At 31.3% G+C, this 64,727-nt stretch overlaps 1 protein-coding gene across 1 annotated transcript; it reads left to right on the top strand.

Annotated features, from left to right (window-relative positions):
* The first annotated feature begins 12,748 nt into the window (after window positions 1–12,748).
* Window positions 12,749–49,809, top strand: LOC136982923 (translocon-associated protein subunit alpha-like). The gene is made up of 9 exons (XM_067279496.1): window positions 12,749–12,907; window positions 18,502–18,620; window positions 21,079–21,172; window positions 31,939–32,066; window positions 43,069–43,200; window positions 43,283–43,362; window positions 44,538–44,616; window positions 44,991–45,090; window positions 49,455–49,809. The coding sequence occupies exons 1-9, from the start codon at window positions 12,841–12,843 to the stop codon at window positions 49,532–49,534; spliced, it is 879 nt and encodes a 292-aa protein (XP_067135597.1). The 5' UTR covers window positions 12,749–12,840; the 3' UTR covers window positions 49,535–49,809.
* Window positions 49,810–64,727: the final 14,918 nt, after the last annotated feature.

Genomic DNA, 64,727 nt, shown 5'->3' on the forward strand with positions numbered 1-64,727 from the left:
GTTAGGAGTTGAAGATTGAAATTTGGTACACGGTTAGGGTATGCAATGAGAATGTACTGTACATACACTAAGAAGGGATTTTTCGAAGTTTCCCCACGAGGGAGAGGAAGAGGATTAAGGATTGCCCTAAAGAACTCGGCTTCTACTACACTATTTTAGATGTGGCTTTTTGCGTTTTTGTGAGAAATCGAACATATTTTTAGACCTACTAAAAATTCTCTAATTAGCCTCGGAAGAGGGGAAATCTAGTTCTTGCGAGAAAACGGGTAAGATCGGATATAATCTAATAATCTTAATCTTCGCTATCGTTACTTTGTGCCCGAGTAACGCCGGGCTTATGTGCTAGTATATATACTAGTACTATGCTAGTATATACTTACAATATGATAAGACGGTGCAGCACTTCGTTCAAAAGTAGAGATACCAGACGGAACCGCTTATTTATACTGTTTTCAAAACAACCGTTAGTAAACTGATTAGTTTTTTCGGTACTCTTCGGTTAAGGGGACACCAGTCAATCGATGAAATCCGATTCGCGTTTACATCTTAATATTTGCTTTTGCTTTAATTTAGATTAAATAAAGTTAATTAGAATGTAAACTTACTCTTTTCTTTAATGAAAGTCGGTTATGAATTTAAACAAGGATTGGTAATACACGTTTGATATCGAAAACGATTAGCATATTTTCGCGTTTGTATAATTGCAAAAGTTAAATTTCGACTTATAATTGTATATTATACGTATAACATGTCATTTTATGATATTTTGTTATAAATTCGAAATTAGAATAATATTAAAATGTAAAATTACCTCTTTTTATTTATTTTTTTAAAACCTACTTTGCATAGTACTGCGTCTCGTAGTTGCGTAATTCAACATCATGCAGTTATGTAAATCTCATTTCTTGGTAGGAGTGATGTACTGTACTGTACCTCAAAGTTAGGTACTGTAATGTACTTATCAAAGTTTGCCGTAATTGTTTCTTTTGGTCAGTTTTTTATTCTTCGATTTAAAATTGATTTTAGAATATAGCATTTGTCAATTGACGAAAAAATTGCGATTCGTTTTTTCCTAGAAATTGGAATTTTACATGATGAGTTAGGAAATAACCCTAGCACGATTGTCGATTGGAATGATTATATGCGTTCTGTTTGTACCAGTTCTTTAATATCTCTAATCATTGTGAAATTAGGTGGTGCAAGCAGAGTCGTTGAGGTGTACGAAAGTAGATTTACAAAATGTCATACGTGTTCTTTCGCAGCAGTTGGGTATTCGATGGAATTTGCCGTGAATCGAAAATGTATTTTAGTCACCGTGCGAAACCGTTCGGCTAAAACAGGCCCGGCCAATTCAAATTGTTTCGCGGACCACTTTGATCACGCGTAACATTACGGTGGGCCACAATTTAGGCAAACATGCTTTTAAAAAAGTAAAACAAATACAAAATGAATAAGATTTTATTGTTATACCAAGAGTTCGTGCTCGCATTTGCGCATTATAACAATGACACATGCAAATTTTCATTATTTAATTGTTTTGGTATACACATAACGGGAAACAAAAGATTTAATAGATATATAATATCGCTTAGCGGGCCACACAATTTAACGTGACAGGCCATGGGTTGGCCAGGCTTGGGCTAAAACATCGATTGATGCAATACGAAATAACGTAAAAGAAGGTGGTATAACATTTTCAGACTGTTGGAAAGCGTACCAAAAATATGAGTTAAAAGAAGCCGGATACAAACAGTAGCGAGTAAACCACAAGTATAAACTTTGTAGTCCAGTGATTCTCAACCTTTCTGAGGCCGTGGAATACCATTCATATACTTCTTATTACACGGAGCATTAGCATCAATATATTCAAAAATTGATAAGCAATTCTATGTCGAACGGGTCAAAAAATCCCCAGGAATTTTTCGGGGGGTGGTCCGTTCGGATATGTCGGGCCCCGTCCCTCACCACCCGGTCGCCCCATTGTGGGCCTGGCCGAACCCATAATGGGCCTACTAAAGGAGGCCCTCTTAGTGCCCACAGGGCGGAAAGAGTTAAAAAAAAAAAAAAAGGCAATTCTATGTTTATTATTCTCAGGAAACAATGAAGGTTTAATATATAAACTTTTAATATATTGAATAAAATAGAAACATTGAATTGTCTACGAATATAGCAATGGCAGCGCCGGATAAAGGGACGGGCAAGCCGGGCGACTGCCCGGGGCGCCAAATTTTGAGGGGCGCCGATATAAAAATAAAATATTTTTTTACATTCATTATTTTTTTAGATTTTATAAATTAAAATTGATCATTTTTCATGAGACATCGTTTTTTTTAGCAAGCAATAAATTGTTTTTTCTTTAATAATACCAAATAAAGGTCACAACGCTAATTATTTTATTATTGTCAACAGATATAAATAATATTACAATTATTCAAAGAAAACTATTTGTATAGTCAGAATTCATAATAACTCAAAAAAAAAGATTAATAGACAAAAACAAAAATTTACTAATTAAAATAATGAAACCTAAGAATTTTTATGGCTTTTATCACACAACATTGATGCAGACAAATGCTTTTTAATCTCTAAAAAGTTTATTTTTATTTATTTTGAAAAGATAATTTGTAATCAGTATCACGTATCACAACAATCTACTCAAAAAATGGACGAGATCAAATTTATAAATTACAAATATCAACAAAATTATGAATAGTCAAAGTGATACTGGCGCCTGTCATACGCCTTAATGGTTAAATAACTTTGTCTTTCTGTAAACTTTGCATTAACAACACTTGCTGTGCTTTAAATAAATAAATTTTTTACACAGTTCTTTATTGTGTAATTTTGATTTTTTGCCTTTTTTTACTTTTTTTTTAATTTGCAGTAAATTTGTATATTCTTGTATGAAAGGGCGCCAAATTTTGTTTTGCCCGGGGCGCTCAAAACCCTAGAACCGGCTTTTTTTTTTTTTTTTTTTTTTAACTCTTTCCGCCCTGTGGGCACTAAGAGGACCTCTTATAGACGGCCCATTATGGGTTCGGCCAGGCCCACAATGGGGCGACCGGGTGGTGAGGGACGGGGCCCGACATATCCGAACGGACCACCCCCCGAAAAATTCCTGGGGAATATTCGACCCGTTCGGATTCGATCCCGGGTCCCCTAGAGCGGTAGGCTGCCACCTTGACCGCTCGGCCATCCGGCCGTCAAATCCGGCCCTGAGCAATGGGAATAAATTTGAATAAAAACTTTAAAATCTTTTCTTTCATGGAACACTCGAGGTAGGTTTGCGGAACACTGGTTAAGAACCACTGTTGTAGACCCTGAATCTAGATGTCATAATCAAAGCATAAAAATAACTGAAGTAAGTTTATTCCTTTGTAAATTGTTCATTATTTCATTATAATTTCAAATATGTATGAATTACGAAAGAAAACATCGATTTCGCTAAAAACAGTAGTAAAAATGATTAGTGCCCTGTTAATTAACCAAAGAGTACCGTAAATCTTAGTTGTTTTTAATTGTTTTAATTTTTAATACAGTACTATAATAATTTATTTATTTGAATTTTATAAGTATTTTGTAAGCAATATCTCCCGTATATCCTCGCCTAACGTCTCCCTCTAAGGCCAAATTTATTAGTAAGTTATAATTATTATTGCCAAATTATAGCCCTAGGATATTCGGCAGTTGGAGGGATAATTATTATTTTTTTTTTTTTTTTTAACTCTTTCCGCCCTGTGGGCACTAAGAGGGCCTCTTTTAGTAGGCCCATTATGGGTTCGGCCAGGCCCACAATGGGGCGACCGGGTGGTGAGGGACGGGGCCCGACATATCCGAACGGACCACCCCCCGAAAAATTCCTGGGGATTATTCGACCCGTTCGGATTCGTATTATGTATGGGATTTGTCGCGGATGTTTATGTATTTTGTAAGAAAAGCGCCACGAATGTGGGGTTTAGATGAGTCCAATTCCAAACCATTAAGAAAAAAATAAACGAGAGGTAGCAGAGGGGACGAGAGAGACCGGTAGAGGGCGAAGAAAAAAAGCCAGGCGACAATGGAGTAAGGGCGCGAAAGAAAGACAAGGCGGTTGAAAAGCGCACGAAACAAGACTGAAGACGCTGAAGTCGAACGTAAATTCTGAATTTGCCTGCGTTTTTATATCGAGTAAGTTGTCTTTTTTTATTTAGTGACGAATTTGTTTCAGTTATTTAAAAAGTATTCATCGTTATTCAGTCATTTTTATCGAATAATAATTGGGAACAGGCACGAAAAAATTGCAACTTTGAATGAATAAATCAATATTTTTATCTCAAAATATGCTTTCTCCGATAATATCAATTTTTATGTTTCCCTGAGAAAACCTCGCGTATTTCGATATTGGATAATTAGAAGTGAAGAGAATTTGACAGCCGGATGGCCGAGCGGTCAAGGTGGCAGCCTACCGCTTTGAGAGACCCCGGTTCGAATCCGGACGGGTCAATAAATTCCCAGCAATTTTTCGGGGGGTGGTCGGTCCGGATATGTTGGGTCCCGTTTCTCGTCGTATTGTGGGCCTGGCCGAACCCATGATGGGCTTGCTAAAAGAGGCCTTCTTAGTGCCCACAGGACGGAAAGAGTAAAAAAAAAGGGTTAAGAGAATAGGATTTTCCATATATTTTATTTCGGATTGTTCGAAATCTTCGGGCGAAGAACGTAACTTGGAACATTACGATAAATTGTTTTTTAAAAATGGAACATTGAATATTCGAAAATGGAATACAAATTTTCAAATGATCGAATTTTAGATTTATAAATAGGGGACACTTGAGGTATTCATTTGATTATTAGAAATGAAATTTATAATAATGTAAAAATTAAATAAATCTTTATTTTATACAAGTTTGTTTGTTTGTTATAGAAGAAATCTGTTTTGCATTTAATTATTTTGGACATTTTTCACAAAAATCTATTGTTTCGATAATTCCAAAGTCGATTAAATACACTTCTGCTTATTCACGATAGAATGCGTACGCCTAGCTTTAGCGTTAATAATGCTAACGGGTGAAATTATATTAGATAATGTCATAATTTTATTCGAGAATTACAAAAAAAATTCAATTCGAAAAGAAGTTCGTGTTTTTTGGTTCCTCAAGTTTCGAAATGGTGGGATTTTACTGCACCCAGGATTTCTATTAATATAAACGTACGATACAAATATTAGAATAATAATTTAGTCACAAAATTATCGGCTTAAAATCGATTATACGAGTAATATGTAATCTTCAGTACTCTGGTTAACGGGACACCAGTCATTTCTTCAACACCGAATCGTTTGATTTAAAACTTATTTTTAACTTTTCTGCGTCACTTTTAGGTATTTATGGCAGAAAAAAGGGGTTACTTAAAAGAACTAAGCATTATTTGAATGTCGGACATTCGAATTCCTATATAGCGTACGTTCAGCTTTTTCTCGTCCCACTTAGCGATCACGTGATGTCAGTGGACCAATTACAACTTCAGACGTATAAATACCAATTCGAACGTTCGAATAGCCACTGCGTATTTCATTAATTTTGCTCGGTTAAAATACTGTAAATAAATTAACATCAAACATGGTAAGTAAAATCTTTATTTATTTTGTGAAATGCAGTTTTAATTTTTAAAAGTTTTATTAAAAATTCGTGATACGACAGAAACTTTCAATTTAAATCTCGTATCGTATATATATTCTAGATTTTACCAGAAGTTATACAAGTCAAGACTAACAGAAGATATGATCACCCATTCAACAGAAAGAAAGTTTAGATGTTAATTTTGCCACAATAGATACAAACACGAAAATTCATTAGACATAAAAAAAAAAAAAAAGAACATATAAACTTTACAACGGTAAGAACGGAAATGCTATTAGAATGTTAAAATATTAAAAATTTCATTAAATACGGTTATTAATCTTTCTTACAGGAATCAATTCAAAATAATATAAACAGAATAGAAACAATTTTTCGGACGATTCTTTACTTTTTTTGATAATATTTTTCATGATAATTATAATATCATTATACAATGTAAATAACGAATAATTTTTCACGTTAATGAATAATATAAATTAGAAAATTTAATAAAGTTCTTTTTAAATTAAATAACTATTATATGCTGTTTTTAAAACGTTTATAAAAACACTCAAGATATCATATCTTATAATATAATCGAGATGAGTTGATAATAATACGTTTTTATGACGTACCCTAAGCAGGGCTTATTCGAAATTCTCCCTGCGGGACAGGGAGAGGGTTAAGAATTATTTTGAAAATCTCGGCTTTTACTGTACTATTTTAGATGCGGTTTTTGCGTTTTTGACCGAGTTTTAGTACGGTATGTCATGAGAATGTACCGATACACTAAGCTTTTTCGAAATTTTCGTCTCCACAGAAAAAAAGAGGATTAAGGATGATAAATTAATAAAAAGAACTGAAACATTTTCTTTGTGATTAATAAAGAAAATTGAAACAGTGATCAGGAAACGATCACTGTATCAGACTGGAGGCATAAACTTGCGGATGTCGTTTAGTGTTGCAGTAAACATTTCGCATTTTGAGTGTAGTCTACTCCACATAAGTTCTGTAAGATATGAATTGAAAGGGTGACGCGATGTGCCTCGATGAACCTAGTATTAGTATTAGTAGTAAAATATAAAATTTTAGTATAATTCTTATAATTGCTTAGATATATCTTTCTAATTTAAAAAAATATTCCAAACTTTATCAATACTAAATTGTGAAATCTCATTAATACTGACAGAAAAATATGGAGATATTGGAGAGAAGAGAAAAATAGGCAACGAGAACGTGAGAGAAGAGCAAACGAAACAGCACGAGAGAGAGAAAGACGACCGAACGAGAATAAGGCGTCTGCGAGAAAGACAAGAAGAAAATGCAAGTAGAAAGATAATCAAAGGAGAAATACCTTGAAGAAATATTGACAGACCCGCTCATGATCAAGAACAGACAGACAGTAGGAAGGCATCATCCATTTCAAATTATGTTATCACCATAGCGTATTAACACCAACATATATAATTACATCAAATCACCTATTTTTTGCTGAGCATAAATTCTTTTATTTTTCTAACGTTTTCAACCTGTTTAATATAATCTTAAGCCTGAGGATGGTCTATAACTGTTCCAAAATGGAACGTACCGTTTTTCGGTTATTTTAAAATTCAAAAATAATTTAAATTTAAAATAAATTAAAAGAATTGTGTATACAATAACATAAACAAATAAAACAAACGTTCGAATATATTTCATTTTTAAGTTCAAACATTTTGACTCAAACACCTTATGCCTCAGAGAATTAGTATTTATTACTATGTTAGAAACGTTTTCTACTTGCTCAACAGGTTATCATAAAGTCAAACATTTGTTTTACTTGTTTGTTATTTTATTCATTTATTTGGTACTTTTCCGTTAATTGGGCGCCAGTCATTTTTACTACTATTTTTAGCGAAATCGATACAGGTATACCTCGAGTTACGTCGTTTGTCAAAAAAGTATATGGGAAAAAAAAATCAAGTTTGTCATTTTATTCGACTTTACATTTGTCTGCCACAAATATTGAAGTCGTAATATCACTAGAAAAGCGTTAAAAGCACATAAAATCATATTAAAATATGTACGTTTACAGTAAATGTTAATGTAATCATCATAAATCCTAGAGAACAAAACATGAAAACATCTGTGTTTCTGTGTTGTCGTCTTATTTAGGGTCTTTAAGTGCTCATTATTGGCGTTTTCCACCGTAGTTTCGACTTACGTCGTAACTACACAAGTAAATTCGACTTACGTCGCCTCTCCTGGAACCAATTACCGACGTAAGGCGAGGTATACCTGTATTTTATTTCGTAATTCACACATGTTTAATATATTACAATATGTTCATACACGTTTGTGCACATGTTTGTACATATGTTTATACGCCGTTGTTACGTGTTTATACATCATTGTAATATGCAGACAGTGGCTGCTGATCCTGAAGCATAATGAAGCATTTCTACGAAAACCCAATAAAGAATATTGTGCATGGATTCTTAATGAAAATCATTGGGGTGATGCAATAGAACTTTCTATTCTCAGTAAATATTATGGTGTAGAAATTGTGATAGTAGACACACAAAACATTCGTCTGAACCGTTTTGGGGAGGATTTGAATTACGATCAGCGTATTCAATGTGTATAAACAATGACGTATAAACGTGTATAAACATATTCACTGTAATATATTAAACATGTATGAATACGAAATAAAATATCGATTTCGCTAAAAATAGTACTAAAAATGGCTGGCTCCCAATTAACAGAAAAGTACCAAATAAATGAATAAAATAACAAATAAAACAAACGTTTGAACTTAAAAATGAAATACATTCGAACGTTTGTTTTATTTGTTTATATTATTGTATTCATTTATTTTAACATACCCAATTATTTTAATTTTGAGTTTAAATTAATAAATAAAAATGTAAGTGTTCGTTTGTTCAAAATCCTAAATCCCCGAAAGTTCTTCACCGATCGCTTAGAAATTTTGACACAACGTTGCATTTGAATACGCGCGTGTTTTTATATAATATAGATGTCGAAATTCCCCCCGCGGGGGAGAGGGACAAAATTAAGGCTTACCGTGAAGAACTGGGCTTCTATTATACTATTTTAGGTGCGGTTTTTTGCGTTTTAATAGAGTACGTCAAAAGAATGTACACTAAGAGGGATTTTTCGAAATTCCCCCGCGGGGGAAGTGTTATACATTTATAATAGATACATTTTGAGCCACAGCAATGCGTAGCGGATACTGCTAGTATGAAATACACCCCCCTAGACACGGTAGATACGTTCCGTGTTGTACGAGTCCTTAAATATATGAGCCAATCACAGCCCGGCACGTGTGCAGTTTAGGGGCTACGGCTGTTTGAAAGGTTTTCTTCCATAAAATTAATCGATTCTAGAATAATTTGACTCAACATTTCCAAATCACGTATAATTTTTTGGAATAATCCATATAAATTATGCTATAAACAAAAAATTGTTGGATTACTTACCGAGTGTGCACCGTTCGAAGACGTCATTGCCTAAGCTTGTTTACGTCGCGGAACGACTCATCGAATGGCGGATGCGTTTCCTGATAAGTTATTCTTTCTGCGAAGAATTCGTTGAACTTTGGAGACATCATTAATAGAAATATAATTTTTATGGCCGTTGAATAATACTGTAAATGTTGTTTTCATAAGAACTGTATAAAAATTTATCAATACTTTCCCGCCTAAACTCTCCGTATATACGCATAGCGCTGGACGGCAGCAAATAGTTTGGCTGCTAGTCCGTTATTAGTCCAATCTTGTCGCGACACGAATCGGCGATGACGTTTTACCGTGTTATACGAGTCTCTTTTAGCGTGCTATACGAAACCGATCGCAATTTTTTCACCGTGTTATATTAACCCGTGTTATAGGGGGGTCTACTGTATATTAGAAAAACGGTACATTCCATTTTGGAACAGTTATAATCTTAAGCCTGAGGATGGCTTAAGATTAGGTTGAAAACATTAGAACAATATCTAATTTTTGCTGAGCATAAATTCTTTTGTTTTGAAGAAATTAGTTTTATTTTCTGAGAAAGTGGCGGAAAATCAACATATATAATTATTCATAAGAGCTTACAGGGAGTGAGAAATAGGTATTAAAAAAATGTTAAACAGGAAAAAAAAACAAATGTTACGAAAGTTGACCGATAATTAAATTTTGTCAAAATTAATATAATATCAAAATGTTTTTTATTATATTCTAACCAATCACAGCAATAAATTTAATATTTTGAAATGGAATAGTTTTCGAATTCAAAACTGTTACAGTTGAATTCGTCAGCCAATCAAAAGCATAATTTCAGAACATTGAAATGGGTGGGAAAATTAGTTAGAAATCGTTTAACTGTTGACGCTGGAATCAAACTTAACGTTCATTTGTAATTTAAACTTTCAAAATTTCAATTTTAAAATCGGTTAGCATTGGGCCGTTAAACTAATTAACTTTATGGATTTAGAGATTAATTCTCTATTTCAATAATATCATTGCCAGAAGGCTTTGTTGTCTGATAATGTGGAGAGAGCAAAGATTTGTTAATTAGTTTAACGGCCCAATGCTAACCGATCATTTTCTCCAGCAAGCAGTCAGAATACAGCATTTCCAAACAAAAATTTCCGCCGCCCTTCTTTCGAAACTATAGAATTTCCTGTTCGTGCAGCTTTTGAGAACACTGTTAGTCAAATCATTTTAAGGGGTAAAAATTGCTTCACGGGACCGATATTTTGTAACATCTTATGCGGGAATTTTTAACAAATGTCTTACAAAATGACAGGGCCGCAGAATTTGAACAATTTAGGCGGGAAGACATCGTATGCGGGAACATCTTAAATTAACCGGGTTTTACTGCATGGCGCTGTCCATAAATTACGTCCGAATTTTTCTTGAAATTGCCCCTTCTTTTCCCCCTTTGTCCAAGTTTCCGTAACCCTTTCCCTATTCGGACGTTCGACAAAACTCGTCCTCTTTTAATTAACCTATTACTTTATGTATGATAGATACCCTAAGTAAGAACGAAACATACAAGAAACTGAAATAAGTATAATAATACGCATAAATTGTATAAAACAGGAATGGGCAATCCGCGGCCCTCATTAATATTTTTTGTGGCCCGCGTTGCATAAAATATAAATATATCAATTTCCCAGCGTAAGGAAGTATACAGCAAAAATTCAAACGTTATTTTCTACAACTCATGTATGTGAATAGTTTTTCCACAATAAATTTAGTAAAAATTAAAACAAGAAACCGGCTAACAGACACATCGAAACTAATTTAAAACTACCAGTGATTAATATTTAATTAGCGGCCGGATGACCGAGTAGTCAAGGTGGCAGCCTACTGCTCCGGGGACTCGGGTTCGAATCCCGTCGGGTCAAAAAATTCCCAGGAATTTTTCGGGGGGTGGTCCGTCCGGATATGTTGCGCCCCGTCCCTCACTACCCGGTCGCTCCATTGTGGGCCTGGCCGAACCCATAATGGGCTTGCTTAAAGAGGCCCTCTTCGTGCCAACAGGGTGAAAAGAGTAAAAAAAAAAAATTAACCAAATATTTCCGATATATTACGTTTACACCATTTCCAGAAGCTAAATTAATATACTTATGCTAATTTATAATTATATATGAATGAATAATTGTGATTTACTGCATTTTTTTATCTTGTATGCGGCCTGCGTCAGTTCAAAAGTTTTGAAATGCGGCCCTTACATAGAAAAAAGATTGCCCATCTCTGGTATAAAATTTAAGGAAATGAACGTTCACTGAAGCTCAACCCTTGTCCCCCTTCCAGTATGGACGTCATTTATGGACAGCCCTATAATGTCATTTTGGAGCCCCTGCGAATGTCAGGTGCGCCCGTGCGTTAAATTTAAAACACCCGTGCGCACTTCTGGACGCACTAGTTTCAAGTTTCTCAAGCGTGACATTTAAGCATTCCGCGGGACAAATGAGACAATGTGGACATAAAACGTCAAAAATACCTTATATACTTTGTATATATACAGTATATAGAATATAAGTTTTTAATTTAAAAATATATTTACGCGATAAGTAAAATAATATTTGTACAGTACATATCATTTAAACTAGTATCTTTCAACCTTTTTTATTGAATGGCACCCCTGATTGAAAAATAAAAAATCGCGGCACCCTTGACCGGCGGCGGATCTAGAATCTGAAAAGGGGGACTTTAATGGGGGGCAGATGAATCTTTTGCGAAAACGAATATTATGCGCAATGCTGGGATGGGGTCCGGGGAGGGAACCGGGAAGAAAAAGTTAACAATTTGACAGTTTTATGTAGCATTTTAATGCAAAAATAGTGTTTCTACGTGTTCAAAATCAAAATTTAAGTCCATTCAATTTTGTCGAAATACTGACAATGAGTTATCTTGAACTACACTTAGGTAAATTTTCAAGAAAATGCCTAAAGGTCTTAAACTTTGCGACACCCCAATCATGGCGCCGTGGCACCCTAAGGTGCCGCGGTATCCCGGTTGAAAAACACTGATTTAAACGATTAATGCGTCAGCCTATTGCTCTGGGGGATCCGGAATCGAATTCTGGGTGGTATATTCCGGATATGTCGGACCCGTTTCACTACTCGGCTATCCTCATTAAACCTAGCTGAATCTAAGATGGGCCTGAAAAAAATGGGTAGAGTCGAAAAATGAAAAATAAACTACATCTGTTATAAATTTTGTACTTTTGCTATTAAATCTGTTAAATTAATAATTCAATAAATTTATTAGCACAAGTACCGGTACTACATAGGTTAGACTGCCGGATGATTGAGCAGTTATGGTGGCAGCTTACCGCTCTAGGGACCCGGATTCGAATCCGGACAGTTCATAAATTCTCGAGATTTTTCTAGGTGAATGATATGTCGAGCTCCTCCCCTCATCACCGTTGTGGGCCTAGCCGAAACCATAATGACCTTGCTAAAAATGACCCGTTTAGTACTCACAGGACGGAGAGAGTTAAAAAAAAGTAAAAAGGTTAAAGCGTATACGATTTTTAAGGAAATAATATTCCCTTAAATTATTTTATAGATTATCTTTTGGCGATTTTTAAGGAAATATTATTTCATTAAAAATAGCCAAAAAATGATTTTATAAAGTAATTTGTCATTTTAGTAAACACGCCATCTTTCGGTCATTTCATTAGATGTTAGGTTCAAATTGGAAGGTGTTGGTTTTCAATGTGATATCAATTGAATTATTTATCGGGTATGATTGAATTCAAGTATTTGATCGTGGCGGTAATAGCCATTCTAGCGGTTGGCAGAGGTGTTTACGGTAAGTTATAATTTTATAATGTAAGATATTATTCATGGATATTGTAAAACTCATTTAAAATTTTTTGCTTGATCGAATATTACGAATAAACCTCATCGTGTCTTGTCTAGAATAATATAAATAATTACCCTAAAGACATAACTGTATTATTGACAGCAGCTTCAGTTGTAAGATGAAATAGATTTATTTGTGTACGGCAACCCGACACGTGGGTGATCTGCGGAGGGGGGTGCCTTCCAGGAAGTCTTTTATGGGAAACTGGTCCCTATTTAGGCGTTATTAATGTAAAAAAGAAAAAAATTAGGAAAACTCCACGTTGGCCGGCGCCCGCCCACCACCGACTACCGGCGTTTGGTGGTTTTTATCCACTTGGCCACTGGTGAAATTTAAAACGAAGTCGATTTTCTGTTGCTATAAACAGAATCACTTGCTTCAATTATCTGTATTCACAACAAAATAAATATTTCTGACTATAGGAAAGCAAGTTTTTCATATGCAATATTATACACTGTTCTAAATAGTGATTATAATTAGAAATGAATATATTTAGCAGTGTATGAAGAAACTTCAACAATATATTTAGTAAGCTATTTTTTTTAAAAGTAAATTAAACATTCACAAAATTATTATGGTATATACCATTACTGTAATAAGGGCCTGATTTGTATCCACATGCATGTTTTTTTTCTGGTTAATGTTACCCTAGGTATCGAGATGGCGGCTCGTCTCCGATCCCAGCAATCAGAAGACAGGGAACAGTGGGGATGCACATTCTAACCTAACCTAACCTATTCTAATAAATTACCATAATTATTAGGATAGGTTAGGTTAGAACGTGCGTCCCCACTGTTTTCTTACTTCTGATTGCTGGGATCGGAGACAAGTCGCCATCTTGATACGTAGGGTAACATTAACCTTTTTTCCTTAAATGATATGATAAAACTTTGATATAAGAACAGTTTGGGTCTAAACAGATCAAAAACAAAATTTAAATGACAATTTCAACAAATTCTCAAAATAATTTGAATTAATTGGTTTAAAATTATTGTAAATGTTGTTATATTTATTAATTTAATAATGTTAAATTTAAATCTTTCTAAAATGGTGTAAATATAATGTTTAAATATAAGTGAGATAATTTCTTATGAGTAAAGAAGTTAAATTTCTGTATAACTTATGGAACATGTGCAGAAATTTTTTCATTTATTTTTAATATGTTTTAATGTATTTTTAGCTCTTTTTTTTATTTGTTGTTTATTTTATTGTTATGTGGAGGTGAAAATCTTTTGTCTTACTCAGATTTTTCCAATTGTAATTAAAATAAATAAATAAGATTCTGTTATAATGAGTTCGGTTCTACCAACAATATAGATGAAGTGGTCAAAACTAATACCAAATTGCTAAGAAACAATGTACAGGTGTTTGGATCCTACACATTTAAAACAGATGGAAAATTCTTTATTGTAATGAATGCCACAAATCATTTCCTCCTTAAATAAACCAAAAAAAAATGGTTTCAGTCTTAGCACTTTGAAATGTCCTTTCGTCAGTGCAACATGATGTATTAAAATGAGCCAAAACAGCAATTGATAACAAGTAAATTCAAGATGCACTAAAACTGAATTTAGTAGGGTTCATGATACCATATTGACTGGCATGTCACATATGAACGGGGGAGACCAGGGGCTGTATTCTGGTTACTGTTTCTGGTTTCTTGTCTTTCACAAGCCGGTCACTGATTGGCTAATCTAAATGATTAGCCAATCAGTGACCAGCTTATAAGAGACCAGTGACAGTGACCAGAATACGGCCCCTGCATGCCAGAAACCCAGAGTTACCAGCATGCCAATTAAACTACATCTAAAATATAAAATTAATCAGATCTGACAAAACTAGTTGTTATTTAAATGTTAAAGAAACATTCTTTCCAGTACGATAGAATAATAATAATGTAATTTGACTGACAAAATCAGGAAGAGTGTTTTTGTTTACAAGACAATAAAACAGTTAAAGACTTATTGACATTATTAGTAGTAATAGTCAGTGTGGGCTACACTGATCATCTACCCTGACCTTAAAAATAACATCATCCTCTTAAATTTAATATGTATATTTTTGCATTTTCAATCAAATAACAATAAAATACACATAAAGAAAGCACTTTTGGAATTCCAAGAGTATTTTACATCGTTAGAAAGAATAAATTAAACATATAATCGTAGTTTTTGATGTAATGCTTAGTTTCATAGTTTTAGAATAAAAACTCGCTGGCTTTCTGGTCATTCTGTGAAAATATGGTATCAGTTTGGAACAAAACATTACTGTCGACTTCAACAATAAATCTAAATTAGTTAATAATTTAATAAGTGTGTTTACCCATTTCTTATGATTATAGGGTTATAAACAAAAATATGTGATTATTTTAGAAAAGTGCATAACTATAGGATAAGGGAAACTAGGTTAACTCAGTAATCTTCAAACATTTTGTAAACAATTGCACATATAAAAATAAATTCAATAATGATTGATTAGCTAGTGTAGAAAGTTATAAAAAGTTTTTTGAACATGTAATTTCCAATCTCTTTGTTAACCTATTGTCGTAAGTTTATCCTTCCTATCTAAATCTATCCATCCTTTTAGTGTGACGTGATAGACATTACTAAGATTTGCTCATAGACAGAAGTAAAGTTGGTCTATGTAATGCATTAAAGCTATAAATTTTAATGCAAATTACTGGTGCTTTTAACATGCATAATGCATATTTCAGACATTTTTATGTGCATATGAACACACATATATTGCAGTTTGAAGTACATATAAGTTAAACCCTTATTTACACTAGATAAGTCAATAAACTCAGTTTATTGGTGTTAAAGATAACAAGTAAACACTTAATAAATTTATGATTTTTGACAAATAAACAGTGTTGTCTTTGGGGAGGAACAAATGTAAAACAATTATAGAACAAATAAAATGTTTTATAAATGAATACTTTAAAATTATTGTTTTTGATTTTACATAGCATCTGAGATTTTTAATTTTAAGTGTTTTTTCTCGAAAAGGTTTATTTGTTCTACAATTGTTTCCTGAAAACAACATTTTTGTCTGTTGTTGTTGTCTTTGAAACAGTGTTTGATGAATTTGTTGGACTACAAACTCAAGATTGAGTTTTAACCTAACCTTACATTAAAATCTTTTAATGTAAGGGGAACTACTCCACTTATTGCAAAAATAAGTTTTATGTGTCGATTAGGTAAAGACCTTGTACGCATAACGGATTGAACATGGATATGGTAAGAACTATACCTTGTTTTAATTCAGTTTTGTTAGATATTTAGTGTAATATTTTAAATATTGTATCGTTTAGTTGACTGATGAGGGGCTTTATGCCTGAAACGTGCAAATGGCACGTATCAACTAAATGGAGATGGAAATAAAGCCAAGTGTTTACTTTAAAACTCAATCTTGAGTTCGTATTTCAACATTTTTGTTTGTTAAAAACATTTGAGTGTATTAAAAAGTGTTCACTTGTAATCTTAAGACTGGTTGTAACCTCTTCAGTTATGCACATGATCTCTAGCAGGTAGTAAAAATTTGGTGCTTTTTTCTATGGTAAAGTTTTTTTTTCAATTCTTTGGATTATTTCCAAATTCTGGAGAAAATTCTTAGGGGTTATTTTTTAAAAAAACAACAGTTTTATCTTATATAATAAAATTAAATATAAAATATAGTAGTTTAACATAGAGAAATATACACTTTGTTAATTTTATAAAGATTCTTGTATATGAAAATGGGATTAGTCTCCTTAAAATGTCTTTCATGTAATAATTATTTATCTATTTAGATTTTAATAAACAAGATTGTGTAATTGTGTAGAAGAACTAAATAAGAAGAGTTTTAGATTAAATTTTTATTAAAAATGAATTATATGTTTTATTTAAAAACTATAGAGTTTTAAAAATTAATAAACATTCTACTTAATCAAGTATAAAAATACTTCAAAAAATTACGAACACAGAACCTTTATGGTGTGATAATGCATAAATATCGACAAATAAACGTTTTCGAACCCCTTCTGGGCTCTGCATCAGGTTCCAAACCATTTCTAGATGGATGTTCAATTGCTGTTAAATATCAGTTTGATTCGCATGTTTAAATATCAGTTTGAGTGTAGGTTCGAACGCCTCCACAATGCGCCTCCCATTGAACACCTCAAATGGTTGGAGGCTATGCACATCTTTAAATCCTCCATCACCAACACATGCATAAATTTTAAAGTGGAGATGGTTTTGTCATTGGCCTGGCAAGAGTTAATTCACAGAACACTCTAATCACCTGTTATACATGGACGGGCTGACTTGTTGCACATGCGTGACGTGGTTTTTTTTTTTTATTTGTAAATCCTTTCGAACCTACGATCGAACTGATAATTTAAACAACATGCGAATCGAACTGATATTTAATGGCAATCGAACATCTATCTAGAAACGGTTTTGAACCTCATGCAGAGCCCAGAAGGGATTCAAAAATGTTTATTTGTCGATACTTATGTGTTATCACACCATAAAAGGTTCTGTGTATGAAATTTTTTGAAGTAATTCTGGTATGGTGAGTAGTGAGTTACATTAAAATACTGTATATTTATTATTGTACTTGTAATTTTAAATAAATTATGATAATTTATTTTGAATTTAAAAAAATAATCATCATAGTGGAAAATGTGTGATTTTATTACATTAAAACAAGAAATCTTTGTCATTATAACATTAAATCAAGTTTTATTATGAAGATACTATTTAGAAAGAAAAACTCAAAATTGGTGAAGTCATAAACAGTTAATTAGATTAAGCACTTTTTGGGACTTTATATTCCGATCAGATCTACTACATTTGATGCTTTTGTACTGGCAATTTGAAATGAATAACCACACACATTTACAAATTTTTGAACCAAACTAATTCATAATATAATCAGAAATTTTAAAATATATGTGATTTATTAACTAACTGACACTTACTGTTAGTATTGATTCCAGTAAAAATTTTGATGTTTGTACCTATTACAGAAGTCAGTTTTTTTTTTTTTTTTTTGAAAAGCGAGTGGTAGGCCAAAAAAAGGTTTGGAACCTATGATTTAGATTATTGAGTAATAATTAGCTTTAAAGCCATTTTAACTACATATATATATATTTTCCCTGGAAAATATATATAGTTAAAAAAGAATCAATTTTAAAACTTAGATGCTGGCCAAGGATGTTAAGGAGCTTGTTTCCTTGTCAAGCAGCTAAGTAAGCAAACCAATGACATAGATCATTTCACATAAAATTAACTACATCAATGACTTGCTTGCTTAGATGCTTGGCAAGGAAATACGTTCAAGGTGTCAACCTACTTCTACTGTAGGAGACTTAGGATTGAATTCAGACAATCTGTCCTGGATGTGTCAGGCTCACTCAGCCACCTCCATAAAAGCAATTTTTGGTTAATATAATATTTAAAACAAATTTTTAGCATTGTTCAAATGTTAATCAAAATTAAGATTCATTTTATCCAAAAGTAAATATTATTTGACAATTTTAAATTTTTTTACAATAGCAAATGGAGAAGATATAATTGATATTATGGATGGTGATGATGAAGAGGTTCAAGTAGAAATGGAAAACATTCCGGTATCAGAAGAACCAGATATTATTGAAAATGCTGTAGTTGAAAAGGTTGAAAATATTTTATTTTATTATATTAAGAAAATAGATAATTTTAAATATAAATTAATGCAGTAGTCTCCCTCATTCATGGGAGATAAGTTTCAATACCAGTAGATGTCTGAAACTGTAAAAGATATTGAATCTTATATACTGTGTACTAAATTTTTTCTATACATGCTTATCTAGGATAAAGTTTCATTTATAAATTAGTTACGGTAAGAAATTAACAACAATAACTAATAGTAAAATAGAAAATTATAACCATGTACTGTATGTAAAGTGGCTCAGCATAAGTGTTTTCTTTCTTTAAGTTGAAAATTTTCACCTTTTCACTTAAAAGAAGTACTTTCCAGTTTCTCTTTGGCACATCCGAATTACCTGCATCACTACTCTTGTAGTTTGGGTCCTTAATAAGTAAAATAAGAGTTACTTGAATACAACACTACAATATTGCAATAATCAATCTGATAGTTGAGACAGTTACTAAGTGACTAATGGATGAGTAGTGCATACAATGTGGATATGCCAAACAAAAGGATGATTCACATTCCAAGAAGGATCATGCAAGTTTACAATGTCTTACTCAAAACAATATGCAATTTAGAACTTGCATATTGCTTATTTCTGGAATTTTTAAAAATATTTTTTATTGTGGTTGACCACAGATACTGTGGGTAAGGAGGCTACTACAAACTTTTCTAGTATGTAAATGTGAATTTTGTTTTTCAGGTGTCATAATGAAATAAATTCTTCCAAGTAAAACAATGAAATTTCATTATTTGCATTGAATATGCTTATTATTTTGATATACATAGTAAAAGCTCAATATAATGTACTACTACAGGATGGAGGAAATTGGTCTGTTAGAATGAAAGTCTATTTTATTGTGATTATTAGTTATTATGGATTCATCTGTTATGTTGAAAAGTCCATTACTTTACAGTAAATCGTATTAGAATGGTTCTTGATAAAGGGTCCAGAGAAAATATCTTTAAAAAATATGTGTTTATTTGTTGTACAAGGGTTTTACCTAATTCTTGAACCGTGTTAGAGTGAATCTGTGCTATAGAAGTGCTGTGTTATACGAGGGTTACCTGTAAATATTAGTGAGGTTGAGGCCAAAGTTTTAAACGTGAAAACGTTTATGTTGGACATTCAGTGTCGCTTTCCTGTAAGCCTAGAAGTTTGACAATGGCATTTGGAATGTCAAGCATGATTCCACCGACTTTCCTAACACCATTGTCAAACTTCTAGCTTACAGGAAAGCGGCACTGAATGTCCGATGTACACGTTTTCGCGTTTAAAACTTCGGCCTCAACCTTGCTATTGTTACAATCCTCATTTATGTTCTTATTCAAGGTATGCGAACACATCTCAACTAGTTTCTGTACTGCATGTGACAATGTGACTACATTAACTGCATGTACTGATGACTGATGACAAGCATGATGTGCAGGAGAGACGGTAGAGTAGAGAGTGAAGAAGTGGGGGTGCTGTGTTGCTGGTTACCATGGTTTGTAGAGAAGACAGTTGACTCGTTCGTATTTTTTATAAAAAATTTTTGAAATTTCTCTTGCACCCCTGGAAATGTCTCTTGCACCCCAGGTTAAGAACCACTGTGTTAAATAGATACAATATTTATACATAAAAGTTCAATTATAAGTTATTCATTGTCCCTATATTTTAAATTACAGACATTGAAAACACTTGATAGCTAGTCAAATCTGACTGAAGATACATAAAAATGATTTTCTGTTATAAAACAGTTAAATTAATAGATGTTTAAATATAAATTCTACTTTATTTTGAATATTTTCTTTTGTGTCTGTTAGCATATAGACAATATAATATAGTATTGTATTATTAGTATTCTCACACAAATTACCTTAAGGAATTCAGATAAATATCCAGTCTAAATCTTCAAAATTTATCTTGGATAGTTAGGATTGGATTTTGTTTCTTGTCTGTTGATTCAAGCTTTAATTAGCCAGCATCAGAGTTGTGAATCAAAATCAGGCTGTTAATTATGGACAAGATGAGACTGACTGTATATACTGTGGAGTACTAATGTCTTGCATCAACAGAATCAAATCAAATGTCTAATGTCCATAAATTAAATTTAATTTAATTTATGGACATTAGACATTGGATTGAATTATTGGACATTAGACATTAGACATTAACATATGGACATTAAATTAATTAACAAATATAAATTAAATGATTAAAATGGTAATGCCGTAAGTTGTTGTTATAGGATTCATTTTGTTCCTAACTATATTTGCATGTATATTTGAAGATATTTACAATATAATCTTTGTTAAAATAATCTATTTTTTGTTGTTTATTGTTTAACTCTTGTTTTTTTTTATTATTTATCTTTATTAAATGATTTTATTTAAATCATCAATTATATATAATTTAAATCATCAAAATAAAATCATCAATTATATATAATTTTATACAGGAAGAAACTGATGATGAAGAAGAAAGAACTTTACTGTCATCACCAGATGCTGATACTTATTTCTTGTTCACAAAGCCATCTGGCTCTTCCTTAGGTAAATTTTTTGAAAGAATTGAATTCTTTATTTGCACTGCATTATTTAAAATTTTATGATTTATATTAACTGTTTTTCTTTATTTTGCTTTTTAAAATGTTTTAAGTTTCAAAGTTTAAAAAACATTGTCTTTTATACCTTTGTCTTTTGATACTATACTATTTCTTTTCTAGAGACAAATAAAACTGAATAATGTATGTTTTCATTTAAATTTATTTCGCATATTATTTACATGTAGAATAAAAAATGACAAGAGTTTTTTACCAGCACAATATTACAATATTACATGAATTAGTGGAACATTTCATTTCTGATACAAAGATATAATTTGCATAAATTTTCAAATAAAATTCTGTGTAGTTATTAGTAGCAAATATATTCTATGTTGTAAAATTAATACATTTTTTTTTATAAGAAAAACATTAAAAAATTTATTTATTCATGATCTGAAAATAATCAGTGTTAATATTTATTTGTTGACTGATTTTTTTACAGAAAATATTAAGATAAATATTTTGAAAATTATTAAAATATTGATTTACTTTACAGTTATATAATTTAATGAATTCATACATTTAAAAAAAATTTAGAACTGATATATTGTGTCAGTCTGTAATAATGCTACAATATGTATTTACAAAAGAAACATAAATATGCACATCTTATGGAACCTGTTACCGGTGTGCTTTGTGAAAATACAGACTTATCACAAATGCTTTTGAACTTTTGAACAGTTCTTCAGATGAAATCCAATGGAACACTTCAAAAGTTCGAAAGCATTTGTGATAAGTCTGTATTTTCACGAAGCACACTGGTAACAGGTTTCAGAAGAAGTGCTGATTTCAGCCCAGTGTTTAGGTGATGTTGAACTTTGTATTTAAACATAAATATATTGAAATATTTAAATAAGATATTGATTATGGATTCTTACATGTAAAAACATCCATTTTTGACATTTATTTTATATTTGTGTGAGAATTGAAATATCTGTATCATTATGATATGTATATATGTTTTTACTATGAAAAAGTACATGCTGATAGAATTTGAATTATTACTGTTGGAAAATAATAATTATACAGTGGGCACATTTAAAAAATGGATGTTCAATAAGTATCAATTTATTAATCTTAAACTATTGAATAATGTTATGACTATAGAAGTGAAACTGCATGCTGGCTGATTTGTTTATTCTTACAGTTTTGTTTACATTAAAATTTGTTTTTGTCCTGTGAGAAACCACTCTAAAGCAGGCCAAAAAGATTTTGTTACCTGAGAGAAACAGTTTGTATTTCTATTTTTTACGATATTGTGCCCAAGATCTATTCATTTTGAAGGTTGAAATGTGATCTATTGGTTAAAAGATACTGTGATACTCTTCTAATAGAAAGTTAGTTGATTTGAGTGTCAATGTGAGTCATTAGTATATTAAGTCTATGTTAGTTAATTATAATTTTGTTTATTATACGTAAGTCAGATCTTTAGTTGTATTGGTTAATTTGGGCAAGGGTGGGATATTTCAGCCATTTCTACTATATTGAAGTAAATTATGAGAGTTTTAGTCAGATTCAAGAATAAATTGCTGTAGAGAAAGCTGAAAATGTATAACAAAACCCACCTGATCAACTTCTGGTAAAAGAAACTAAACCATTTGTCTGGAAATTATTTTCCATAAAGTATATTTAACTCCTTAAGCTCTGAAAATTTTAATATACCTGAAGATGAAATTGATTTTACCTCTTAGGCTATAAGGGGAATTTGTATAGTGAAAACAGTCAAACAACTTTCCCTTCAACCAATTTTGTCTCACACAGATTAAGCCAGTTTTGGTCAATCTCGTCTTTAAAGAGTTAAATTGCATGATATTTATGATAGATTAAAAATGCAAATGTAATTTCTGAATGTAAAGAAATTATCTTAAGACACTTGACCAAAATCTTATCAATCTGGTTTATTTTTTGTTTAAGTTAAAATCATTAATGTAATTTTCAAAATTATCAGGTTATTTAAGTTATTTACAAAACTAGCAAAATGCAGTTCCAAAAATACATTAACAAGACTGCTATGTAAAGATTTTACAATAATTTTTTACTTTACACTTGAGAACCTTAAGTTTCTCAGGTGTAATTACTGGAATGCATATACTTTAAAGCAAGTGTAAAGTATATGCATTCCAGTAATTATGTAAGAAGTTGTTTTAATATATTTTACAATAAGTTGTCGACAATTTGAAAATAACCAAAACAGATTTTTAAATTTACTTTCATTTTATTTTTAACTTTCTTCCACAATCCTGTTTAATATTTTTTTTATTTATATATGAAAATGTGATTATTAGCTAAATGACAGCTTAAAAATTCTGTTTATCAGATAATAACTATAAGTGAAACTGATTATAATAAGCAAAATTTTATAAGTGTATTTTAACTTACAAGCCATTTCTTATAACATTACATAACTGATAAAAATGTGTGTGTGTGTGTGCATATGAAAGTGTAGGTAGTTATATTTTATCAAGTCAACTTAATATTGTATTCAAGAAATTGTTTATTTTTATTTGAAAAACTTTTCCTAAAAATTGAATACCATTCTTTTTATAAGGGCTATTTTATGGGAAACTCCACAACTGAATAACATTATTATTGGGTTGTTCGGAAAGTTCGTAGCGATTTTTGATAGCCGACAGTTGAGACACCGATTGACGCAAAAATGATTAGAATTGTACAAACCAATGAATATTACGATAAATGACCTTGAGACGCGTCCATTACAATAAAACTTAAGATTATTCAAATAGCGTTTAATTTGTCTCATTGCAAAAAATGGATGCGAACAACGTGCATTATCGACACTTGTTTCTTTTCTTTTTTCGTAAAGGCAAAAATGCTGTACAAACAGCAAAAAAGATATGTGATGTTTATGGTGGGAGTGCTGTATCAGAATCAACTGTTCGAAAGTGGTTTGCAAAATTTAAAACGGGTAATTTCAGCCTTGAAGATGCTCCTCGCTCAGGAAGACCTCCTGTTATTGAAGAGGACCAGATCAAAGCATTATTGGATGAAAACCCTCATTACACAACTCGAGAGATTGCAGACATAGTGAAGTCATCAAACAGTACTGTATTTCAACATCTAAAGAAGCTCGGATACGTGAATCGTTACGACATTTGGATACCTCACGACTTAACGGAAAAAAACTTACTGGATCGCATCTCCATTTGTGATTCTCTTGAAAGACGAAATGAAAATGACCCTTTTCTGAAGCGTTTAGTGACAGGTGATGAAAAGTGGATCATTTATAACAACATCAGCCGAAAACGATCATGGGGTAAGAAAAATGAATCACCATTAAAAACTCCAAAGGCCGGTCTTCATCCAAAGAAGGTCATGCTCACTGTCTGGTGGGATTGGAAAGGAATCCTGTACTACGAGCTGCTTCCACAGAATCAAACAATTGATTCTGATAAGTATTGTTCCCAATTGGATAAGCTGAACATGGCAATTAAAGAAAACGTCCGGAACTGGCCAATAGAAAAGGCATTGTGTTTCACCAAGATAATGCCAGACCTCACACGTCTTTACGAACACGCCAAAAATTATTGGAACTAGGCTGGGATGTTTTACCCCACCCCCCTTACTCACCCGACCTTGCCCCGTCGGACTACCATTTGTTCCGTTCTCTACAAAATTCCCTTCATGATAAAAACTTTGATACTTTGGAAGCTTGCAAAAACCACGTGGATCAGTTTTTCGCGGAAAAAACTGGAAAGTTCTACGAAGAGGGTATCATGAAGCTGCCCCATAGATGGCAACACGTCATTAAAAACAATGGCGCATACATAATGGAATAAAAGTATATTTTTAGTTTTAAAACAATTTCTTTTATTTCTCTTAAAAATTGCTACGAACTTTCCGAACAACCCAATAATAAAAAAACATTATCAATTCCAGTTTTATAAGGGAAAGCATTCATATTTTAATTGAACTAATTGTATTTTTATTTTTTTTTATACAGATTTTATATACAAAATTTCAAATTATTTTTGATAACTGATTAATTTAAATTTTTTAAATTGATAAAGATTCATGTTTATGCTAATATTTGATTATGTGCTAATTTTAAAATGAGCTTTAGGTCTCTGATATTCTTGCAACTTTTTGAATTGGTGTTTTTATTTTTCATTTCTTTCTTATTACGATTCTTTGGGATTCTTCTTGTTTCACTTTTTTAGAGATTATCTGTATTTCTTGCTGGTATTATGACATTTCTTAAGGATAAAACTGTGCTGTTCCTTCTACTTCATCTGAAGAATTCCTGTTACTCTGCACTCATATTCTAACAAAAAATACTTAAATTAAAATGAAATTTTTAATGTATTTCATCTGAAAATTGCAGATAACTCCAAAGAAGATCATAAGTAGGTAACAGAATTGAAATATGTAAGTATATTAATACAAAAATGATCTGAGAAATTAAACTTTAAATATAATTTTTAGTGAAATTTGAATTGTAAAGACTTCTGATTAAAACAGTGTGATCATTTAAATAGGTTTTTATGAAATTCTAAATATCTAATTAATTTTTAAAAATTATCTTCATTAATGAATAGAAACTTTTTAAAAAATCAAATCTTTATTAGCTGATAATGGATATAGAATCAGATTCAGCTTATGAAACATCTCAAATTTTTTGCATTATTGTATATATAAAATAAAAATTTTTTTCTAAATTCTTTCATTTTTGAATTTATTTTCATCAGTTAATATCTGAAAAATTTAACATATGCTGAATTGTAATGAAATCTAATTATAATCTTAAAAAGATTTTTTCATTAACTTAACAATAAACATTTGTTTAGCTCCATTAAAATCTATTTTGATTGATACAATAATAATTTATTTAAACAAAAAACAAAAAAATATCAAACATTTGTGTTTAATTATATTGTTTTTATTATAACAGAATATTTTGGTTTAATGAAAAGAATATAACAATCAAGACTGATGTTCTTAAAAAATATATCATTTTGAATTATAACAAATTTTTTATAAAAATATGCTGTTTTCTCCCTCTTTTCCTTTTTGAACCAGGATCCACAAAATAATTATTTTTCTGAAATGCACTTTTTAAAGAGTATTACCAAGGGAAGTAAAGTAATTTGGCAAAACAATCACTATACAGTTCCTGGTACACCTTTTTATAGTACAGTAGAGAACCGGAAATTGGAATCAATTGGGGACTGGGGTTGTTCAGATTAGTGATTTGTTCCGATTACCAATTATGTACGAAAAAATACATTTACCTGTCCGATGTTCAAATTTTTCTCCGTTGTGTGTCGCTTTGTGTTGAATTTTCGTCAATTTTAAGCCTAACGAAAATTTTTATAATAATAATCGAGGCTATCGTATCGTATTATCGGCGATTCTGTTACCGAGGTTCTGATTAACGAGTCTCTACTGTATATTGTTTTAAACTAGTTTAAAACTACAGAGTTTAATTTAATTTTTTTAAAATTTCAAACAATGAAAGTTTCTTGCATTAAGATAATTTCCTTTCAAAAAGACATAAACTAAGATTCTTTTTAAGATGAAATTAGTCTCGAAGAATTTTTTCTCACAGTTCTGTAATTTTTTTCCATTACTTGTACTAAATTTTTGAATGTGTAATGATAAACTTTAACAATATGAGAATTAAATTTTATAGTTGACATTATTGAGATTGATATTATGAATACATTTAATAAAAATTATTTTAGCACACAAAAAATTTATTAATTTTCAATTGTTTAAAATAGAGCACTTTCAATTCTTCTATAATGCTTAGGTTTTTAATTACAATTTTGCTACATTAATTTCTAAATAATGAAATGAATTGCCGCAAAATTATTTACTGTATTTACTCGCATATAGGATGAGTTGTGACTTTAAAGATCAAAATAAAGAAAATTAGATTTATTAATACAATTCTAATTTTATTTTGTTTAATCACAAGTAAAATATCAAATGCACGTAAATGCACACATTGTTCCACAAAAATTACTGGCATTTTAAACTTTAAGGAATCTTCTAAAATCAACAAAACACAGTAGAGCATCGATTACCCAAAACAATTTGGGACTGGGGTTGTTCGGATAACTGATCATGTACAAAAAAATATATTAATTCTATACCATGTTGAAATTTTTCTCTGTTGCGTGCTTTGCGTTGAATTTTCATCAATGTTAAGCCTAACGAAAATTTTTTTAACATAATAATTGTGGCTATTGTATTGTTAAAAATTATTTATTTTGCACAAAAAAAATAAATATATTGAAAAATATAACAACAAAAAAATTATTTTTTAGAAGTTAATGTAGTATCAAAAACATTCCAATCAACGAGATAGGGTACGTTCGTAAAGTCGAATGAGTTAAACGAGAATGACATCATCGTTATTCTTATTTCGTTAGAATTTTTGGACCGATTCATTTATAACTAAATAGCTGTTTCTGAAATCTAAGATATGAATGTTGCTAGTGCAGCCTTATCCAAAATATTTTTTTTAGATTGCTTCGGGTGGACAGTTATTTCTATCATTTCACCTTTTAATTCACAATTTAAACACTCGAGTAGATTTAGAAACATCGATATCCATTTTCTTAACAAAGTAAACTAACAACTCTTTCTTTCGTGAACTTTGTTAGAGTTTCGTTCAAAATGTTGTCACTGCAGAGCATGCGCACTGAGCGAGACTACTACTTTTTGACCAATTCGTTACTAACGCATTTAACTTGTTTGACTTTATGAACATATCCATAGAACAACGATGAGTTATTTTATCTTGTTGCCCTCTCATGGTCGCGCCAATGCTGCCAGCTAAAATATGCACACCAACAAAAAAAATATTGGAGTAGCCCAAGACATAGCCAAATATTTTAGTCCCACAGCACCATCAGAAATTTGAATTTGCCAACTGGAACACTTTTGGTTAACCAATGTTTCAGTTGATCAGTATTCGGATAATTGATGCTCTACTGTAATTTGTTCATGTAAAGCTGGACAATCAGGAACCTTTTTTTTGCCAATTCTTAACAGTCAAATCCACTCTCCATCAATTACACTTATGAGTTGCTCTGAATTCTGATTTTTGAATAATCATCTGTTTTTACGTGGGAATGGATTAAAAGTTTTATTGTGCTCCCGTGTGATTTTGGAATTTCAATCTTGAATTGAATTCAAAAGCTTTGCTTTTCCTATTGCTATTCATCTTTACTCCCAACAATATACAAGAACGATTCAAACAACCCAGATAAAATACTTACATTTTTAAATGCAGGAGGGTGAGCATCCGGTAAAAAATGCGAATACACGGTTCACAAAAATTATTTGCAAAAACTCAAAGAATCCTTCTCTCGCTGCGTATAGGATGACCTAGGAATTTGAAGCTGTGATAAATGAATAAAAACCTTGTCTTATATGCGAGTAAATATATGATATATGATACTACTATATGATACGGTATATGATATACTAATGATTCATGTCAAGACATGAATTAAATCGTTTTTTTTATATTTTCCTTAAGTACAGATGTATTTGATAAAATATCTAGAATTGTTTCTAACTTAAAAATTTAGCAGTTATCTCATTAATTTCATGAATGTTTTATATATAACATATGCCTTTAATCATTATTTATTTCATTTTGATATGATAAACCATCATGGTATTGAGCAATAATAGTGATGTTAAGAGAGAATAAAATTATTGTTTTCTTAGTTCTTTGGATATTGAAACTAAATTTTATTTTATCTTTTAATTAATATTAATCTTGCTTTAAAGTAAAAAAGAAAATTGTAGTTTTATATCACACAGATTATTGTTTTTAATATACAGTAAAAAACTATACCAGATATTTGTCATACAGCTGTGTTCGTTTTTATACTTTTCACTTTTATTATTAAGTTTAATCTAAATTAAAGTGATTCCAACTAAAGATGCAGATATTTTAATGCAAGAATTGAGGACTATTTAATTTGAAAAAAGTTCTCATTGTTTCTAAGAGCTTATGCTAGGTGTACGTATTTGAATTCTTCTCAGATTTGATCCTTATAAGCTCATATGAAATGAACAAACCAATTCAAGAACCAAGAACTAGTGCTTCACTTTGCTGTCAGAAATTTGAATCACATTACAGTCATGAGACAACTATTCTGTGATAAGATGTCTTGAGAAATTTTAATACTGTAATTATCAACAGTGTTAATCATCTTGTTCTTGAATACTTGGTATTAGGTAGTTACTAACTACTACATACAACTCAAGTTAACAGTACTATCTTATTTTAGTCTCATTTTCAATGAGTGCTTCCATTGCTTGTACTGGAAAATTTAGTTCTTGAAAACTTGTTTTATTTTGCTCCTGGGTAATGACAACGAAGACGAATATTAACCAAGACTGTCAGTAAGTCCCATCTCACATGATCTTTGTTTTTCTGGAAAAATTCAGAATCGTTTTTGCAATATACTTTGTCATGCTTCTTGATGACTGATATACCTAGAGACAATTTTATAAGTGGAATCTTAATTTTCTACTTCATTCAGTTTGTTATGTTGTTCTACCCAAAAATTGTTTTGTTTTTATGTTAGGCTTCTCGCTAATAATAAAATTTAACATAGAAAATCACTGTTTTGAAGTCCTCCATTTATTTATATAGGCTTTATTATATTTTATTTCTTATTTAGAATAAAATAGATGTTTTCTTTTTATATTTTTTTTTATAATTGTAAAAATCATATTTGTTTCCTTTTTTTTTAAATTATATTACTATTTTCTGTTTTAATCTTTGACAGTAATGCAGTGCTGCATTGTTATGTTGTTTTATTATATATGTACAGTACTGTACTTGTAACATTGTAATAAAGCAATATATTACTATATATTTATTAAATCATTTTAATGACTAAATATTTTAGAATATTGTTAAAAATATGACTAGGAAGGAAATTACAAGGAGTACTTCTGATGTGACAGGAAAAAAAAACAGTGAGGATCAAAACTGTTTTATTTACAGAAGTTAGATACATTTTTTCAGCTACTCTTCTACATGATTGCTGTTTTGATTTAAGCATTTACCATTTCATGGCACCAACATTTCTATACTCTCATCAAAGAAGCCTTATCCTCAGCCAACCCTTCAATCTGGTCTTCAACTTCTTGGAACCACTACTTTACTAACTACTGCTACATTACTAACTACTGCTTCATGTGAGTGAACAGGTAGAAATCACTCCGTGCTAAAGTTTGGGTTGTATGGCAGATGATCAAGCACTTTCCATTTGAAACTTCTGGAAGAGTTCCATGTTTACTGCAGTGTTGTTATTGCCCATTATAGCTGTCAAAGAGTCTCACAGTATCTGGTTGCAGTGATGGTCATGTATTGCAATGGAACTCTTAGAAGTTCAAATGGGAGATGTTTGATCATCCATTGTAAAGCCCAGACTTTAGCATCAAGTAATTTCCATCTATTTATTCACATGAATTGATGGTTAGGAGGGCAGCCATTCCACATTAACAAGGAGTTGAAGGCCAGCATAAAGGGTTGGCTGGGCAACCAGGTGGCAATCTTTTTCAATGAGGGTATAGAAAAGCTGGTGCCAAAGTATAAATTGAAACAGTGATTACAAATTTTAGCCTGTTTTTAGTGATTACAAAAGAAAAGTAGACGGAAAGTGTATCTGACTTTTGTAAATAACAATGAAGATCAAAACTGTTTTCATTTTTTTCCTGCATATCAGAAGTTGAAAAAAACACACCTCATAAATGTTTTGCTGATTTGATTCATAATATTTTTGAAATTTAATACAATAATATAACTAAGAAATGTACATTGCATACTATCAATAGCATAGAAATTTGATTTATTGATTTCGCATTACATTCTAAATGGTTATTATAGTTGTGCATTTATGTTAATTTTTTTTTTGTGGCAGCCAAGTTGAACAACAAAGATGCATAACTATGATAACAATTTTAAAAAGTGCTAAAGAACAACTACTGTCTGTAAATTTGAATTTTTGAGCATTTGAAAATAAAGTTAAAAACTCAAATTGTTGAATGTGCAATACTTTATTAATATTTTATCTGTAGTTGTAATAACTTTGATTCTTGAAAATAAAATAATGCCTGTGCATCAAATAAATAGTATAGTCAGTGGTTGTCATTCAAATTCATTTTTAAGCAAATTTATTTACAGGGTGTCCAAAACGTTAGAGTGGGAAATTTGTAGTGACATTAAAGTTATACATACAGTGTTACATATGAGACCTGTAAGTTATGTCCTGCATTTCCATTTTGTAGTAGATGTTGTTGCTACTTTGGAAGACTTCTTTGTTGATTGCATAATCTTCCATGGAATCTGGCCTGCTGGGTTTCTGGATCTCACTCCCAGATTTTGAGGCATTGGGGACATTTCCAGTATTTGCTGTAATAGAAACTGTAATATTGTATGTAAAATTTTACTTAAACCATTTTCAACACTCCGTAACTTTTCAGACATCCTGTAGAAGTTGTTATAATGTTACTTGAAAACAATATATTAAAACCATCCTACAGTACTTAGTATAATTTTTTAAATATTCTTAAAGACATATCTAAAACACTTTTTCATGTGAAATTTTAGCATCTATAATCTGCATATGTAAATAATGTATTTTATTTTTAATATTTTATGAATAATTTTAAAAAATTATTATTATTAAAATCTTAAAATTTTTAAAACTGTTTTAGAGATACCTGCTGGAAAAGATGTTCAGTTTTTGGTTGGATTTACTAATAAAGGAGTAAAAGATTTTGTTGTAGAAACAATGGATGCATCATTTCGTTATCCAGTAGATTTCAGTTTTTATATTCAGAATGTAAGTAACATTCTATAAACTAAAACTGTTCTCATAGAATTCATGTTAGATGTTTCTTATGCTTAATAATAGTACTTATAAAAACCAACAGATAGAAACATGTGAATAAATATAGAGAAATATAAGTTAATGATTAATAATAATAATAATAATAGTTTTAGGTTTTCATAGACTTCTTATAAATTCAGTACATTGAGATGGTTTTTTCAACATCTGTAATGCCTGAATAGGGGCCATTTCTCGGAAGACATTATTCCCCACGATACGACCATCATAAACGCATACAACTACTATTATATGACAATTACGTCACACTTTACCACAGGCGATATAGGCTAGAAGCTCGTGTCCAACTAGCTTCTACAAGACAAGACATTACCCTGAGTGTCTAACCGAACAATTCCATTGCTTTCATCTTAATGCTAATTATCTTATATTTAATCTTAATGCTTTTATCTTTATGCTAATTAGTCTTTTATGTTAATTTCTTATTGCTTTTAGTATTTAACGCTATATTAATTCTCTATAAAATGTGTTTTTGGTATGTATTTTGGAGTGTCTAGAATGAATTAATTGGATTTACATTGATTCATATGGAAATAATTGCCTCGATTTTCATAGGTTTCGGATTTTGCTGATTGTTTTCAGTTGGATTATCGATGAAAACCGAGGTATCACTGTAGTTTGTTATTTTCATAAAATTATTTCAGTTTAAAAATCTAATATGGCTACTTAATTTATTCACTGAAATATTTTATAATGACTTATATTTTACAGGAATAATAAGGTTAATAAATAAAATGATGATAATGCTGAAAATAAATAATTTTAACAATTTTGGAGAAACCCACACTTAAAAGAGAAAACTAATCAATTCAAATAAAAGAACTAAAAAGAATTAAAATTTATTTGCAAAAATATGAATATATTTATAAATTAAAAACATGATAGGACAGCATTAAACTGAAAGATAATTCTGAACCATTAAATGCAGATGAAAAAGATTAAGAAAGAAATGAATGGAACAAATTGAATATTACAATAAAGCAACATAGCAATATTTTTTTTATATATGATAACTTTAAAATTTCAGTCTAAGAATATCATTGCTAATTAACTAAACATTAAGATATTAAATATAGAACAAATATTATTTTCATAAGCTGTTTTAAATTTGTAAGTGGCTTCCATTTATAAATAAATCAAAACTCTAAATTGCATTTTTAAAAACTAGTAAGTAAATTTTTATAAATAATCACAAGTACATATTTTACAAATAGTGATTACTGAAATCTGAATATTAGGAGAGTGAGGATAAATTGGAATATTGAAGAATAGGATATTTTAACATGTAAGTGTTCAAACACAATATCAAATGCCTTTGGTAATTAATATATTTCTAGTATTCTTAAGTGTAATATTGCTCACTGTTAATTATAAATTAATTATATTTGTAAAATATACTTTGCGACAAATTGTTAAGATTGAGAACGAAGAATATAAGTATTATGATTAAAGAAAACATTTTTATTCAACTGGATGGATTGATTTTATTATTTTTCAATGATTTTCAAGACAATAAATCAAACAGGAAGGTCTAAAAGTTAAAAATTATTAAAGAAATATTTTCTGTTTTAACTGTTTCAATATTTAATACATAGAATATTGAATATTTTTTTCTATTTTATATCAGTTTAGTTGAATAACTTGTTTTCAATGATTAGTAGGGTCAAAAAATTATGATTTTAATACACAGCTTTTTTAAAGTATCCACTGGATTCATCCATAAACTATTTGGAAACTGTGTATATAATCTATTCCTCTGTAACCAAAGAAATAGACTATAAACTCTTCCGAAACTCTTTCACAAACATTAAAATCCTAAGATTTAAATCTTAGGATTTTAATGTTTGTGAAAGAGTTTCGGAAGAGTTTATAGTCTATTTCTTTGGTTACAGAGGAATAGATTATATACACAGTTTCCAAATAGTTTATGTATAGTTTCCAGATATATATATTGCTAACAGATAAGAGTATCAATAAGGCAGCAGTAATGTTACTTTTAAATTTTGTTGAATATATCATTTGAAAATTTACTGTCTGACTGATTTGTTTATTATGGCATTTTTGTCAAATTTAAATTTTAAGATTCTCCAAGATGATACTATTTGTAAAATGAAATGATTGCTACTTATTTTAATATTATAGTTTTAAATTTACTTTAGAAGACATTTTGCAACTGTGTATTAAAAATTGGCTTCCAATTTTTTATTTGGATATTGTTTTTAAAAATTATATTTGTAAATGTCCAGTTCATTAATCAAGGTAGACATCAATACTTTGCATTTTTAATTTATCAGCTATATAATACAGTTTGTTGGTATAAGTATGGCTAAAATGGAACAAGAATCATTTCTTCTTTTAGATAAAAACAAGTAAAACGGCAAGGTCATATTTGGGACAAGACTATGTCTCTGAGACTCACTACTAAATGGGATCACTTCAATGCTCACAGTAGGTCTCATTCTCTAATCTTCTTTGGTTTTGCTGGTTTTGAACGTGATCATTCAAACTTTGCCAGCCACAGCCACAACCACGAGGTTGTCCGTGATTCATTTTTGGTGAAATTAACCTATCCAATGTCAAAATTTCTCTTCATTTTGTGTCTCCCCTGGTTGAATTTTTGCCTAACGAATTTTTCCTGTTTTTGAAAAAAATAATTGTGGCTGTTGTATCGTCTGAAATTATTTTTTTATTTTGCACAAACAAAATAAATATATTAATAAATGTAAAAACGAAAAAAAAAATTATATTTTAGAAGTTAGTTTTAATATGAAAATAATATGAAATTACAATGACTAGTGCCATTTAGTTTCAAAAATGCACAACATTTACATTTCCAACTTCCCAATGAGCAGCGCATGCACAAATCTCACACTTGTTCCTGTTTGTAGAAAGACTGTTGCCATTTTGTATTTTATTTTGACTCAGTTCTCAGTCCCCTGAGTACCTAAAAGTCTAGTTTTTTTATGCATGTGTGATTTGGACACTTAATACTCTGTGCCAAATTGCAACTCCTGACATGTACTCCTTCATACCTCTAAGCTGGTAAGCCGTGACAGCACCGCAATTTTATAAACAAGACATAGTCTTTGAAATTTTTGACAAGACTGTCTTCTTTAAAATATTTTTCAATCAACAATATTTAGTCTTCAGAAGATATTGCATTTAATTGCTCTCTAATGTTCTTCTGAATGTTTGATACATATTTTCAAATTTTTTTAAGTTGGGAAGCAGAAACAGTTGCATGCTGCTGGATTTGGTCAAATCTTGTAATCTCATTTTTTTTTATATTAAAAATACTGATTGTTAATGAAGAATGACATGGCACATTGTTGCGATGCAGAAACCATTTGTCTGGCCATAAAATGGACTGTTTCTTTCAAATTATTTTTTCAATATTCTCTTTTTACATTTAAATTGGTTATTGTGGACATCTTATCACTATGAACCATGTATGCTAGGCTTGTGGTTTTGTCATTATACACTTTTCATAATGTTTCTGAAAATGCCATTAAAATTCTTTGCTCTAAATTTTGATCACTCACTTGTCAAAGGGTTACAACAATGACTCCTTCCAAGATGTGATTGCAATGAAACAAAAAGATCTATAGCAGAAGAAATAAATTACAACACAATATGAAAATTGTTGGCATATACCAGGGGTGGCCAAGCTCCTTGATAGTCCGAGCCATTTTTCAAAATTTGAAATTTTTCGCGAGCCGCAATTAGATATGTATTTAAAAGGCATGCAAAAAAGGTATTAAAAAATTTTCTTACAGAAATTATATTTATTGTAAACATATAAATAAAAGTACAAAATATGTGTATTGAATTTAAATATTAAAAATTAAACACATTTATTTTACTTCTCTTGATAATTCTTTAAAATTTGGTGAATAATTGGTGACAGCACTTCTCAATAATTCTTTGAGATGCTGGTTAGTTAATACTGATCGGTGTTTGGATTTCACGAATTTTAAAGTGGAATAAAATGATTCACATAAGTACGTTGTTCCGAATATTGAAATAATTCGACAAGCAGCCTTTTTTAATTCAGGATACTTCGATTCTGGTACAAATTTCCAAAATTCAGTAATCGACGTCGACTTATATTTTAATTGTAGAGCTTGATCTTCTTGCATCTCTATTAATTCTAATTTTCCAGATGCTTTTTGGGTCATGATTATATTGGAAATGGAAAACTCACCTTGAATTATGTTAATTTCAAATGGATTCAAAAAAAATCAAGAGACGATTTAAAATATTTTAAGTCTTGAAATCTATTTTGGAATTCCGTCAATATTCCTTCTAGCTTTTTTATATACTCGTTGAGTTTTTCTTGTTTAATATTAGAACAAATTTTTTTAATTCGAGGAAAATGACAAAAAGTTTTATTTTTAATGTCTTTTTGAAAAAGTTGTAATTTAGTTTGAAAACTAAATATACACTGTGAGAGGTCAGATATTATTTTATCTTTCCCCTGCAATTTTAAATTGAGTGTTTGCAAATGTTCCATGACATCAGTCAAAAACATTAAGTCTTGTAACCACTCGTCATAGTCTAATTCTGAATAGGTTATTTCCTTTTCTTTTAGAAATGCAGTTATCGGATCAAACAAATCTACGAAACGATTTAACACGTTGTAGCTAGACAACCATCTAACAATGCAAAAGAAATTAATGTCATTTGGAAGTTCTTCGTCCTTTAATTCTTCAAGGAAATTTTTGAATTGTCGATGATTTTTTGCATTGGTGCGAATGTAATTCACAATGTGTAACACTGTTTTCATAACATCAGGATATTTTAAATATTTTGTAACGAGATGTTCTCGGTGAATTATGCAGTGAATTGGTATGAATTGTGGAATTTGAGAATCATCTCTTAAAAGCCCAATAAGACCGATTTTTTTACTTAGCATTGCCGGAGCTCCATCAGTTGCAATGCTTACAAGTTTATTAAGAGGCACATCAAAAGTTTTCATTATGGAATCTAATTCATTTTTAATATCGACACCGCGGGTTGACTCTTGAAGTGCCACTAAATCTAATAATTCTTCTTTAACAACGAAGTCGGATGAAACAAAACGTATGAAAACTGCCAATTGCGGAAGATCTGTGATATCTGTCGATTCGTCAAGGGCTAATCTGAATGCAATACAGTTCTACAAATCATTTTTTAAATTATATTCAAGAGATGTATTAATTGCAGTTATGCGTCGTTCGGTTGTGTGTCTCGAGATGGGAATTTGCGAAACAACTTTGTGCAATGCTGCATTATTTGGATCTAAAACTTTAAGTACATCTTCCAAGTTTTTTTAATAAACTCCCCCTCTCCATACGGGCGTTTTGCACGAGCAATATTCCAGGCAATAACAAAACTGACTTCAGCCTCATTATTAGCTTGATTGCTGCAGGTCATCAAAACTGACTGTTGTTTATTTAAATTTGATTTTAAAGAAGCAAGTTTATCTGATCTTAATTTGGAATTTGGTGGATACTGATTAGAAAACTGAGGATGATTGGTTTCATAATGTTGACGTAAATTGCTAGCTTTATAATTTTTGACCGTAGAATTACAAATAACACATAATGCTTTTCCGTTATTGTCAATAAAAAAGAAATTCTCTTCCCACTCATTATTAAAACTTCTATTTTCTTGCTCGTATTTTCTTTTTTTATTTTCGTTCTCTGTCGTCATACTTTTAAAAGAACTGGAAATAAATAAATAAATTTAGAAAATACAAGATTCATGTTATTAAAACAATAACAACACGTGTTGCATACTACGAAACAAATTTAGTTAACTTACTAAAAATTCCAGATTACAAATTATATCCGTAGCAAGAGTAATACAAATTGTTTCCTCCAGAACACAATGTCAACTGTCTTTTGCAATGAAAGTTTACAAATTCAAAATCGGTCTGGAGTCAATCGATTACGGACAATTATGCCACTGTTTATGTTCGTTCGCGCAGTTTTCGATGAGTCATATCATTCTTAACTTGGACGGAAATGAAATTTGTTACAACGTTGCACTTAGTCTTTCATATTTGTTGTCAGTAATTTAACCCTTCTATGATCGCCCGGCTTCTGTGAGAAGCCCTTTGGTGGTTTTTGTTGGAATTTTCTCTGAAATTTTTCAAAAAATTTAAGTTCTCCAATTTTTTCGAACTGCGAAAAATGCAATAAATAACGTTTTTATTGCGCGCCGCGTTTACTCAGAAAAAAATTCCAAAAAGTGCCGGCTTCTAACAAGCTTCCACGCGACTATGCGCGGTAGCAAAAAATCGGAAAAAAGACGAAGGGAACTCGGGTACATTTATCGAGAGCCGCAAATAATCCTTCAAAGAGCCGCATGTGGCTCACGAGCCGCAGGTTGGCCCCCCTGGGTATATACAATAGTAAGAGGACAGTAGGTAACTATTCTTATTTTTTGTAGCCATATCTTGTATTTTACAAAAAATTAGGTTTTGTGAACTATGAACTTTCATTCTGTAACCTAAATTCTGTAATAGCAAATCTAATATTACTTATTAAGATATTTTTAACATGGAGAAATATAATAAATGCTATATGCAGAAAAATAAGAAGAAAATAAAGCAATACTTTATCCATTTATGGAATGAATCAGTATTTGTTATTTAGCATAACATGTCTATGCTTTAAATAAATGACACTTCCATGTTGCCGCATTACTGACAGCGATTTATTAAACTTCAGATATACTCACAAGTACTTTCAACAGTTTACAACTGTCATCCTCAAGTGAAAATCGAATTTCGCCTGAGGATGATAGTTGTAAACTGTTGAAAGTACTTGTGAGTATATCTGAAGTTTAATAAATCGCTGTCAGTAATGCCGCAACATGGAAGTGTCATTTATTTAATTTCTAAATGCTGGCGTGAAGTGTACTATATGTTCATTAAGTCTATGCTTATGTTGTAGAGTTGCAAAGTTTCTTTTTATAAGTTATAGTTTCCCAAATAAAAATACAGCATAGACCTAGATAGGAAGACAAACTAGCCTTCCATTCTTGGATTTACAGTGAACTTGCATTAATATGAATTGCTAGGTGAACAACAGTTAGTTTGCTTTACTGAAAACTCACATTAATGATTTTCGGGGTCAAGGTCAAGGTTGTATAATTTACGGAATTAAGGATTAATAGACAGTTGAAGCCTGTAAATTATAATATTTTGAATTAACTAAACAAAGTTAAATAAAATAAAAAATTTATTTACAAAAATAAATTAATGATCTAAATGATTTTTGAAATCAATAGAATGAGCAGGAGCAGTATATAAGAGTGATTAAATAAAATAAAAATTAAAATAATCTGTGATAGTTTTTCTTTTTTTCTGTTGAAGATTCAAAAAGTAGAAAATATTTTTGGAGCCAAATTTGGTGCAAAGTAGCTAAACCTAGTATCACTGTATACACTCCCGATACGCAAACTAGCACATGTTTGCATGGGATCACATCCATTTAAAAGAGGGTGGACATCCTTAAACATTAAAATTATTGTGAGTGGCTGACTAACCACCTACCTCTAGTCATATTACTATGTACCTAATTATTAAATTAGCCTTATTATATCTCAGTAACATGGCAGATCATCTAACATGAACATAATTGAAAAGTGAAGTGCCTTAAAATGAGCTGTCTATATATAAAATCATAAAGAATTGGACAACATTTAATTATTGTACAGGTAGGCCTCCTACAATGCGGTAGATACGTTCCTTGAACATACCACATTGTGGGAAATTGCATTATAGGAGACACCAACTTATACAAAAACTGGGATTCAGTTCTAAAAAGAGAAAAACTGCCTTTTACGGTGTAACATTTTCAGCATTTTTTAAATTTATGTACATAAAAAGCTTAAATAAAATTCAACATCATATAAAAACTAAAAAGATTATGATTTCAAGTCAAAATCAAAAAGAAACATAATGTTATGCTCACAAATTCAGTCCTCATCATCACTTATTATGTTGTTTGAGAATGTTTGACTGGCCTTATTTCAAGATCTGAGCTTGTTTCATCAAGTTCCACTGCGCTTATGTGGTCCGTTGCAATTTTTCTGTTATGTGAAAGATAATTCGTTTCTAAATATCTTAAACCGCGTTGTAAAAGTACTGCGTTGTAAGAAAATTTTCATGTTTTCCAACCGCATTTGGAACAAAAATGCATTGTAAATGTACCACATTGTAGGAGGCCTACCTGTAGTTATTTGTGTGTTGTGATATTTGAATTATTGTAAAATGAACTTTTCATTTTATAAGTTTTGCTTATTTTGGCTTATACTTTTGAAGGAATGATATATGAAAGCAAAATTCTTTTCTAGATATTTTTTTATAATTTGGTTTTAAAGAAAAACTTTAATCTATTTTTACCTAAATATTTGCATTATACAATAAACCTCAATTGTAAAGTTAATTTGTAAATATAAGTTTATATTTATTTGTAGTAATTGAAATTATCAATTATTATAATGTGATGTTATTTAAGGAAATTATTATTTGGTTGAAAACATTGTCCTGTTAGATAATTAAATAGTTGTTGAATTTTTTGCATACAAAATAAATATTTTTGTTCAGATTTCAGGTGAATCACTATATTCTGATATAATTAATCTTGTTGATTTTTCTTATTTCAAATAATTTACATCTGTTATGTTCAATGTTAATTATAATGATATATCTGAAAAGTTATTTCAGTGATTAGCAAAACTTAATCTGTTACATTTGCAGAGTTTTGGCTGATTCATAAGTTTTTGTGTATATAATTGTAATTTGATGACAATTATCAATAAACAAATAATATAACAGTACACTATTACTTGAGTTAATAATTACAATATAATTCAATTAAAAACTAAAATTTGATTTTGGAAACCAGCCCATCACTCTGTCAGACATGCAAGGTTCCTACACACTTGGAAAGTCAAGGAATTTGCCTCCTTGGCTGCCTTGTTGATTTTTTTGCTGACATTATACTTGACTAAGGGTAAGTCCTACAAGGCAACATCCAACAACCATGGGTGTGAAGGCACTTTTAAGTGGAGTGGACTGGTTAAAGCAAATGTGTGTGTCCAGAGTAACTGCATTTAGCATGCAGCAACCACCAGATGGTGTTTCTACATGCACATGCTTCCTGCATGTGCGTGCTACCAAGGAAGTTTGATTGCCACTTCCACTGCTCGCACTTCCAAAGGAGAAAATGGCTGATTTTGTAGATGAATGAAAATAGAATGACAAATAAATTGTGTATATATGTTGTATATACTTTAATTAATTTCTGATTTTGTAAATGCAACGTTTAAAAAATATAATTATTTTAAATTATTCTATGAAGATTCTTTATATTTGTTGTGTATCTAGTTAGTGATAACATTTGCCTTTTAAATTTAACATTTTAATTCTTGTCATATTTTCCATAGCAAGCATTTGACAAAGTTGTCTTTGTCACCGTTTTGTAAACAACACACATCCACTATAGACAGAGGTTGCTTGCGAGTTAGAAGTGCATACAAAGATTCTTTCTAATCATGGCCACTGGATGCTGCTACATAGGATGTACCCTAAGTGTAACTGTCTGCAGGCAGCAAGAATTAATGTGATGCAAGATAACTTATGAGAAGAGTGTAGAATATTTTCAGGACCCAAAATTTCTCCCAAGCATACATAAAATTTCCCCAAAATTTTACAAAGTACAAAAAATGATAAATAATTTTAATTTAAATGCTATTTGTAATAGTTCATTTTAATAATTTTGATTGCATAACAAAACAATTTTTGATTTTTTTTTCTTGTTTATTAATATTTTATAAAGTTCAGGAAATTTATTAAGGGATAAATTTAATAAATATGTACTTTTGTACATGTATTATTAAGGATTTATTAATGAATAATAATTAAATAATGAATTTTCTTTTTTTTCAAAGCCATGTAGATTTATTGTTGTGGATTAATAACAGGATAAACTATTTTAATTTAATAAAACATTTTATTTTAAGATTTAATAATATGGCAATCATAAAAAATATATAACTGTTAATTAGAAAAAAAATAACTCATTAAAAAGTTGAAAAAGCAATAGCATATGTACTGTACCTAGTAAGTTAAATGCTGTTTTATTTTGTCAATGTGCCATACTGTAAATGACATGAGAGTCAGGGAATTTGTATACAAAGTTGGTCAGGGGAAGTCAGGGAATTTAAGAAATTTTAATTTTGTTAAATGCTGAAACAGTAAAAAAATGTATATGTACAAATTCAATAATATTTTTAGTTTTATTTGTTTGAAATATGATATTTTATTTTTTTAATAATAAATATCTTTAAAAACAATTATAAGTTATATAGTTCGCATCATTTTTTTTTTTGCAGAAAAATATTATATTGCAAGTGAAAGAATTTCCATATAAACTGAATTAATATAAATTCATATTTTGAATTTTATTAACATTTATATTTAGTATATTATATTAATATATTTATAAATACTTCAAAATTTTTTACAGGTACTCCTCACTTTACGACCAAGTTCCGTTTCGACGACTACGTCGTTAAGCGAATTGGTCGATAAGTGAAGAGCTTGCGCCGGGAATATAGGATCGTTGTAAAATTATACAAATTATGCAACAAACTTCAAATTTATTCATAAAAAGACTATTATAGTACGCTTTTAGCCTATTATAGTACTATAAGACAATTATAGTATGCGCAAGCCTATTATAGTACGCTTAGTGGGCATGTCACCATTCGCCACTGATCGACACTCAAGCTGAGAAAGGGGATTCCCCGAATTGCAGGTCAAAACTTGATTGGTCGTTAAGCAGATAAGTCATAAAGTGAGGAGTACCTGTATTAAATTATTGGAATTAAAGTATGAAATTTATTAGATATATTCTTAAAAATACACTTTTATTTTCAGTTCAGTACTATTGCATATAATCGTCTTGTAAAACCTAAACAACAAGCAACCTTTTTCTACACATTTTATGTCAGTGAAACATTCAGTTCTCGTCCGTTTGGTTTAACAGTTCATCTTTTATATGCAGATTCGGTAACTTTTTCTTAAAGAAAATTCTATTATTATTAATTTCTACTTTTTAAGATATTTAATTTGTAAATATTAATATTTTTAGGATGGCAAACGATTTTTGAATGCAGTATTTAATGATACTGTTAATGTTGTAGAAATTGATGAAGGACTTGATGGAGAAACGTAAGTTGAAATTGCATTTTAAATTATTTTTTATTATATTGTAGTTTTTATCGTAATAATTTTTATTAACTAATAAAGTTGGGAAGATGAGTGTCTTCCCTTTTTGTTACTTATGCAGGGTGCTATTTCTAAGTATTACAGCATGGTTCTTTATTAAGTTTTCAATTGTTTGGAGGGGGTATTAGTATTTCCTTTCCACTTTATTTACTATTGAACACTTTTTTGATAGTTTTCCTCTTTTTACACATCAATTGAATATTTTATTTTTCTATTTATAAATTAAAAATGAAATGTTTAATTAATAATCTTTTTTGACATTTAAATACCTTCCTTTGTAAAAATAACGATGACTCCATTGTTCGTGAAGGCAAGGAAAGAATGTTGTGATGACATGACAGTTTACCAGTTTAAAAAAAATACCAGATATAATAACATCCAAACTGAAGGAGTTAGTAAATACAGTAATTTTAAAATTTAAAGAATTACAGCTGGGGATGTCATGAACTATGTGATGATATCATGAACGTGGATGAGAAGAATCTCTCTTCATTGATTAAGCAGCAAATTTAATGTGCTACTTAACCTGTGAAAAGAGATTCTTCAATGAGAATGCCATCAAAAAAGAATGAATTTTTATGTGTACATCTTTAATAGTCAGAATTACTCTTAATAGGGTAAATCATCTAGCATTCAAAAACTTTCTAGAAAAGTATAACAAGCACTTATTCCCTGATTAAAGCATGCTAATGAAAAAGCTATGTGCAGCCTGCATATTAAGCAAATTAAAAAAAATACAGGAATTAGGAAATAACCCATTTTTTTTTATTTTGAATGAAACATCAGATATGCTAAAAGGTCATCTTCATCAGTCCATTAATAGAGTAGCCAGTATAATACATGCTATTAAGAGTTTACAGATTAGAAAAGACAAATTCCATGACTGTTATGCAAACTGTTAACTTCAATGATTGTATACCAAATTGTGGAACGCTACCATTCTGTATGAAGTTTGGTTACTTGTATCAGACCAGCATAAACTGTAGGCAAATCAGGCACCACACATGCTTAGTGCATGCTCAAAATATAAAGTTACTGTATCTGAATCTGAGTTTGTTTTCTTTTTTAATACATTAAAAGTTTGTAGATATTATTTTAAAATGTTTTTCCTTACATAGGTTTTTTCTTTATGTTTTACTTGCTGCTTGCGGAGTACTGGTTCTAGTTGGTGGTCAGCAATTTTTGGCATCATTTGGGGTAAATTTTTAAGTTGTTATATATATAATATAGACATCTTAAATCCCGATGAGTATGTAATGAAATAACCAATGATTGCCTGAATGATCGGGCAAGCGGAGGTTACAAGTTCAAGTCCCACCCTGGGTCAGTTCTTTTATTCCAGAAGGTTCTAAATTATTTAATAATTTATTAAATTATAATCATTAATTTAGTTAAGAGATGGTGCCTAACGCCTCCCTCTAGTGACAAATTACTTTATATTAATCATTTAATTAGCCAAATTCTAGCCCACTCAGATGATTGTTGGTTATTTCATTTGAAGTTGTTATTAAAGATTTACATAATTAGGTATATATTTTAAAATATATTATTTTTTGCTTTATTTTTTGTAGAAGAAGAGGCCAACAATGAAACAAAAAATTGAAATGGGAACTCAAAATGCAAATGATGTGGATTATGATTGGTTACCAAAGGAAACCTTACAGGAAATCAGTAAATATATTTTTTCTTTCACTCTGTATTAAAAATAGGCTAGAAAAGTCTACTTGAAATATTTAATTTGGTACTACAGTACAACATGATTAACTCAAACTGGAATAACTTGGAATAAGTTGCATTTACTCAAAGTCACTTTCTTTTCCTGATCATCTAGCATAGGATTTACATGTTAAATTAAACTGGTTAACTCAAATTATCAAACTTTAACTTGAATGGGATTTTGATACAGCATTTACTTAAACACTCTGGAATTTTAATTTGAATAAAATAATTAATGTTTATTTATCAAACAAACTAATCAGATATTTCTTATAAAGCATGGGAACCACATACAACTGAAAATAAACATCATATCGTGTAGAGTTGGTGGGTGTAGTGGCTTCCAGACTGTGTATGTGACCTAGATATTGTAACTGCCATTCGAACCTGCTTTTGTCCAAACATTTTTTTATTGCTGATAGATTTCTTTGACTAGCTGACTTAATAAATAAATAGATTTTTGATAAATTAATTGCATAGAATTGATCTGTTTTTTATTTATTATCACAAACACGTGTTTGCGATGATAAATAAAAAACAGATCAATTCTATGCACAAAATATTGCAATTTTTTAAAAACATTTACTAACTAAACACTTAGGTGTGAACAGATTTTCCATTTGGAAATGCATTCCTTGGCAGCTTATTTAAGTGTTTTTGAATTTCTAGGCAACACTGAGAGGTTCACATTGATGCAATGATTTGTTGTAATAAGACCCATGAAAATATTTTATGTATAGTTTATTATGGGTCACTAATAAACCAATGCAAAAAGTATTAATTTTCTAAGCTGAATCGTCACAACTCAAAATGTTTAACTCAAAGTCTAAATTTGTTTCCTTGACCAATTTGAGTTAACCACTGTACTATGTTATGCTGAAAATTGCTTTAAATGAATAAAAAGTTTACAGTAATAATAATAAGAATTTCTCTTTGTTGGAAACTGGTTTGTTTTTTTTACCTTTTAATTTTGATTCTACTTCATTTATTATAAATGTTTTAGAGTTAAGAAGTCTCTAATCCTCCACAAGTCAGAAAGGGAAGATAATTTAGATTTTCATGTACAGTACTAGTCTATAGTACAATTAAGTAACATTGGTTTTTAAATAATTTTAATTTTTTAAATTCAAATGAATACTTAATTCTTTAAATATTGCATTAATTAAGCTTTTAAATGCTAGATTGTTTTGCAATGAATTTCAACCAGTACTCATTGTTTAAGGGGCTTCTTAAAAATAAAGAAACATTTACTTTCAAAAATCCTAAATGCCAATCACTTGCCAATAAACAATTTGGTTTAAAGTATAAATTGTAAAATAATTTTATTCTTCATAAAATGTTGCACAAGTCACTATCAATTATTATCACCAAAAGTGCCTTCATGGTGTAGCATGTCTTTGGTAATATGGAAAGCAATCTAAATGCAATTACTTTGTGCAAAATACACACATACCTTGTATAGTGTATAGTAGTAATATTCCAAAAAATGACTATTAGAACTTTATTGGGTGTTTTTTCATGTAGCCTGTGACAAAGACTGTATATGAGGAACTGGTGTTTAAAAGATTAATAACACAGGTCTGCAAGTAAAACACTGCATAGGATTTTTTACATTTTCTTATAGATTTCAACTTGGTAAAAACAAGAAAAATACCAAAAAAATTCCATCTCGTTAATTTTTTTGTTACACTCAAGTGTTTGTTTGTATTTAGCATAAAATTCCTAGTTAACTTAAAATTTAGTATTCCTTTTTTTTTTATTTAAAAACTGGCATTAAAACGAAGACTTATCACATTAATTCTATCAATTATAGCTGGACTTGGCAATAAAAAAAAAAATGTTAATGGTTGAAGAGAGTAGTGGTAGGGGGAGGTGGGTTAAGTAGTTTTAGCATTAGGAGGAAGGTTGCGTAATTGTGTAGAAACAGGTTAAAAGTTGATAGTGAGTGATAATATTACTGGTGAGGTTGAGCATGTTTCAACATGTTATCTGGGATATTAGGAATAAATATAAAAAGCCTGCTGTTGGATTAGATCATGTTTCAACAAGCTAAATAAGTTCAGTATCTCGCTGGCCATCTAATGCCACACTCAGTTTATATCCAGCATTTGAATGCTACTGTGCTTGTATTTTTATTTCTGGAATATGGCTCGCAGAGGTTGTGTAATTTCTCCTGACAGCTTCTGTTATGTTTGTGGTGAATACACAGTGAAAAGTCAACAAAGAAACGTAAGTGAGTTTGTGAAGAAAGTTTATTTTGTGTATTTCAAATTGAAACTTGGAAATCAAGACAAAGCATGGGCTCCGCATAAGGTGTGCAGAAGATGTGAGGAAGATCTTTGTTTGTGGTTTAAGGGTAAGAAAAACTCATTTCGTTTTGGCATTCCTATGATATGGCATGAACAGAAAAATCACACAACCGACTGCTGCTACTTTTCGGTAGATAGTAAAGGATTTAATACAAAAAATAAAAAGAAAATATTTTACCCTAATCTTGACTCAGCTATTCGTCCATGGTTCTGAAATACCAATTCCACAGACACATTAGCTTCCCAGGACATATCTAACTCAGATTTTTCTGTTAACGAAGGACCTCAACTTTTTTCTCAGAGTGAGCTCAATGACCTAGTAAGAGACTTGGGTCTTTCAAAAGATGCAGTCGAATTGCTAGGATCAAGGCTAAAAAAAACACCTGCTATCATCTGGGACCTCAATTTCATGGTACAGGCATCAAGAGAGAGAATTTATGCAGTTTTTCTCCAAAGAGGGAAATCTAGTTTATTGTAATGATCATGGGCTCATGAAGTGCTTCGAAATAGAATATGATTTATCAGAATGGCACATATTCATTGATTCGTCTAAAACTAGCCTTAAAGCAGTCTTGCTGCATAATGGAAACGTATTTGCATCTCTTCCTATGGGACACTCGGTTCATATGGGAGAAAACTATACTGACTTGGCTACAATTCATGAGAAAATCAAATATCAAGAGCATCAATGGATGGTTTGTGGAGATTTCAAAATACTAACCATGTTGTTGGTCAGCAGGGAGTTTATACAAAATATCCTTGTTTTCTTTGTTTATGGGATAGTAGAGCGAGACAGCTGTACTGGACAAAAACTGACTGGCCACCATGAGACAGTTTAACCTCCAGCGAGAAATACGTCATCAATACGACATTGCTTCCCCAGAAAAAGTGTTATTACCACCATTAATTCAATTCAATATGGTGAATTGAATTAATTATTTGCTGAGCACATATCTGTTTTATGTTATTACCACCTCTTCATATTAAATTGGGGCTCATAAAGCAGTTTGTCAAATCACTGCCAAGAGATAGGGATTGTTCAGATATCTGTGTTCCAAGTTCCCAAAACTGTCTGAAGCCAAATTAAAAGAGGGAGTTTTCACTGGCCCTGACATAAGAAAACTTTCATCTGATCCCCTCTTTTTGGAAACAATGGGAGAAAAGGAAAAAAAAGCATGGGACTCTTTCAAGAATGTAGTGCATGAGTTTTCAAGGAATACTGAGGACCCTGACTACAAAACCATTGTACAATGCATGCTGGCAGCATATGAAGTTCAAGGATGCAAGATGAGCTTAAAAGTTCATTTCTTACACTCCCATATTGACTATTTTCCTGAAAACTTGGGAGCCTACAGTGAAGAACAGGGTGAAAGATTTCACCAGGATGTCCATGATATCGAGAGACGTTACCAAGGAAAATGGGATATCAATATGTTAGCTGACTACTGTTGGATGCTCAATCGAGAAACTAGAGAAGGAAATCGGAAACAAGTTTGGAGAAGCATCAAAGAGAAGAAGAAAAGGTTTCATAAGAAAAAAGAATAGACCTAAAATTGTGTATAAATATCAGAAACAATTTTTTGATTAGTTGTAAGAAAATATAATATATTTAGTTCATTGTAATAAATAAGAGTTTTATCAAAAATTTGTTTTTATTTTGCAAAAAAACCTATACGTGATGGGATGTTACGAAAGTCATTTTTAGAATCTCCGATCTTTAAAACATATAATTCAGCAAAAATATTCCACGCAGCTAGAAAAAAATTTTTTTGCAGACCTATGTTATTTGTTCAGAATGTTAATCTTTTTTCATGAACACACTGCTCTGAATATGTCAGGCTCCATCCCTCATCACACAGGACAAAGATTTGAAGGGGAAAAGTATAATCATCTAGTATTAAAAATTGATTTGATTCTTCTAAGACTGTATAATGTAAAATTATATACAACTGTTATTTTTGAATTTTATAACAATAATATCTAACTTAAGACTTTTTTCCAATAATTTAGGAAAATCGCCAAGGAAATCTCCCCGACAGTCACCTCGACAACGGAGAGCAAGACGCAGAACAGGGAACGTCGATGAATAACAAACGGAATTTTATTTGCACGATCAAAAATTGAATTGAAAGTGCCAGTTCAAAATGTTCTTTGAATGAATGATTCTGTAAAAAAGTGGAGACAATAGAATGACGAGTGTAAGCGTAAATGAATCAGGTGGTGGTGATGATTGACAGAAATGGAGATGTGCCCCGTGTTTGAAAAAAATGATCTTGTTTTTCATGTCAGTTTACATGATATTTATGCTGGGTTGTTATTTTTAATTTATTTCATTTACTTGCAAATAAAATTTTTAATATTATAATTAACATGGCTTTAAATCATCACATGCTCAAATTTTTTAAGGTTTCATTTTATTGTATACTTAATTTTTATGTTAAGATTCACAGCTGAATTATGACAGCTTAATTTTTATGTTAAGATTCTGCATACAGATGAATAAGTAAAATAAATCATCTCCAGATAAAATGGTCACTGCAGATCATGACAAACTATTTTTTGACAAGGTTCTTCATGAACTTGATGATGGTGGACATATATTACAAAGACTAATGAACATGGTCTTTGTTCAAATTAACCAGGGGAAGAGTTGAATGTTGTTTGAAACATTTTAAGAATTTACTACAAGATATTGAAAATAAAAATCTAAGGAATCCCAAATATCTGTATGCATTCTAATAAATGCATCTGGGATTATTTGAATTGCATTTTCTAAGCTACAGCCTATTGTCATCTTACTTTTTTAGAATTGATGGGCTTTAAAAGGAGGAGGTGGCTAACAAAATGTAGGTGCAACTTTTTTTTGTGTGTATGTATGTTACATATATGTCGCATACTGCCTTCTTCCACCACTAAACTGCAGAACAGATGAAGCTAACCTCTTGAATTGTTTAACACAAGAATTGATAGGCATTTACCCCTTCTTCCACATTACCACAGTGGTGGACAAAACTTTAAAGACAAGCAAAAATTCCAACTATAAACAATTAGCTCAATAAATAATATTGGTTCAATCATGCACATATGCTGTAAAAATCTGCTGTTCATCTCCCTGGTCAGATAGTGCACTTTGCTGCATTCAGAACTTGCCATGCATTCTTTGGTCATGGTGATTGGAGTCTTCCATTGTTACTTTGTCTCAGGATTATAACTGTAAATCCAACTTTTATCACTTTTGATGACCTTGAAGACTAAAATGGGGTCATTCGTGAGACCATAACATATTTAAGGCGCCAGGATTCTGGGAATGAACTTGGCAGCCACATGATGCATGTTTGTTCTTTTAATTTTGATTTCTCCTACCTTGTGAGCACTAAGAGAGTTTTCAGGCCATCGGGCGATGAGGGATGGGGTCTAAAATATCCACGAAGACCACCCCCGAAAAATTCCTGGGGTTTTCAATTGCCTTGATTCAAACCCAGATCCTCTAGGTGGTACGCAAACATCTTTAATATAACAGCATATTTAGTACGTGTTACAGCAATATGATTTACATATTACTGATAACAATATTGATTACAATTAACAGTTTCGTTTTAGAAGTAGGCCTAGAATAAGTGTTTAATATTTTTGTATTTGCATGTATTTTAAAGTACACTTATATAATGTTTTTGTACAATTATATAAAATGTTTGCCTGATTCTTTTTAGAGAAAAATCTTCATTTTAATCCATTTTTTAACTTAAATAAGTATAGCGAAAACTCTCGATCGATATGTTTACAGAGAAGTGAAGAGAGTTCACGTATCATACATCTTAAAGGAATCATTATGTATGAAATGTAAAGATAACTGGCAGAAAAAAAAAACAACCCGTGGAAGGCAAATTAAAAACTAGAAATTGTTAAAAACAATAGAACTGCAATAAATTCGGTACAGGATGTAAACTGAAAAAAAAAGCCGGTATCGAAATAGCCACTAGAATACTGTACTGCAGACTGAATGACGGATTTAAAAGTCTAATTTTTTGTAAGAAAATTAGTACCAGCAATAATGAAAAGTACATCAAAATTGACTAAAAGTACAGAAATTTTATTACAGAAGATCGAGTGTCGCAGCAGTGACTCCGCGTCAAGTGAAAAAGTTGGACGGCCGGATGGCCGAGCGGTCAAGGTGGCAGCCTACCGCTCTGGGGGACCCGGGATCAAATCCGAACGGGTCGAATAATCCCCAGGAATTTTTCGGGGGGTGGTCCGTTCAGATATGTCGGGCCCCGTCCCTCACCACCGGTCGCCCCATTGTGGGCCTGGCCGAACCCATAATGGGCCTTCTAAAAGAGGCCCTCTTAGTGCCCACAGGGCGGAAAGAATTGAAAAAAAGTGAAAAAGTGGTTTTATATAGTGTATACAGTATATAGAAATCAAAATTTCCGATATTCGGAGTTGACTTCTTTGCCCCCAAACACTTAAAGTAATTCCGAATATGTAGTTCGAGAGATAATTGTTTTCTTGGGTAGTGTGCAAAATTTCATATGTTTTTGTAAAAGGGTTGCCGAAATATAAGCAATCGAAAAGCGCAAAAATCTGAAAAAGAGCTATTTTCTTTTTCATCCGGATGCTCACCGGTCTTCGTTCCACGAACACTGGGAGTTCGGTCGTGGGTTCGCGCCTCGCTCGGACGGGCTGGCCACGTGGCGTTTTCCGGGTTTTCTCTACGTCTGTAACGCCTAAATAGGGGCCAGTTTCCCTTAAAAAGACCTCCAGGAAGGTACCCCCTAGACAGATCGCCCAAGTGTTGCGTTGCCATAATTAAACAAATAATCTTCATCCGGCACTGCAGGCGTTCCTAGAGTAAAAACTCCTGAGTCTAGAAAGCTGAAATTTTAAATATAAGCCTCTCTATCAGTGAGATGCTGGCGAAACTTCTGGGTCGTTAGGTCAAAGTTGACGGGGGTACGTCATAGAGCTATTTTAATTTTATGGCTTAATTTCATCCTTATAAGGATAAATAAATGTAAAATCTTTTAGATTCGAGGAATCCTGACAGTTCCAAGAAAAAATGAGCAACGTAAACGAGGAAAATTGACTAAATTTCGGAAATTTCAACTTTGATAGCAGGGCCATTACGAAGAATTTCGGAGCCTAAGAACAGTGCCAATATAAACTGGCATTTCTATAAACATTATGACGCTTTCAATGTACTGTACAATCTCAAGCAGGCCGTGCATAAATGAAGCATTGCCTCATCTATGGCATCATTGCGTTAAAATCGATAATTTTTTGGACAAATATTTATCATCCAAACAATAAGTATGTTTTGGTCCTGTCAATAATCAAACAATCTGCTCTCAATAATATTACTTTGAGTTTTTTGAATTGTCTCATAAACGAATTGTCAAATTTTAAAATGAATATTAGTCTTTATCAACCATGGATGACAATTTCTCCATAACCATTCTTAACAAATTACTCGCCGGACCCATAAACCAGAAACTCAAAATTTTCATCCTCAATTCATTTTTTGACTATCTAAACAGTAATATATAAAAGGAAATTTACTCCTTTCATTCCTTTTAGAGTAAAGTTTTATCTCGACGTCTATTAGGTAGCATTTATTGCAGTTGTGAATGACACTATTGAGCTGTAGACCATTTCCGTGGGAGCAAAAAAGTAACAGGAGCCATACTTCTACACGAGACCTTTCGCGAAATATATCTCGCGAAGGTCTCATGTAGAAGTATGGCTCCTTTGACTTTTTTGTTCCTATGTATATGGTCTACAGCAGGGGTCCCCAACCTTTTTGTACCTAAGAGCACATTTTAGAATACCGGTCGGACGGCGGGCACCATTTATTTTTTCAAGGTGAATTTAGAATTGGACATAGTTAATAATACATACACATGATATACAAAAAACATTTAATTCCAAAAATGTAATTTAACATACACAAGAATATTAACAATAATTTTTATAAAACAAGTAATTACTAAACAATGCATACAAAATCTACAAAGTATAAAAATTCTTTATAAAAAAATATAAATCTCAAAGTCAATGTGATTTTTGGCATTGCATTTCATTGGCCATAGCTTTGTAATTAGAAGAGTATGTTGTTATTCCTGCTCGTAAGCAATCGTCAAGGTGTTCATCTGTAAGTCGTGATCTGTACTTTGATTTTATAATGTTCATTGTCGAAAACAATGATTCACACAAGTATGTGGAACCGAAAACGATTTTATTTTATATGCTGCTTTTTTCAAAAATGGAAATTTGTTTCTTTCAACTATATTCCAGAAATTCTCATCTGATAAAATGGATTTTAGGATAATGTCGTTCTGAAGATCCAAAATTTCTATCTCTACCCCTCCAGCCTACCCCTCTGGAGAGACCCGGGATCGAATCCGATCGGGTCGAAAAATCCCCAGGAATTTTTCGGGATGGTCCAAGCAGATATGTCGGGCTCTGTCCCTCATCACCTGGCCGCCCAATTGTATGGTGGCCGAATACATAATGGGCTTGCTTAAAAAGGCCTTAGTGCCTACGGAGGGGGGAAAGTTTAAAAAGGGAAAAGTTAAAATTGCTTAAAATATCTTTTAAAACAGAAAAACCTAAAAGCAAATTGATGAAAGGTCATGATATATGCAAAATGCACATATTAGTTTAATAAAGAAATGTCAGTCAACTTTCAAATTAAATAACTGTGGTTTGAGAAGTTCTTTGGAATAGGAAAATTATTATTATTTTTGTTCTACTTTTATTATTTAAGGATTAACATGTCTAGATTATAATAATAAGTATTAAAACTTTGTCACAAAAAAGGATATTTAAAAAAATTACTTCTACAGACACTTTCAATTTTTACTTAAAAATAGATATATTCATTTATTATAAAGGAGACAAACAAAAATGTATTTGAAAAAAAGCATAATTTGAAAAACATAATAAAACAAATATTTGTTTTATGTGGGTCTGTAATTAATCAAAAACGACAAAACACCATTTTAAAGTGATTTTTATTCAAGTAATATATTTATAAATAATATGTAGCCAAAAATGTAGCCATGTCAAATTTATGTATCCCAAAAAGTAGCCAATGCGCCAAATGATATTTTTTACGCCAAACTAAAAAAAGGGTAGCCAAATTTGGCGCAAAGTGGCCAAATATGGCAACGCTGGGTGAGCTCCAGACAAATGTCTGCGTTGTCACGGCAACCATAGAAACGGGCCGATTCATTTCATTTTAGGTATGGGAAATTTGGTTGGCGAAGATTTGGCGCGAGAGGAAAAAGAGATCGGTCGCATTTCGCTTTGTGCTTTTATCTGTGTTGGATGCCATTTCTACTTTTGTGTGGTTAATCATTAAAAATGAAAAAACTTTTACATAGCATTTTATTGAAAACTGAAATATTTTTATTTTTATTGTGGTCGCACAGCGGCGGGCGCACACAAAACGATCGGCGGGCGCTATGGTGCCCGCGGGCATAGGGTTGGGGACCCCTGGTCTACAGCTTCTAACAGTGTCATTCGGATCTGCAATTTTACCCCCATTCTCTGTATTCGCTCCTCCAAGTTGCCAAGTAAATTAGCCAACATTCCTCGAAAACTTTCTCCAGGTTTGTTACTCTGTCATCAGAACGTTCTTCCAAAATAAGTAAAGTATTTTTACTGAATATCCGAACTTGAAAACGGGAAATAATATCCTAAATGAGAACTCTTCGAATTTAGTTCGCTTGCTCGATGAGACAACGAATTTTGGTGGATGGGTGGATGGAGGATACAGAAAGTGAAACCTGCATATGGTCAATTCCGCTAATATGCAATAAATAATATTGCATATTAGCGAAATATTCTTTATTAATATTACACATAAAATTCACATTCTCAATTAAACCCTTTAAAATATTCTGGATTGGTTCCTGTATCAGTCAGAATTAACACATAGATGATGGCCACGTGGTTGAGCAATAAAGGCATCAATTTCCTATTCTGGGGGATCTTGGATCGAATCTGGGTAGGAAACTTTCATGCAAATTCTTCCCGAATATTTGGGTCCCCTTTATCATTATGGGTCTGGCCGAACCCACGATGGCAAAGAAGAAAAGGACATCTTACTGCCCACATAATGGAGAAAGTTCAGTAAAATTTAAAAAAATAGAAGTACAGTACATAGTACAGACGACGCCATTTTGGAATCGGTGTTCATAGACATCGATGATTTTATCACCCTGTATACAAAGTTATAAAGTAAATACGTCAAAGTAATCTCCATTGATTGGTACTCGGCAAAAGTATAACAATAATAAAATATTTTAATAAAATTATTTAACTCGTAAAATGATATGAAACAATTATATGTTAAGAATCTTTAAATAATATAATTATTTCAATTTTAATCCGACAGATGGCGGCGAAATAAATAGTTTATTTAAAAAATATATTTATTTACTTATTCAGTTTTTATTTATCAGATTTTAATATTAAATAAATATTTAATTATTTTATTAATTTTAAAATAATCATTAAATATATTTAATTTTAAAATAGCGAAAGACATAATTAATAATTAAGTTTTCATTCAACAGATGGCATTGTACGTATTTTACGTAGATAATAATTTCTATTTATATATATTAAGAAAAAATAATTAGCATAATTTAAATTATAATTATTTTTTACCTTTAATTATATTAAACATTTGCATAAAATTAATTAAAATATTTAAAGCTGCAGAAAAGAAATATAAAAATATAAAAAAATTAACATGGCTCCATCTATTGTTACAATGTGTAAGCATAGAGTAGTTAATTTGCTAGGTAATGAGAATGGAAATCCAATAGAACGTGTTTAAAGCGACGATCAACATCTGTTTAGACAGCAACGACAAGATTTCAGCTTCTCTTATCAGCATTAATATTTAAATGACCTTTTAATTACATCTATAAGCAAAGCGTTATCATTAATAATGGATGAATTTACTAAGATGGAAATTTTTGCTACTTCTTCTCTTAGCAAAAATTATCATAAAGTGTTAAAAATACTGTTTTACATACGTCAACCATCGACTTGAGATTATCGACGAAGAAATCAGCGCGAGAAATTTGTTACACTTCACTTTTAAAACTTAAACTCTGGCAGTTGAAAATAACTAAATTCGATTTTAAAAAGCGCCAATGTAATCAAATTAAAATCAACAATCGATTTTTATGGCATCGGAATTAATCAAGGACTTTTTCCCTTTCTTCCTCTTTTCCTTTGATATCCGAAGATCCAAAACGGGATGCGGGTGAAATATCCTGGACCATTAAATCCACCAAATATCTAGAGGTAAATTAAATACACTATATTTGTGAACGGCAGAGGTTCTGTAAACACATCCTGATGCACCTTCGGGGTAACACAAACCAAATAAAATCTGTTTGGATACTTAGATTAAGCCAAATATATTCTTTTGGATCCTCTCTTTATCGATTTTAACTAATTATAAGCCAATAAACCGGCTTTATTCGCTAGTTTAACCGGAGCCATCTTCGGAATTTCGCCCATATTCAATGCTAATGCGAAACGGTATTAAAAACTCGCGAATTTTACGAAAATTTCGCTGTTTTTTTTTAAGGTTTAACACGAGTTACACCAAGATGAATCATTCCATTGCAAACCATTCATCCACTTTGTTAAGTAATTTAGCAATTCAATTCACTTATTGACAAGTCCAAAAATGTATCTTATGTAATGCAAATATTATACAAAGAAGTTTTAAAATGTAGAATAAGTTCTGATGTATACAATGTGTTTATGTTTAGCCATTTTTTACATTCAATGCGTGTCTAGAGTATGGCAACGTGAAGTAGTCCTCGGAGGGATGATAAAAAGGTCAAATTCGGAGCCATTCAATAGGCATAAATGATAAAAATAGTAAAAGAATATTCGAGTTACATAAAATTTCGGTTTAATGCAATGTTAATATTTATTCTTAAGCTAAAGTTTTGGTTTATAAATTGGATTAACAAGAGGGAATATCAATTTTGATTAAGCTTGCAACGAAATAATTCGATAATGCAATTTATGGTTATCCTCGTTTGGATCGCTCATTGCCCATGCTCTTATACGATGAAAGCCTTAACAGATTTTTTTTTTTTTATTCTTGTTGCTATGACAAAAATATTTTGTTCCATCGTGTCGGCTTATAAAATTACTTGGGTGTTTTATGATTTAATTTAGTGGAGTTCTTTGAAAGAAGTTTACGATCGAAGAAGGCCTTTGAAAGGATCGATAGAGGCCGACATCATCATGTTGAAGGTTTCACTTAGTTGTTTCCTTTGATAAAAGATAAGAGAAACTGCTCACAATTATAAATTGTTCTTTAAAGGTAATTACTTACAGTAAAACCTGCCTAAGCCGGAATCGCACTGTTTTCCGTTTTAAACAGGTTTTTTTAAAAAAAAGAAAAAAGATCGCTCCTTTCCGAAGAATTTTTCCCATTTAGGCAGGTTTCCGTCTTGGACAGGTTTTACTGTATTTAATATTTCTTTAATGGAAGCTCAAGAGGAGAGAAGATGTAGGAAGCTCTCCCTTCTCTCGAAGCTTCGTTTTGTGGTACTCTAGAAAAATAAAAATTAAATTTTTGTGGTTTCAAATCTCGTCACTCCCAAAAAAAGTCCTATTTAACGGTTCACTAAACTTTGTTTCTGGTTCAAATTTCTATTGATTGTTTGTAATTTACTCGATTCGATTTTAAATCTCTTTCCACCAATAGAAAAAAAGGGTGATATTTTATCCTTCAATCTTTCGATTTTAAATTTAATATCAGTAGAATTTTGATTTTAAATTTAATTTTTCAACTTCTGATTTTTTCCATCTTCTTTATTACTACACCCATTGGTTTTTTTCTCCATAAAAATTAATTCTTCTTCGTTATGCTCTTGAAGATCTCAATTTATATAATAAAGGAGAACTTTAAATTAAAAATATATATATTATTCATTGCACTCTTATATCTAAAATATTATAGTTTTAAACCTCTAAACAACGGACACTGATGGGAACATAAAAAATGGCTGCTGTTCGGAGTGGCCGTTGTTTTTATGCATGTTTGTTCAACGTTCTTGAAAAAATGGCCGCTGTTTACAGGTGACCAGCTGCTCTAAGAGGGCCTATTTTCCATACTTATCGTGGATTCGGCAGGCCCACGATAAGGTTAGCCGGGTTGTGTGGTACTGGGCCATGAAAAATACTTCGAGGATGCTCTCCCGGATTCGATCCCGGATCCTCCAGAATGGTAAACTGACTGTAGTAAGTAGAAGTGGAGGTTCGGCTGCATTAATATAACTCACCTAATCATTATTTAGCGCAATTAAAGGCCATTAATCACGTTTACAGTTTAAGAGGGAGGGACTCGAGGCATTGTCTACGTGGACTTTTTTAAGTGGTTTTAGTGGCAAACGAATCCGTTCTTATAATTCGTGTGAATAAATCATCAGTCGGAAAATATTTGCAGGACTTTTTTACGTCATTTCTCCAATGTCGATGGAGGTTCGTGAACTATTGTATACGTAATTAAAGGGGAAGGGTTTTGCTAGAAGTACGTCATCGTACACAAGAGGAGAGAGGGAGTCAAAAATGGCTCAAAAACTGTACACCTAATTAACGAAGGCCTCCTAATGTGTAAGGAACGATTGTTTTCTTTAAATTTGATTGATTAAATTGTGTTTAGTTTGAATATTAACTATTTATACATATTCGAACGTGCACACGTTTATCAATGCTAAACAAATCTTTGTTTTTCATCAATCTTCATCACTCCGTTGTTAGTATTGTCATTCTAACGTATTCTACAACTAGCTAATTCCTCTTCCATCCTTAACTGTAACGTATCTTTCCTAATAACTCTCTTAAGATTTCTTTGGCCTACCTTATCCTTCATCCATCTTATGTAGAAAAGAAAAGAAAAGGAAAAAAAAGAAAAATTGTCAAACAGATTTTGATAAAATTTAATATAGAAGCTACTGACAAGAATTATTCATAAATTTTTACAGTTTTTACCATCAGATTGTTATGAGCCAAGAAATTCAATGATTAAATGTCGTGGTTTCTCTCGCTTGAAATATTAAATAACATTATATTTTATAAGTTTCACAGAGCCAATTTTCTAAGTATTAAGAAGAATAGGAAATTTCCGAATTTATACTTAAATTTTAATTCATTTTTCAGAGAATTTAAGATATTTTTAGACTTCATAAATTCTATTTTTTAAAAAGAAATTCTATGGTTGTAATTATTGTAGAAGGTGACAGAGATGAAAGTTCAATTTAAATTATTCGAAAATGGATTAAAATAATTATTTTGGTGCTCTTAAACGTTATTTGAAGCTATCGATTGGCTAAATTCGATGAAGAATCCATAATTTTCACGATAAATAAACAAATATTTTAAGAAGATAAATATTAATTTTATTCCTAATCGTTAGATGAATTTATTCTGTATTAATTACGCCGAAATTTAATTATTACAATATTGAAATAAAGCGAGGCGTTAACAGATAACTGTTGATGCTTCGGTATAAACTCCACGTCCAACCTTAGAAACCACCAAGATCTAGATATTGTTTCGCCCTCGTGGGAACTAAACGGGAACTTACAGCACTATTATTTATAAATTAGACCCCCGCTTTACGACTTAATTAGTTCGAACCTTCGCAAGTCGAATTCTATATACAGTGAAAACTGCTTAGGAAACCACCTGCATTCGACGGGCACCTGTCAAAACGGTCAAAAATTTCAAAAAGGCTCGGTGCCAGCCGTAAATAGATCAGTTGATGCATTTTAACTCTGTTATAAGATTTAAAAAAGTATAGAAAATAAGAGGTAAATCTGTTTAGAGAAGTGCACGACTCCATCTTGTTATTGAGTTACACCACTCGAAATAATATTGAAGCGAATAAATAATTAATCTACTTTAAATTGTAATATTTTATTAAATATAAAATTCTTTTTTAAAAGCAAATTTTCGCTCCTTTATTAGGCCATAAAAATCGAAGCTTTCGATTTCATTTCGTTTCGTTATTTTTAAATTCACTCAAGGTCACGAATCCACCAATCGTCTCTTTCGGCCTCGAAAACGGATAGAGACGATTGGTTGAAATCGTCGTCTCAATTCTGTCGCCCGTGTGAATTGGCCTTTAGAGTATAAATGAAATGTAAAAAAATAAATAAGTAAATAAAGTCCGATAGTAAAATAATTTAAAATAGAAGAAACTGGACCAAATTCTGTTGCAGAAACTTCAGCCATTTTGAAAATTACTCATTAATTTTTATCTAAATTATATTTTTTAAAAATTGTTTCAGTAATTAATCTACTTAATAAGATTAAAGTAAATTAATAGATAAAGAATACATTAATATATTCCAGAACAAAGGATTAAATTCTTTGTGCTCTTTGATGTCAAGTTTTATTCTTTTATATACTACACGGTAATTTAAATAAAGCATAACAATTTGAGGAATTAAATGTACTTTTTCAACGGTAAATTCACGAAAATCGTTTAAAACGGACGATTTTTTTTTAACTGCCGCAGCTCTTTAAGCAGGTAATTCCCTATTACAATTTCATAATACAAGAAGCACAAATCCCTTTATCACAAATACCACATCCAGATATTGGTCCGAGCTCTCGGTATATTCATTATTTATTACAGAATTCTCTAGAATTCTCCTTAAACAACTAACACGGGTCAATCTTGTTTTACCGTAAACACAAAGCTCAATAGATTTATAAATTTTGTAAGAAGAAAAATGTAAAAATCAACCGAATTTTTTTTAAAAAAAAAGAAGACATAGTTTGTAATCTTTAAAAATATCCCCGACATTTGCCTTTCTCCTATAATTCATTTTGACACTCTGTCAGAAGAGAATCCGGTCAAATATTAAAAAAAAAAAAAAAAATTCCAAAAAAAGGCCGCGAATGCTCGATAGTAGATGTGTTTTTACGTTAGAAAAATACATATCGCTAAGACAAGCGTACTCTCTTTTAACATTTTTATGTTATTTTCGGGAGACAAATCTTGTCGAAATCATTAATCATGCTGAAATATTGCTGAAGAGTCACACAGCCGCGTGCCATTTTCAAATCACCATTCTCCTACCAGAAAACGAATCGTATTAAGAAAACAGTCGTTCTTTCACTCGAAATTTATTGAATGTAATGTCTTTTCTGTATATATATACACACACACACAGATTTCATTTAAAATTTTTATTTTGAAGCGTAATGTCTACCAAGACTTTGATAACTCAATTCTTTTTTATGTAGTCGGAGATATTCAGAGCATCCTTCTTCGGCTCTTTTCTCTTGCTCTTCACCTTTCTTTCCCTCCCTCTCTCACACTCTTTTGTTAAAATTGACTGAGGTTTAAGATAACTGAAACAAAACTTTGCAAAATCTTTCTCGTATTGTGCAATTCTCTGATTGGTTTAAGTGCTGCAAAGGCAATATACGAGTTTGTATCAATGGACTTTGGAATTGGATTTGGTGGTAGTGAAATCATTAAAAGCGATATTTTCTTTCTACTCCTGTCTTTAAAATTTATTTTAACTTACCTTAGAAAATTGCTAGATTTAAAATTAACTCAATATCTTATTTTCTTTCAAGTACTCCATTGGCTGAGTTGCAACAGAAGGTCCATGTTTGCACTCCTCTAAAGCACACATTCCTCTGTATAAAAATTCTTTCTGCATCATTTTATCTCGTTTAAAAATTTCATTTTTTCTTTATTTTTTTTCTAAAAAAAAAGAAAAAAAATATTTATAAGTTCTGAATTTTTACATCATTAAAGAGTTGCTTATATTCAAATCGTGTAAGCAGGAATGGATTAAAGTTGAAGTCGAATGTAGAAGTTTGTAAGAATAAACTTAGCTGTCCGCTTGGTAAATCTGGGATTAAATTAAATCCGGAGATAAGTTAGCTTTAACCTTAAGTAAGCTCCGAAGAAAATGAAAGTAAAATTCTTTTCGAATAAAAGCGAAAGGAGCGCAATCAGCGAGTTCTTCAATTGGGTCCTTCAGAAGGATTAGTAATTACTTTATGCTTCAGGAATGGCACTACAAATCTCTTATTATATCTTCCAAAAACTGTGGAAACTTATAAATTAAGTGGCTTTAATAAATAAAATTTTAGTACGGGAATAACCTGCTTAAGCCGAAATTTTTTTCGTCTACGCAGGTTTCCGTTTTGGACAGGTTTTACTGGAATAGAAAGGAGAAGAACGACTTTAATAAATGATTGCAAATTAAAGTTTTCCAACAAAAAATATTTATTCGCCAATATTTTTTTTTTTTTTTTTGGTAGAGAGAGGGGGAAGGAAGAGAAAGAGAGAGAAAGAGTGAGAGAGAGAGAGAGAGTAACTATCAGTCTTAGGGAGCAGCATGCAATCAGCGATCTACATTCTCACTTTGCCCATCATTCACCATCCTATCATCGCTGTCTTGTGACAAACTAATGAAGTGCCAGCATATAGTTGCGAGGCCGGAATCGCATCCTGTCTCTTAGTTGCAGTTCATCCATCAGAACTAAAAGGCCATCGCTGCAAAGACGGCCATGATGGATGGTACAACAGCAACGCCTCGATCGTTCTTTGCCTGTCCACCAATTTGTCTGTATTTGACTGAAGAGGTCAGGTGTGTAATGACGACTAATAGAGTGACGTCCGCTTTCTTTCCTTTTACGGTAAAACCTGTCCCGAACGGAACCTCAATACAACGGAAATATTCTTCGCAACAGAGCGATTTTCTATGTTAAGATAACAAAAACCTGTCAAACCGAGTCTTCTTCATTAGAAAACATTATAAATATATTAAAACCTGTTAAGGCGGAACCCCAATGAAGCGGAAACCCGTCTAAACACTTAAAAAAGTCTTCGGAACGGAGCGATTTCCTACGTTAATAAGACGGAAACCTGCCAAACCGGAAAGAATATTCTGTACCGTGTCAATCCGTCTTACACAGATTTTATTGTATAGTTTTCTTAACAAGTCCCGCTTCTTGTCTATCGGAAATTTAAGTATGGTATTTTAAATAGTTTTTTTCCTGTCGGAGGCTGGGTGAATGAATACGCGCCATTTACTCCCTCACGCCCATTAACCATACATACATCGAGCTTTTTGTATGCCCATGAAGCAACTAACTTTAATTTTTCTTAAAGATTTCTATATGTACAATATAAATCACGTGGGAATGATTGAAACAATGGGAATTCAATATGACAGCCTTACAACATCAATTATCTTCAGCAAGCACTACGTTTGATGAATAACTGGCAGCACACATTTTGATAACTTCCAAATTTTTAAAGAAATTCTGTACGAAAATGCGTGATTTGGACAGGTTTTAACTTTCAGTAAAACCTGTGTAAATCGGAATCGCACGGTACTGAGTATTTTTGTCCGGTTTGGCAGGTTTCCGTTTCGAACAGGTTTAACATAGAAAAAATCACTCTTTTCCGAAGAATGTGTTCCGTTTTATTCAGGTTCCGTTTCCTACAGGTTTTGCTACATTCGAAATCTAATAAACGAGGCAGGTTTGGCAGGTTTTCTTTTATTCTTTAGCATACAAAATCACTCCGTTCCTAAGAATTTTTCGTTCAGTTCGGTTTCCGTTCTACGCAGGTTTACCTGCGTAGAACGGAAACCGAATGCTTGGGGAGAGGAATTGCATCGTCGATGGTATTTACTATAAAGAACTTTTAAGGTTAAAGTTAATAAAGGAGCAAAACGTTTTACAATAAAAACCAAACGAAATCGGATAATTTGATATTCTCAGCCAATGAATAATTGCGACACAAGTGAACACGACAATTTCTCTCCCCTGTTTTTGGGGGGTCAAAATAAGAAAAACTTACGATTACTTTGGTATAATTATAGGAATACAATCATTGCGGAATTAATCTTGGGTTTTTTTGCCCAAGGGACCAGAAGAAAATCGATAAAGGAGACAAGAAACAGCAATCGATACAACTGCAAAAACTTCTTTTTTAATGACATTTGACATCAATTATTATTATTGTTATATCATAACTAATCTGCAGAAAGTGCGTTTTCTATCGGAATTTTTGATTCTTTTATTATTATTATTATTATTACATTTTTATATAAAATCGTCTCGGATATTAACGAGACGGACGGAAATTTAACTAGAATTAAATAAGATAAAACCTGCGTAAACCGGAGTGATACGTACTGAATGTTTCTTCCGTTTTTAACGTATCGTTTCGTTTCGTTTAGGCAGGTTTCTGTTTTA

Source organism: Centruroides vittatus, unplaced genomic scaffold, assembly GCF_030686945.1.
Source record: "Centruroides vittatus isolate TY-2023 unplaced genomic scaffold, ASM3068694v2 contig_874, whole genome shotgun sequence".
Taxonomy (NCBI): Eukaryota; Metazoa; Arthropoda; class Arachnida; order Scorpiones; family Buthidae; genus Centruroides; species Centruroides vittatus.

Bases quoted from the DNA above. Each gene is read 5' to 3' on its own strand.
- LOC136982923 (XM_067279496.1), top strand. From the start codon at position 12,841: ATGATTGAATTCAAGTATTTGATCGTGGCGGTAATAGCCATTCTAGCG. The intron at 12,908-18,501 runs GTAAGTTATAAT...TTTTTACAATAG, and splicing joins GGTTGGCAGAGGTGTTTACG to CAAATGGAGAAGATATAATT. The intron at 45,091-49,454 runs GTAAATATATTT...CCAATAATTTAG, and splicing joins GGAAACCTTACAGGAAATCA to GAAAATCGCCAAGGAAATCT.